The 53,473-nt window shown below is 37.2% G+C and overlaps 6 protein-coding genes across 12 annotated transcripts in view; 3 read left to right on the top strand and 3 right to left on the bottom strand.

Moving 5' to 3' along the window:
• Positions 1–1,459: 1,459 nt before the first annotated feature.
• LOC132189095 (histone-lysine N-methyltransferase ATXR7) lies at positions 1,460–11,636 on the top strand. 6 transcript variants are annotated; one of them, XM_059603614.1, is made up of 20 exons: positions 1,460–1,516; positions 2,168–2,341; positions 2,437–2,992; positions 3,137–3,253; positions 3,998–4,321; positions 4,404–4,754; positions 4,840–5,154; positions 5,451–5,933; positions 6,082–6,508; positions 6,602–6,733; positions 7,058–7,479; positions 7,555–7,677; positions 7,787–7,867; positions 8,433–8,486; positions 8,573–8,724; positions 8,952–8,998; positions 9,077–9,144; positions 9,363–9,593; positions 10,156–10,242; positions 11,224–11,636. In XM_059603614.1, the coding sequence occupies exons 2-16, from the start codon at positions 2,184–2,186 to the stop codon at positions 8,971–8,973; spliced, it is 3,717 nt and encodes a 1,238-aa protein (XP_059459597.1). In that variant the 5' UTR covers positions 1,460–1,516; positions 2,168–2,183; the 3' UTR covers positions 8,974–8,998; positions 9,077–9,144; positions 9,363–9,593; positions 10,156–10,242; positions 11,224–11,636. The 6 variants fall into 6 exon arrangements, with proteins under 6 accessions (XP_059459597.1, XP_059459594.1, XP_059459591.1 ...); XM_059603611.1 differs by having other exon boundaries at positions 2,168–2,356; positions 9,088–9,144; XM_059603608.1 differs by having other exon boundaries at positions 2,168–2,356.
• Positions 11,637–16,582: 4,946 nt separating this feature from the next.
• LOC132189783 (uncharacterized protein At1g76660) lies at positions 16,583–20,141 on the top strand. The gene is made up of 3 exons (XM_059604572.1): positions 16,583–17,055; positions 17,869–19,060; positions 19,616–20,141. Exons 1-3 carry the CDS (start codon positions 17,017–17,019, stop codon positions 19,828–19,830), a joined length of 1,446 nt encoding a protein of 481 aa, XP_059460555.1. The 5' UTR covers positions 16,583–17,016; the 3' UTR covers positions 19,831–20,141.
• Positions 20,142–22,353: 2,212 nt separating this feature from the next.
• LOC132189374 (histone deacetylase 19-like) lies at positions 22,354–28,942 on the bottom strand. The gene is made up of 7 exons (XM_059604098.1): positions 28,801–28,942; positions 27,565–28,100; positions 25,676–26,116; positions 24,771–25,001; positions 23,406–23,476; positions 23,257–23,314; positions 22,354–22,791 (listed from the first exon to the last, which is right to left on the bottom strand). Exons 2-7 carry the CDS (start codon positions 28,090–28,092, stop codon positions 22,696–22,698), a joined length of 1,425 nt encoding a protein of 474 aa, XP_059460081.1. The 5' UTR covers positions 28,093–28,100; positions 28,801–28,942; the 3' UTR covers positions 22,354–22,695.
• Positions 28,943–31,076: 2,134 nt separating this feature from the next.
• On the bottom strand, positions 31,077–49,180 carry LOC132189088 (stromal processing peptidase, chloroplastic). Of its 2 annotated transcripts, none has more exons than XM_059603595.1 (24): positions 48,696–49,180; positions 47,983–48,226; positions 46,828–47,066; positions 45,727–45,925; positions 45,331–45,378; positions 44,996–45,103; positions 44,713–44,901; positions 44,308–44,607; positions 41,617–41,718; positions 40,975–41,109; positions 39,723–39,947; positions 37,446–37,649; positions 37,155–37,325; positions 36,672–36,821; positions 35,969–36,106; positions 35,161–35,388; positions 34,861–35,013; positions 34,520–34,646; positions 33,857–33,989; positions 33,422–33,542; positions 33,255–33,335; positions 32,904–33,005; positions 32,413–32,701; positions 31,077–31,383 (listed from the first exon to the last, which is right to left on the bottom strand). In XM_059603595.1, the coding sequence occupies exons 1-23, from the start codon at positions 48,884–48,886 to the stop codon at positions 32,468–32,470; spliced, it is 3,822 nt and encodes a 1,273-aa protein (XP_059459578.1). In that variant the 5' UTR covers positions 48,887–49,180; the 3' UTR covers positions 31,077–31,383; positions 32,413–32,467. The 2 variants fall into 2 exon arrangements, with proteins under 2 accessions (XP_059459578.1, XP_059459577.1); XM_059603594.1 differs by lacking the exon at positions 31,077–31,383 and adding an exon at positions 31,530–32,057 and having other exon boundaries at positions 48,696–49,179.
• A 2,105-nt stretch (positions 49,181–51,285) lies between these two features.
• LOC132190126 (putative calcium-binding protein CML19) lies at positions 51,286–52,252 on the top strand. The gene has a single exon (XM_059605020.1). It carries the CDS (start codon positions 51,522–51,524, stop codon positions 52,125–52,127), a length of 606 nt encoding a protein of 201 aa, XP_059461003.1. The 5' UTR covers positions 51,286–51,521; the 3' UTR covers positions 52,128–52,252.
• Positions 52,253–52,710: 458 nt separating this feature from the next.
• The window catches only part of LOC132189605 (uncharacterized), a 2,849-nt gene continuing 2,086 nt past the window's right edge, over positions 52,711–53,473 (bottom strand). The window contains exons 6-7 of the mRNA XM_059604352.1: positions 53,407–53,449; positions 52,711–52,972 (exon numbers count right to left, since the gene is read on the bottom strand). Of these exons, the coding sequence (XP_059460335.1) occupies positions 52,901–52,972; positions 53,407–53,449 (115 nt within the window). The 3' untranslated portion in view covers positions 52,711–52,900. The remainder of the gene's footprint in view (positions 52,973–53,406; positions 53,450–53,473) is intronic.

Here is a 53,473-nt window from a genome sequence, read left to right as displayed (position 1 = left end):
TTACCCGAATATTTTCGTGTTAAGTCGTGTCAAACCCGCTAATCCGTTTAGCTAAACGAGTCGTGTTCGTGTTTCGGGTAATCGGGTCGCTGGTCTTAACGGGTCCTAATCGGGTCTACCCAATTACCCGTTTTGCCAGCCCTTCAAACAAAACCAGCATTATTAACAACGATTTGGTCGGTTGGGTGCGCTTGGTCAATTAATTGCTCTCTCTCTCTCTCTCTCTCTTTCTCTCTACGTACGTATATCACATCATATACTAACCTAATTAGATACATCAATCGCGGAAGCTTAGGATGCAGCCAACTACAACATGACAAGTGGATGGCCAAAACTTGCAGTATTTTGATGCAACGAAGCGTTTTGAAAGATGAAGATGAAGATTGTTTGCAACACCTTCCATCTTTTTTTTTTTTTTTTTTCTACTAAAAAAAAATTGATAATATTGACAAATAATTTTTCTCATAAAAAATTTAAAACTACTTTCAATCTTCATGTCAAATTAAAATATTTTCTTTCAACTAAAACACAAAAACAACTCCTAAAACACGTTACCAAACACAACCAAAGTATGAACTTATTTGTCTTCCTCTCTGAAGAAAACGCTAACGTGAAAAGCCCTTTATGGTTTCCTCTTGAATCATCCAAACTTATAAATTGCTGAGGATCACGTTTGCAGCCAAACGAGGTTGAAAAGAGAACAAAATGTTACAAAGGTGTATTGAAGGTCCAGCAAAATACTTATGATATTTAAGTGAGGGTAGAAGGAAAACAAATTGACACGACTATAAGAGTATATGAATGCATGCTTTAGCCTTATATAAGATTCTTGTTCGCGCCTAGGTTTGGATTCACCAGCTCAAATGTTGTTAAAGGTTTTTGACTTGAGAGAGCCGTTATTTGACATCAAGAGAGAGAAAATTGACTGTGGTGCATCATATCCATCGGTATCAACTATCAAGGTATAGGTGCTAATTAATTAGAAAAAAAAAAAAAAGAAGAAGAGGTATAGGTGCTAATTCTAGAACAAGAATGATCTTCAGCCTGATTCCCCATGACCTTGGTGTCTGTTGATAAGCTGTTGGGCCCTTCGTCAGACAAACCTGATGGGCCAGAGGGGAGCCGGCCTAAAAAGCTTGCAGTGCATTATATCATCCATTCATCCTGATGTCAGGTTCTTTATCCGCATATCTCCCTATAGTATTTAGCAAGCAGGCGCGGACTCCAGGTTCTTTTTCTTCCCTCTTCTTCGGCCCAAGGCTTCTAATGTCTGAGGACCCTAGCAATTGCGTAGTAAGTTGGGCCCAAATAAGGAAATTCCTTTCCTTTCCCAAGCCCAAAATAAAAAGAGAGAAAAAGAAAATACAGAGATTATAGCAGAAACACAAAAAACCAAGAAGAAGTAAATTTCAAGTATATAAGTAGTACTAGTAATAAAGACCTTAAAAGGGCTCGTTTTTTGGCCGCGAGAGAGAGGGAGAGAAGAAACAATTCTCCGTCGTTGCATCCAGGTCAGGTAATAACTATCCATAACCCTAACCCTAACACCACTGGACCTTATCTTGTTACTGCAACGATTAGTAGATTTAATAGATCGCTGTAGTCCTCAATGTTTCTCAAATTACTTAATTTGAAAGCAGGTAAGATAGGGTTTCGACGTTTGACAATTGAAACAGATCAATATCAGAATTAGCTTTGTGAATCAGCCACCTTTTCTCTCTCAGCTAGCGCATTATCTCTGATCATATATGTGCGAATCACACGCACATACACTTTATATTTATTTGATCCTTTTATGAAGAATTTGTTGCAATAACATAGATTGGAATTAGTAGTCTTCTAATAGGGACTGATAGTCGATAGACCATTCCTCCAGTAAATTGTTTAATACATAAGGAAAGAAAAAAATTTCTAAAAAATCTGAATTTGCGTCGGAATATCTTTACTAGAGTGTTTGTATTTTCTGAGACAAAACCGAAAAATTAAAACAAAAAACAAGGAATAAACTTCTGCAATCTGCTCTCACTGAAACATTGCCTTGATGATTCATTTCTATCAGTTATATCCCGCATAATTTGCACATCATGTTTTTCTGTTTCTTGAGTTGAGCAATCTGCATAGGCAATTTATTTACCTCTCTCCTGCCCTCTATCTTCCCTTGGTTCAGGTTATTTCTTGAAGTCATGGTTTCTTCAACAGCCCTTCTTCACGAACTCGACTCTTCTTTTTTCTCCAAAAAAAGGCTAAAGGTTTCAAATTTTGAATACCAACATCAAGATTCACGTATATGTCTTGGCAATCATGATGATATTGCCTCATCCATGCAGCCTACTGCAGAAGGGTACTCTTCTCATGGGTATTATATACATTGCATGACTGCTTCGAATTCCTACCTATTTTACTGCTGTTGTAATCATATTGACAAAACTTCTTCAGGTGTCCGGATCTCGGTCATGTTTCTCCGACTTGCTGTAATTTGGATGAAAAATTTGTTTCAAGTTCTGCAATGGAGATGAACTGCCAGTCAAATGGAAATGGCAGTGAGATTCCACAGCCCTGTAGTTCAGGGGGGACTTCATACCAGGAGAAGAGTTATTCTACATTTGTACCGCCTGCTTTTGTGAGTGGCTGGATGTACCTTAATGAACAAGGGCAAATGTGTGGCCCCTATATTCAGCAGCAGTTGTACGAGGGTTTATCTACTGGTTTCTTGCCGGATGAGCTTCCTGTGTATCCTGTGGTAAATGGGTCGTTGATGAACCCTGTACCATTGAAGTACTTCAAGGAGTTTCCTGATCATGTTGCCACTGGTTTTGCATATCTGAGAATGGGAACCTCAAGCACAACCACTTCAACAAATTGTCTTACCTCTTGCCCTAGTGTTTATTCAGAGTTACAGTCAGTTTCCCAATTACCTGCCAACAGCAGTTATAGGTCAAATCGGCTGATGTTAAACTTTGATGCTGTTAATATTACATCGTATCAGCTACCGGTATTCTTTTGGGTTCTTTGAGCCATTTTTGTTTTGTTTTTCCAAGAAAGGCATTTTGATTTGTGTTCTACCAGATGAAGTACATCTTAATAATTTGCTGGTATATATATATATATATATATTAATTTAGATCTTCTATTCCAGTCAGGTGATGAGTCTTGTTGGTTGTACGAGGATGATGAGGGGAAGAAACTTGGGCCACATTCTCTTTTAGAACTACATTCTTGGCATCACTATGGATATTTCCCGGATTCATTAATGGTAAAGTATGAATTCATTATATCATGATGTAAGGGGATTGCATTCACTGCAGAGGCCATTGGGTTTTCTATGATATAGTATTATTGCCCTTTGAATGGTTAATTAATGTAATCTAACTTGTTTGTTTGCAAGAATACCTGAAAAGTGAAACTGAACCGGTCGCTAATCTGGTTATATGTTATTGGGAGTGGAAAACCTTGAAGTGTTGATGATGTGTTTTATTGGAACTGAGTGCTTCCAACTGTTGTGTCTTATGCCAATTTGTTTTATGGCATGGATTATCTTTAAACAGCTCTGTCTCATGTCATATTCGGGATAGATTTCCTTTCAGGCCTAGCCTACTGCAATGCCTTTCATGAAAGGTTGGAGATTCTTATGGTGAAAAGTAAAAAGTGGTAAATTGTTATGGAAGGTTGTTATTTGATTGCCTAGAGTATGTGGATGAAGAGAAACATACTATACCTCTCTGCCTAATTGTGGCAACAAACATCCCTCACCTCCCTCCTACTATAAAAACCTTCTGCTTGACTTAATTAGTTAGATAATTCTACTAAAACGGAGAGAAAAAGAAGGGGTGGGGGGTAAAAAGAAAAAGAGTTGAATGCGTTACTCATTTTGTCAGTGATTTCTATCTTCTGGTGTATTGATGGTCTTTTGTTTGCTTGGATCTATTTTTTGCTACCTGTTTAGTATGCTTCTATTTGTTGCTTCTCACTATGGTACTTTGATGACTTCTTTTTGCAGATATATCATATTGAAAATAAGTTTAAACCCTTAACCTTGCTATCTATGATAAATGCATGGAATACTGGTGGACATGAAACTGTCTCCACATCTGTTGCAAAAACCAATGAGACTAGCCCTTCGCTATGCTTCATTTCTGAAATTTCTGAAGGAGTTTCTTCCCAACTGCATTCTGGCATTATGAAAGCGGCTCGTAGAGTTGTGCTAGATGAGATTATCAGCAACGTTATGGGAGAGTTTGTTACTATAAAGAAAGCTCAAAGACGTCTTAAGCTTGACTCGGTTAATCAGGCTGCCCAAACTTGCTCTTTGAATGGCACAATGGTAATGCATACAATTGCTGAAGAGAAAACTGATGCTGCAACTTATATTTTACCTGATAATTTAATATGTTTTGCTTTGGCAGTCTGAAATTGCTGGGGAAATGAAGGATTGTGCTTCGTCTGCATGTGAGGCTGCAGCCTCTATTTCTAATGCTTACCAGACACGAATTGATAAAACCTCAACAAAATGTCCAGCAAACACTAAATCTGTTGGAAGCGTTGAAAACTTTTGGGGTTCTTATACAGTTGTTCGTGGAATGCTCTTTGATTATTGCATGCAAGTCATGTGGAATGCTGTCTTTTATGATACTGTAGCAGAGTATACCTCTGCCTGGAGAAAGAGAAAAGTTTGGTCAGGCTATCCAAAATTTAAGATACCTGTTGGTGAATTTAGGGATCGTGGCCAGAAGCCTGAAACACAAACTGATGAAGATGTAATTAGAATACTTGAGGTTCCTTTTCTTATTTTTGCAGTGCTTTTGTTGTGCATATTACAATTTTTTTTTAATGGTTTTACAGTTGCTGCCCTGGAAAGAATCTGCCTGTGATGTTGATTGCCCTCCTGGTTTTGAACTGGCGGCAATGGTTACGGATGATCATGCCCAGTCAACAACCATCATGTCCTCGTCAGCTCTTGTAGGTGGAAGTTCAACTACAGAGAAATGCTCGTTATCCACTGATCATATATATTCAGACATGACATGTATCTTAAAATGTGTAGAAGATGAGCTTCATTTTTCTGCGAAGGTGTCTTTGGCAGAATATCTTGAAAGTTTTGTGGAGGAGGAAGTGAGGAAATCCTTCAACTCTCGAGAGGATGACAAACTGAATGAGGTACCTTGGCTTTTCCTTGTATTATTCGAACCCCCTCTGCCCCAATGTTGTTACAATTTTAATGGTAGTGGGTGTGTGTGTGTTGAGTTTGTGGTCATTTTCCTTGTATGATTGGGGAAATCCTTCAACTCTGGAGAGGATGACAAATTGAATGAGGTAACTTGGCTTTGTTTTCCCTTGTATTAATCGAACCCCCTCCACCTCAATGTTGTTACAATTTGAATGGTAGTGGGTGTGTGTGTGTGTTGCGTTTGTGGTCATCTTCCTTGTGTTGAAGGAACTTTCTTTTGCTGCAGAATACTGTTGATTCTCTCATTCAGTGCCTTGATACAAGTGAATATGGTTCTCCAGACATTTGTGATGAGTTAAGGACCGGTGGAACTGAAACATCTAACAATTATCTGTCACAAGCCGCAAAACCCATTAATCAGTCTTTATCTGAAAATTGTATGTCAAATTTGTTGGAAAAAGTGTTTAAGGATTTGTGCACACATCTTGATGATATAGTTGATCACAAAGACATTGATGAGCCACCAACCCCTGGATTTGAAGATAATCCAAAAACTCTTGTTCCATCGCATATATGTAAGTTTCGACCCTCGAAGTCGGATGAATGTATCCCCAAGATTGGAGAATATGTTGCAATGGCAATGTGTCGGCAGAAGTTGCATGACGATGTTCTTAGAGAATGGAAATCCTCGTTCATTGATACTTCTCTTCATCAGTGTCTTATATCATGGCATGCTTCAAAGAACCCCTGTGAACCTGATGGCAATGAGGTGACACTCATCAATCTAAGTTTTGTTTATAAGTTCTCCTACACATCTGTTCAACTACCTTTGTTGGTTCCCTCTCTCTATGCATGTTTATTTGCTGGAAGTATCCTAATTTCTGTAACTTCGGACTGATGCTTGTACTTTATTTTAGGAAGGAGCATTCGATGCAAGTAAATCACATGCTGGTGATTCTCCTACTTTAATAGGCAAGCACATTCATGGTCCTGGCTCTTCGAAAGTTCCCCAGGTGATTGGAAAATATACATATTTCCGCAAGAAAAAGTTGCCAAGGAAAAAGTTGGGATCTTCTCAGCATCCAGTTCCACTTGATGCTGGAGCAAGGGGTCAATCTGCTGAAAAGTCTAGGAAACATGCTGCTGGTGACGTGTCTGAGACTGTAGAAGTTCAAATTGCTGTTGTGAGCCCTAAAAAGCTGGGACCAAATAAAAGCCGGACTGAATTATCTGTAAATGCTAAGTCCGCACGAGTCATTATTAAAAGTAGTCTGCCTGGTGATCGGTCATCAACCAAGAAGACAAGTGGTCAAAAAGGAATGAAGGTTGCTCGTACAGTTCAAAGTATGTCACTTTGTTTATTACTTATTTTGGTAGCCTCAAGTTTCTGACGATTATGAATTTATCTGATATTAACACTATTAACTATTTTATCAGATAATAAGGTCTCAAAAGATGCTGCTAAACCTAGCAGGGATAGAGCTTCGGCCTTATTTAAGAATTGTAATGATATTGAGAAGTTTGTTGATCGCAATGGCCATGACGTTGCAAGTCAGGAAGAGTTTAGTGGTAATTGCTCCAAAAATAAATATGCTGAAGTGTCAAGAGTGTTCTTATTTTCTATTTTTGTTCATCTTTATCTCGAGTACTGATATAAGGAGGACTAGAGTCCTCCCAAATATGACGTGACTTTTAAAATCACCATTGAATTTGAGATGATCATTGTTGAATTTTGATCTATTGGTGATTTTAAATGCTACATCACATTTGAGAGAATTCTAGTCATCCTTATATTATTACTCATTTGTCTGACTTGACATGCATGTTTCCCCATAAACTTAGAAGTTTATGCATAATCCTAGGCATTTTAAGGATTTCTGTTCATTTGTACAGCAACTAGAGTGTCAAAGATAAAAAGAAAGCATCTAATGGATAGTGTGCCATCGACGCGTCCCACTAAGGTTTCAAAAGCCGCTGAGGGAGCTGCCAAACAAGCAGCATGTAGAGAGGTTGCAGTACAAAAGACCAAGTCCAGTAAATCCAGGACATTAAAGCCCTGCCCTAGATCTGATGGTTGTGCTCGGTCATCAATTAATGGCTGGGAATGGCATAGATGGTCGCTGAGTGCAAGCCCTGCTGAAAGAGCTCGTGTGAGGGGAGTTCAGTCTGTTCATACCAAGTATTTTGGTCCTGAGGTGAACGCTTCTCAGTGGTCAAATGGTAAGGGTCTTTCAGCAAGAACAAACAGGGTGAAGCTGCGCAATCTTCTTGCTGCTGTGGAGGGTGCTGACCTTTTGAAATCCACTCAATTAAAGGTGATTTAAGAATTAATTTTCTTGGAATTTTTTACCACCTTTGATCATTATTAAGCGTCTGTTGTTGCTTGCCAGGCAAGGAAGAAGCGCCTACGGTTCCAGCGCAGCAAGATACATGATTGGGGTCTTGTTGCCCTAGAGGCAATTGAGGCAGATGACTTTGTCATTGAATATGTCGGAGAACTAATTCGTCCCAGGGTAGATTTGACATTATGTTTTCAATTACTATTCGCCTTACTTTTCTATAGAATGCCTTAAGCAATTTTTAACTTATTCACTGGCTAACCTAAGTTCCTTGATTTCGCAGATATCTGATATACGTGAACGTCATTATGAGAAGATGGGAATTGGCAGCAGTTATCTTTTTAGACTTGATGATGGTTATGTGGTTAGTATAGCAATAATGATTCTTGTGTTGAGCTCAATGTGCTTGTTTAGGGTACTTTATATATGGCACGCAGTAGCTGGAATTATTGTGCCAATGTGTGCCTTAAGCTTCTGATCCCCATGCTGAAAAAAAGAAGGAAAAAAAGTGTAAACAGCCTGCTAAAACACTTGCACAAAGAAACACAGGAAAAAAAAAGGTGTTTTAGCTTCGAACAAACTAATTTTTTATCTTCAAAAGCTTTCAAGAAAGACCTCTCCATGGTCGGGGACCGTCTGTTGGTATATTTTGAGCTTTGCTTGCTGAGTATATGTTGACTTTATGACCTATTAAATTGAGGTGGTTGAGCCCATGGTTTAAATAAATGTTGCTGGCCCTGAACCTGTACGGATTATTTTTGACATGAAAGTACATGTTTAATTATGTAAAGATTTTCTAAAGCACCTTTTTTGCTGTTTTTTAATTGAATTATTATGTTACATTCTTTTATATTATTTGATATTATAATTTAAATGGGCTTGTGCGTTTGTGGCCTTTGTCTGATAAATTCTCTTTTAAACATGTCTAGGTTGATGCTACAAAGCGTGGCGGAATTGCTAGATTTATAAACCATTCTTGTGAGGTATCTTTTGTAAAATATCTGTGAATTTATTTTATCAAATAAAAAATGATTTATTTCCCTCATATTTTGAGTTATATGCTTTTCAGCCTAACTGCTACACCAAGGTCATAACTGTTGAAGGACAAAAAAAGATTTTCATTTATGCAAAACGGCATATAGCTGCTGGTGAAGAAATTACTTACAATTACAAGTTTCCTTTGGAGGAGAAAAAAATCCCCTGCAACTGCGGTTCTAGGAAGTATGATTTAATATTTTCTCTTATTGTGTGCTTTACTGTGCATCATTCTTGAAGGCTTTGGTTGCTACTAAACAAGGGTTACTGTAATGTAAATTTCTTCACAATATAAATCTTACAAGGCTATTGATGCCGATTGTAGTGAGATGTCAGAGAATCTAAAATTTGTAGTTATTTGGGCATACAACTCTTGTGCTGTACTTATTTTAAAAAATTTCTCTTTCTTTCAGGTGCCGTAGATCAATGAATTAGGAAATTGTTTGAGTTGCCAATCCTGGTATGTACTGTGCTTAATAGTTTCTTAAAGTAGGTTTTGTGCTAAGATTCATGGTTTTAACTCTTACCCGTGATTCAGTGATTTTGCAGGCCATTCTTTTGGATTTTGGTTCTGATAATGTTGAGTTGGCTATGATCTTGCCGTAGGTATGCTTTCGTAGTCCTCAATTTATTATCTATTCAAGTGCATCTTACTTCATTATGTGCTGCTGCATGTCATTTTAATCATTGGCCCTTATGTTTTAAAAGTTTAGTTGAGAAAATGTGTTTAGCAGTGAAGATGCTACATTTATGCCTCTGGAGAACTCTTGATACTTGAAATAATCTGACCATGTGCTGATTGGTGGCTGAATGCATCATTGCAGAAATTTCCTGCTGCGGAGAATTTGTATTGTTGGTTGCATGTTATGCATCATGGCATACACTTAAACAGACTCAGCTGGAATTTTAGTGCTCTAATGGGGCACAGAAAGTTCCCATGGTCATGTAGGCATCATGGCATGTACTCAGGAGATTCTTTTGGAATTTTATTGCCGTAGTGAGGCATAGAAGGTGTTTCTGGTGATGTTGGCTAGTTGCTTTTGCTACAAATTTGGGTGAGCTGACCCATGGCCCAAGTTCTTTGTTATATTTATACAAGTTGATGTAATTCTTCTTCTGTAAAATTTAGCGCTGAAGAATTAACTAATAGTAAGAGATAAGAAAGCTACTCATTCCAGCTAATTAGCAAATACATTGACCAAATAGCATGTGGCTACTTTGGGCCTTGAATGGGCCAGATTGTACCACCGTGTGCAATTTGTATATTTGTTATGGTTTGCCATAGCTGGTGAAAGGGAATGATGCAATAATTGAAATTCTGTTCAGTTGGTTTTTGTGCACAGTTACATTTTGTTGACCCTTTGAGATTCATTTTTGTAAATTCACGTACAGGAATTTCTTCTAATAATCTCTTATATGAATTAGAGGGATCTTTTAGGGGAAGATGATCTAATTATCCCTTTCATATATAGCTGAAAAATGTTCTGGCTTCTGAAGAGTTGTTAATATGTTATTTATGTGCAAGAAATATTTTTTTGGTTACTTTTTTCCCCTTTATTTTTAGTTGGATGAGCGAACACACTTTTTAATGGGCACGCAATTTTGTTCTTACTGTAGCTTGGCTCTCTTGGAGGTGTTGGGGTATTCGCCTGCTGTTAGTAGTTTCACACTAACATGATGAATGAGTTGGAGCAGAGTCCTTTGGTAGGGTTTATCATCAGTTGTATGTTTCCTCGTCACTACACTGTTTTAACAGAAGTTGAATATTATAATCTTTCAACTTATATCTTTTTGTACAATCTGTATCATCTTTTAAATATGGGGTTATAATTTTTGTACAATTTCTACCGTCTTTTACATATGGGTTTATACTTTGCATGTAAAGTTGTTTATTCACATAATTAAATGCTTCCATATATTCACCTCCTATTATCAGTCTTCCCCCTGTTATTCCATTCTTTTGGAGTTTATCCATTTGATATCTGTGTTTGACCTGTGTCAGCACCACATTGACTGTCTTCTATGTAATATAGTTCTTCACAAATTTGGAAAACGCTGGGTGCCAAACAATTTCAATTTGCATTGTGTTATATATGTTGTGTCCATGATAGTCGGTACCTTTCCACTTGTTCTACTGTTGCTGCGATAGCATTGCATCACTTTTGCAGTAAGACTAAGAGCGGTACCGTTAACTAGCTCCACCTCAAATTAGCAGTTTTGCCCGAGAGGTTAAGGGGGAAGACTTAAGATCTTCTGCATGTTAAATACTTATCAAAAAAAAAAAAAACTATGTCCACCTCATAAATCTAGTGGTTTACACCTTGAACAGCCAACTTGCCAAAGCTACCAAACTATGTGCACCAGCAGCCATTGAGTGGTATTATATCTTCTAGATGTGCTTTTCGATTATATGGCCACAGGTCTAATGTGTTTTTTTTTCTTCCTTTCTTTTAGATAATGTCTAAGTTTTTTTCTTCTTGGCTTGCCATCTAGGGATTATAAGCCAACCTCTGTTTTTTAATGAAATTACCATAAATCCAATTGAGCTAGCAAGCGGTCTTTTCTTCCCCCATGGACCATACTTATCTTTTGATGGAAGAAATTGGGTTTTCGACTGCTATTGGGCTTGTAAATTATCAAATTGCATGACTTGCGGGCACTGATGCAAGTGTTATGTTGTTTCAGGCGACACAGCTCATAGGTGTAAACAAAAGCTGGATAATGTGATTATGGTGGTCGTTATTGTTTAGACTTCTGCCTACTTGTCGAAGATGAATTACTGACCCATGTGCATTCTTGTAGATATCTCTCTGTTGCAGATGAGTTTCTCCCCTTAGAAACTGTAAATCAGTTTATTGTTTTCTTTGCCACATGACATTTTGGAATATCAATTTTTTGTACAAACATGCATTATTCTTTTTTCTTCCAATATATACAAAAAAAAAAAGTGTCAAACATTGGAATACCAATGTTATGTTGGTTATTTATAGTTACTAGTAAAAACTGTTCTTTCCATGCAACTCAAAACTGTGTATTGACTTTGCCTCTTGTGTTATATGTTGAAAAAGAAAAAAGAAAAGAAAGGAATTAAACTGGAATTCGTTTCATGTCGATAGCTAATATTAATCACAGGAAGGGCTCAGGCAAAGCCACCGATTATTTGATGTGTTTGATGGTCAGGTTTGCATTTTGAGCAACAATCTCGATTGCTGGAATTGGTCATATTCTGTGTGGTTGATCTAATCCCAAGTCCAGCTTTCATTGAGATGACTATTAATGAAAGCCCTTCAAGCAATTGCGATTTTGTCGTAGCTTTTTGGATCAAATGAGAAAAGAAAAGGAAAAAAATAAAAAAATAAAAAAATAAAATAAAATAAAAGCGTTTTACTTGCTACTGCTAGTTCCTTGGGCTAATGCCCATTTTATACCAGGTAATTGTGGTTTTAAAGATGAGTGGAAAACACACCAGGTGATTTTATGGTTTTAAGGCAGTGGAAGTGGCAGCAAATGAATGGGGTTAGTTATATTTCTTGCATGCAAAAACAACTTATTATCATTGCTAGAGTTTGAACTCTAGTGGTTTTTTTATGACAATCATGTAACCCCAAATCGCCAGTGGTGTTAAATGTGGTCAATTACTTATGCAACTCTAAACCGTTAGTTGGGGATTACGGTTAGCCAGGAGAAGCTGCATGGGAACATTTTGTCTTGTGCTATTTTTCTCTACGAAATCTATAGATTACACCCGAGCTCCCTGTCTTCTTTATTTAGTTTGTTTCCCTTTACGTTAGTTTTTGTGGTTGCAGGAGTAGATCAACTAGGAACACCACCTTACCTGCTGGGCGGAGGTCTGTTTGTGTCCTCTGGCTCTGGTATGTTTCCTTTCCCTTCCTATATCATCGTTGGTGCTGTATATTTCTTGCGACGCCCAAATTTTTTGACTTGAATAAACGATGAAGGTGGGATCCGAAATATTTTACCACATGGCAATTATCAAGCAAGATGCTGACGGTTGATGAAACGTTTTTTTTTTTTTTTTCTTTTTTGAAAAAAGGAAAAGACAGAATGAGTGGCCATTGTGCAGAGGCATTGGACTCGCAAACGAGAATACATTGAACAATATTTATACCTTTGAACCACTGGTCCAGCGTGGCTGTCCTAGACCAGCTTATTTTCCAGTCTCATTGAACTGACAAATATGATTTTGCAAAAAGCTTTAGTAACTGGTGATGACAACCATTAATCAAAAAAGAAAGAAAAAGCTAGCCATGAAAATCAGTTTAACCATAAATTGGTTCTTTACAGATCCTATTTGATGCGACGATTCAAATTTATATATATATATTTGTTTATGGGAGCTCGCGACATTGTTCTGGGCTTTCGTGGAAAAACTGATTTTCACTTGGTTGAACTGGCAATATAAATTACCAACTTTTAAATACAGAACTCATTTATATATATATATATTCGTTTCAATTGGTTGAACTGGCACTATAACCTGCACACAATGGCTGTTTTCATATCATTTTTGGTTTTTAGTACCCAATGAACAATTTCCTCTTTTTGCGCATCAGCGTTATAGGATTATTTAACGCACCATCTTTTGAATTTGAATCCCTTGCCCAAAAAGAAGGGAGTGTGAATAATATAGGGGAATTGTAAGAAGGTTTTTTGTCCGAGTAAGAGAGCTCTCTTGCCTTTGCAAAGGGCCCCATAAGTGAGCTCTTTGCTCGGGCAAGGGAGCTTCTCTCACACACCCCTGCCCAAAGATGGAGGCGGATTCTCAATTGTAGGGATCCCTGGGATCCTGCCCCATGTTTTACACCTTCCTTTGCATATCACATTAGACGTGTGCAAGACGTATAACGTTGAAAAAAGAAAAGAAAGGAAAACTTGGTTAAGTGTGCTTAAATGAGGATAGTTTACAACCCCAAAAAATATTATCATTTTTTGGCCTATGAGTGTATTAATTTGGTTGCATGCATGTTACTTTGCTTGTAATAGTCCCTAGCTAAGTTGATTGAGTGAAATGGCTTGCATTGCACAAGTTCTTAATCTTGACATTGCTTAATCATCTTTTCTCAAATTAAGCGTATCAATCTGATGTGCCTCACAATTTTTCTAATTTTTATAAGTAACTCCGCCTGTGTTTTCTTTAATCTCTTGTATTTACACAGCCGGTCCCAAGCCCGGATAAAGGAGGAGGGTTGTGAAAGTTCGTAACACATATGAAAATTGTGTTCGTATATATGAATATAGATTCTAGGAGGCTTTTTGGATGGAATTGAATGTTAAAGAGGATTGGGGTTGGACTTTAGAGTAAGGCTTTGTCCTGTGTCATATGTCCCACTGGACGCAATTAGAAACGCATGGCACTTTCAAATTGTGTCCTTTGCGTATAGACGCATGACACAAACCAAAGCCTAGACTTGATTCTTGACAACCTATATGAGTGGGTGCAAACAATATGCTCAGCTAAAATTAAGATGGAATTCTATGCTTCAACAAAAATTTATAGGATTGAGACGGGTCCTTGTTAATATTGTGAACTTTCCATTTCCAAGATATACCAGAGAAGGAAATGGTTATTACCGGCAAGAAATTGGTGCTTCCAAATGGATTCAGTAGAGGATGTAGGGATACTGGCTTGGTACCAACTAACCTGCTGGAGGGGCAACCCTTTTATCCTCTCTCACTCTCTTAGACGCGCACACACCCACACATGGGGATTATCCATTTTCTTAATCGGGGATAAGGAAAAGCTAATATAATCTTGAGCTATATTTAATAGTTTCCTCGAGCTTTATGTAAGGTTCTATACATCAGCAAATTTAGTCTTTTTTTCTTTTTCTTTTTTTTTTTAAATCCTTAACATAGAATTATGTTTGGTTTAAATTCAATAGATGTATCATGTATCTAGCCTATGCAGGCTTGCTCAAAGACCACCTTTTTGGTTCAAGATGAACTGCTTCTGCTCGTGTGTAACCCGTGCATGCAGGGGCAAGAGAATGGAGGCTTTCAAGTTTCAAGTGTTTTCTTCATGTAGAAAGGCACTGATTTTTTTTTTTTTTTTTTTGTCTTTTATGATTGAACTAACTCATCGTCATGCGGTGCTTCATTGTTGTTGCCTTGCAACTGACTCAAATACAATAAGAGGCATGGTTAGAAGTTAGAACAAAGAGAGATATCATTTAACTAAAAGATTGTTAAACCCAAATAATTGATTTATCTTTTCATGTATAGATATGTTAGGATTGTTCTAATTTTCACTTGGTTAGTTATTTGTTTAGTCGCTCAAGATTCAAGAAAGAAGATTGCGATATACGGTAATCCTTAACAATTTATACTTAACTTTGGAGGAAACAAAATTTATTAATGCTATGATTAACATTATACTTTGTGCTTTATAAATGCTCATCCATGACATTTTATACTTATCGTGGAACAAAATTTATTTATGCTGCAACTAATATTGCAATTAGTGTTTTAGAGAATTCTACCTCTCGTTGAAGGGTCCCCATTCTCTTCTTGAGAGCTCTCCTCTCCTCTCCTCCTTTCTCTATTTGCATCTCTGTCTTTTTTTCCCTTTCTCTCCTCTTCTCCTCTCTTTTTCTCCCCCCATGTTTTGTTTTTTTGGCTCAGCTAACCCTTTTTCTTCTTCCCTGTACGCCCGTTCACCTGCCTTCCCCTCTTCCAACTCCCACCCTTCCCCACATATTTGGCTTTATGTGTATGCGTTGTAATTTTTTCAATGATTTAATTCTTAGTTTTTTATGAGAAAGAAAGAGAGTGAATTAAATTTAAACCGTTAAAAAAACTAGTTTTTCTTTACAGCTCCTTAACCAAATGGAGGCTACAAGCATGCCATTTGTTGGGCACCTCCCTTCCCTTATTGGACATTGCAATGACCTCCTCCTCCAATGAGCTCGTGTGGCTGTCTGTATCATGAATTATTTAAAATCATTTCTTTATAGGGTTGGAATATTAAAATTCTCAATTCCAGCGTGCACCATGCTTAACCATTTTTACTGGTAATTGATAGAAGTTTAGATAGATAAAAGATGAAATGAGATACTATACGATGCGATTCATGTGAATTTCATGAGAGACGGTTTAAAAGCAATATAAATATAAATGTCAAAAGTTTTCATATTCACTTTGTATTTTTGTATTTGCATTTTTTATTTATAATATCATAGTATCAGCCCAATCCACCAAATAAAAGAGAGGAGTGCTCATTTATATAATGAGATACCATTATGAAACTCTTGTGTAGGGGCTTAACATGGCCCGATAAAATAAATACGAGTTTTTTTAAATTGGCCATGTGTAACTAGTTGGACCATATGAGCATTTCAGCTCGGTTTGATATCTTTTTTTCTTTTTTTCTCTCTTAAAGTGATATCAAGAGAAAGTTAAAGCAAACATATTGAATAACTAGTTGAGATTATATCTGAAAATGAGATGTCTAAGATTTAATTCTATTAAATCATTATTGATTGGGCTAAGATAGTATTTAAATCCAAAAGCTACAGAAGAGAATGGCTGTTTGAGTAATTTTGAATTGGGATAATGTATTTATTATTAAACTGTTAGAATTTTATAGAAATTAGAGGGGTTTAAAAGATAAGTGGTATGGGGCCCAATTGTTCCAATAGATAAAGTGAATTTATCATTCATCCCTAATTCAGTATAATATAATTAAGTAGTAGTATTAGATTAGATTATTAGTAGGTGCGAATAATTAATTAAGGCAAGTGAAATGTGAAATGTGAATCGCGCAGGAAAAAAACTGTATAAAAGGAGCATCATCGGCTTTCCATCTTTCAGCTATCATCCGGTCGGTCCCACTCAAGGCCTTACCCGACCAGGACCAGCCCACCACCACCTCCTTAAAAGCTCTAACTTTAATGTAATGTAATGCCATATCTCTTTCCTATTTTTCTCTTCTAGTCTTGCTCATATATATATATATATATATAAGAAAGTTATTTATTGTACAGATAAATAAAAAACTGGAAAGAATTGCCAGTCCCTCACTCAGTCACTCTCTCTCTATAACACTCGCACAACACGCTGGGGTCATTTTCTTTTTCGTCTCTCTCCCATCTCCATCGCTTGAATCTTTTTCGCTTTTGTCTTTCCTTGTCCTGTAATTAGGAGTATTAATTATTTTTTATTAACACCCTTTTTTCTTTTTCTTTTTCTTTTTATTACTGGTACTAACATTTAATCTATATAAATATATATTTTGATCCGTCTTTCTCTCCCTCTTTTCTTTCTCTTTCTCTTTCTTGAGAGCAAAATCTAAATGGTGTCAGCTTCTGGTTAAGGAAAGGAATGTGAGAATGGTTTTTGGGTGTTGGTTACTGGACCCTAACTAACAACGGAACCACATCAGACCACTATCTATAACTATTAAGAAGAGAAGCAGAAGAAGTAGTAGAAGAAGAAGATTACTCCCTCACTCACTGCTGTATGGGTTCCGAGCAGAACAGATTCCCTCAGCAGGAACGGGTAAAGCCTCTCTCTTCATTTCTCTTTTATTTTTCTTCTTTGTTCATTCTTTTGCTAGTATTTGGATCCGTTGGGGGGTGGGTTCGATTTGGCGTCAGATCTGGGTTGTTCTGAGCACAATTCCAAGTAGTGTTTGGGTTTTTACATTTCCCATTTCGTTTGGTTTTTCCACTCAAAAGGTCAAGCATGTTCTTGTCCAGATCTGGGGTGGCAGCCATTTGATTAATTTCTGAACGCTATTCTTTTGTTTTACTGGTACTAGTTAAAGACTAATGCTACTGGATTACACTTGGAAAGGCTTTACCCCTGCTCTCAATTTGCTTTACCATAATACAATGAATGCTTCAGTCTCTCAGAGTGGCCATCAGATCTGATGGACACTCTTCTTGGGCCAACAATCGTAAGATCAAGCCAGTCCTACTCAATTTTTAATGTTTATTTACAAATTTAATTAGTTGTCGACGTCATTATTTTTTTAAGCTTTCTTCGAGTTCGATCTGCAAATTATACACGGAACCTTTCATCTTCTAAAGGGACTAATACAGCTGAAAGAATTACCCATTAATAACTATGATATTGTTTTAGATATCCATTTCTTCTTCTGCCTTTGTTAGATTGGGTTCTTTTTTAAACTGCTAATTGTACCATCAATTTCCCTGTTGCCTTTATGACATTTTGCGTTTTAATATGCCAATATAAACTATTTTTTTCAGGAAAAATAGTATAATATCTTGTGTAGCTAAATTCATGCAGAAGGCTTTGCCAATAGGAATGTTAAATAGATTTTGATATAATGCTCAACTGTATTGACAGCGAAAGAGATGGGGAGGATGTTTGGGTGCATTGTCTTGTTTTGGCACACAGAAAGGTGGAAAGCGAATTGTTCCTGCATCTAGGATTCCTGAGGGAAATGTAGCAGCTGCCCAGATAAACGGTCCTCAAGCAGTTGGGTTGACTAATCAAGCTACCGGACTAGCTCCATCTCTTCTTGCTCCACCTTCATCACCAGCATCCTTTACGAATTCTGCACTCCCTTCAACAGCTCAGTCACCTAGCTGTTTCTTGTCATTATCTGCAAACTCACCTGGAGGTCCTTCATCCACTATGTTTGCCACCGGGCCATATGCCAATGAATTACAACGATTCGTTTCTCCTCCTGTTTTTTCAACCTTTACAACTGAGCCATCAACTGCTCCCCTCACTCCCCCACCAGAGTTGGCTCACCTTACTACTCCCTCGTCCCCAGATGTGCCTTTTGCTCAGTTCCTCTCATCTTCGGTGGATCTCAAAAGTACTGACAAGACCAATTATATTGCTGCAAATGATCTTCAAGCTACATATTCACTTTATCCTGGAAGTCCAGCTAGTAGTCTCAGATCACCAATTTCAAGGACCTCAGCTGACTGTTTATCATCATCTTTTCCCGAGCGCGAATTTACCTCACAATGGGATCCTTCAATATCTCACCAAAATGGCAAGTATCCAAGGAGTGGTTCTGGCAGGCTATTTGGGCTTGATGCAACCGGTGCCTCCATGGCATCTCAAGATTCTAATTTCTTCTGCCCTGCTACATTTGCTCAATTCTATCTGGATCATAATCCACCATTTCCTCATACTGGCGGGAGGTTAAGTGTGTCCAAGGATTCGGATGTTTACTCTTCTGGTGGAAATGGACATCAGAACAGGCAGAATAAGAGTCCCAAGCAAGATGTGGAAGAAATAGAAGCTTACAGAGCATCCTTTGGTTTCAGTGCAGATGAAATTATCAGTACCACTCAATATGTAGAGATTTCTGATGTAATGGAGGACTCATTTACCATGACTCCTTTTACCTCTAATAAACCGCCCATGGAAGAAAATATAGAACCTGCATCACTGATTGAGGGACTTAAAACTCACAGAACGCAGACAAACACGCCGAGTCAAAAAAGCCTTAAATCAGGGTCAGATATTATTGATGAGGGTGTATGCTGTGGTGTGCCGACATTATGCAATGGTCACGAAGGTGAAGTGTCATTACTTGATTTATAGTTACACTATTGCTCCACTGGTTGTCAAGAAATCATGGGAAATAAAACAAAAATAAGTTTAGAAAAAGAAGTGGACCTTTTTACAACTACCAATTGAACCTTAATCTGTCATTACCGTCCAGTTCTATGATTTCATGTCAATCAACTGGAGCATACCTGTGAAGTACCTGTTTTATGCTTTGACCCATCTTTATTTCTCATGAGATAAGCATCATCAAGTAAAATTTAGCATTTTGGGGCATCTTTGCTGTAATATATACAAACTTAATCATACTTCATAAACCAACATAGATGAACCCTTGTGGAGAAGTCAAAATTTTGAAGAGGCAACAATTAATGAACATTTTTCCTACTTATTTGTTTTTTTTTTTTTGTTTCCTTTCCAATGCTGCCTTCCCCATCTTTGGAGGATAGTTTCTGTTAGGGAGGGACCTGGACCTTTATTTCAGATTTTATTGGGTCAATCTATGTTCTATATTTCTGTCTTCCTGCATTTGCTCGCAATAATGTTCCTTTCATGCATGACTCAGATAATAAATCGCGGAGACAACCTGGCAATGTCTCTGGATCCAGTACGCCTGTTAGTGACATTCTGACTGATGAAGAGGACATATTTTCGAAGATGGAGTTATCCAAAAGCAGCAGGAAATACCAGCTAGGTTTGTCAACCTCTGATGCAGAAATTGACTATAGGAGAGGAAGAAGCTTAAGAGAAGGCAGAGGAGGGTTTGCATGGCATCACTAAGAGTCAGTGCAAAAATAGATGGTCAGTTGTTTCCCATGTGAATTAGTTTGGAGGCTTCTTTTGTCATACACTTTTGTTTGGAGTTCTCTGTGATAGATGGAATGATCTAACCTATGATCTAACCTGCTCTCTCTCTCTCTCTCTCTCTCTCTGTGAGGTGTGTGACGTGATTGATCTTTCTGATTGATGAATGTATACCTACGTTCCTATTTCCCTTGTACGTTATATAGGTGGTGCATCTAATTATGTGTATTTGGCTAATGCTACTCCTTTATACTATGGAACAACTGTTGCAACATCAGTTTAGCTGTTGTTTGTAGTGTTTTCTGCACCATCTTCAGGGGTCGTATTTGTCGAAGTCGTTTTATTCAAATAGAGATGGGAGCTTGCATGTGCATCTGTCTGCCTGTCGCTCTCCTATGGTGTCTTTATTTAGAGTCATCATGTCTAGTTTAGGTGAATAGGTTGAACTACAAACTGGTCCATTTAAATGTGTTTTCACTTTGATGAATTTGATCACTAACTTTGCAGACCATGGTCAATGTTATCCTCCCGTCAGCCTATGTTGACAAGGCTGCTGTTGAGTGTTGAGTGGGAAGAACGGCACCGTTTTGATGCCAAATGAAATCCGTATGTTTTCAATTTTTTTTTTTTTTTTTGTCGCTCTTGCTGAAAACAGAATTAGAGGATACGTGATAAAATGACCCTCCTGATGGGTGATGACCCACCAGCCGCGTAGCCAACCACAGAATCTCTCTCTCTCTCTCTCTCTCTCATCAGTCATCACCATCCACAGCCTGCAGGTGAAGAGCAGCTACTCCAAAAGCCTTGCTGCCTGTGGACTGTAACGATTTGGTCTGGTCATCTTCCAATCTTACTCGGAATGAAAGGCGGATCTTATCTTTGAGTTTTCAAGAATGTGAGGGATTTGGGATGGGGCTTTTGGTTTAAAAATAAAAATTGCTTGCTGAATAATAAACCGAAAAAATCTTACAGTGGCAATTGGTATTGCCAAGTCTATCCTCAACGTGAAGATTTGCTCATTGTTGGCTTAATGCAGCATGGTTTCCGGATCCCCAAGGAGGAGCGGCTGGTAACGATATCAACCGATCTGGGAAGGGTTTCCCTGTAGATAAGGGAAATAGGGTATCAATAATCACTAAAAATAATGTTACCATTTACACTTTTTTAATAAAATAAAATAAAAAAAAATAAAAAAAAATTCCAAATTTAAAAAAGGTTGGAGGGGGAGACCAATTGTGATTATTTTACCTGAGTGTGACTATAGTAGCACCAACCTACAAGGAGCTACTCAGGAGGAATTTAAACGGTAGAAACTGCAAGCGCACCATTAACTAGGGCTGGCAAAATGGGTCGATGGGTTGACCCATTTACGACCTATAATCTGTTTATGATAAACTCAAACACAACCCGTTTAGTTAACAGCTCAACCCCACCAAACTTAGACACAACACGACTATTTCACGGGTTACTCAAAACAACCTGCTTAACCTGTTTTAAATAATGGGTTGTGTTGGGTTGACACAACATGAACCGTATAAAGTAACGGGTCGTGTCGGGTTAACACGACCCGTTTAACCCATATAAAATAATTTGTCTTGTCAAGTTTACACAACCCGTTTAAACGACACCTTAATACTTATCTAACCACTTGAAAATTTTCTTAGACCATTAAACCACTACTCGTGATGTTACACATTTATTACACCTATTTCATACCTACCGACATTTTAAGTAACTTTTCTTTTGTAATTTTTAAATAGTTAACATAAGAAACCTTTTAAAATATGACATACCTTTAGGTGTAAAATAAGTGATAAATGGATGTAAAGAGCAGCATTACTCAATTAAACAGAAACTACTTAAAATATTCAACATATTCATAATAAAGAATAACATAATTCAATCAAGCACAAGCATTTGCGTATAGCCCTTTGCTTGGATTGGCCATGTTACGAATCGGAAAAAGATCATAACAGGTCCTCCAGCCATGCTCTGCTATGATTCTTCGGCCGAAAGTGAGTGGAATCAGCCTTCCAGCCACCTTCAAACTTATATCGTGCCAGTCATCTACTAGTTTGTTTTGTTGCGAATTCTCAACTTAACTAACTAAAAGAATTTAAAGGAAAAGAAAAAAGGGGTAAGGGAAGAAAATGGAATACTTAACATGCCCCCAGGTCCCAGTCGAACCTGCCTGGTTTACCACCTTATCCGTCAGAATTTAGTAAAGAAAAACAATAATAATAAAAATAAATAAAAAGTGGTTGAAACCTTGGAATAGCAATCAGGATATCAAACCAAACCCACAAAATTCTTGCCCGACAAAGCAAATGGTATATGGCGTCATGATGGCTCAAACCCACTCCCAGGGACCAGGGTGCTCCCCAAGCCCCAACCTCGAAGTCAAACATATCATGCAATTGGTTCGTATAGGATCACATGCAGAAAATATACCAACGGGACGAAAACAGCCAAGAAAAGCCTCTTCCAACACCATCCAAGTGAAGTGAAGAAACAAAACACAAAAATAATTGATAATAGAGAACAGAAAAGTATTCCCTCCCCAACTCCCAACCTTCTAGAATTAAGCAACTCTTACCATCAACGATATCATGACCTATCTTATCTATTTAAAGTTTATCCAAAACTGCTATAGCACACTGCTGGCACCTGGCAGTCAATTTTTACAACCGTTGAGATATGCACAAAGATGGGGAGAACTAAGGGCTCATTGCTTCCGAGGACCATATAAATTATGAAGAGCAATATGGCAATGCTGTAAGTAAATCCACTAAAAGTACAAGTGGACATATATTGTATGTTGGGATGTTCGGCAAGCTCTGCTTATAAGTTCATCTCAATATGTTGATCAGATGGTTTGTTCGAGTCATTCTGCTCCACTTTGATGCATGGCTCATCTATTGCCATCATATTTGATACCTGAAAGCGACAAAAATATATAAGGGAGATGTTGACTCAATGGACTCTTTCTATGTAAGATAACTTTACCTTCACTAGGTCTAGAAGTCAACCTATACTCGCAAAACAGAATATTACACACTTTAGGGTGTGTAAAGCATAATGCTACAAGTTACACTATATAAATACAGAAAAAGAAAAAAAGATGATATCTTTTGTAAACTTCTAACTACCCCCAACTGGAGAACTTAAATGACATTTCACAGGTTCCCAATACAAAAGAAAAAGGGTCAAAAAGAAAACAAAAAGGACAATAGGGCACCTCTGACACACCATTTCTTCAAGTTTAACATCAGAGAGATAAATTACCACTTAATAAAACACCAATCCAGAAAAGACAAAAAGTTGGCTCAAGTTGCCTAACTATGAACTGTGAACAAAAAAATGGTAATTACAGAGCAAAACAGATAATAGAACTTAACATACTGGATCTTTACATTCGGGTTCAATATATTCTCTCTTCACTCGACTTGGCAAAGGCTTACTGTACAACAGAGAAAGATACAATTGTTAGCAGCCTCAATAGAAGGAACACCAACAGAGAGAGAGAGAGAGATAGAGGAAACTTTGGATACCGGTCATCATCAGACTCCATGTCAGAATCAGGTTCCCATCTTTTATCTCCATCATTTTGATCTTCATCCGCCTGAATACAAGACACTTTCAGCCATTAACTTACATACCAAGTCTACATATGCAGTAATGGAGCCACAGGGTCACCAGGATGGCCATGGGTGGTTCATTTAATTTAGTTTTTTTTTTTTTTTTTTTTTTTTTCAAGGGTATAAGAGACATTTCACATATTTGCCGTTTGATTTAACCCTAAACTCTAACAGTAAGGGTAAAATTAAATGGCACTGAAACATGGGATTGCAAAAATTAAAAGTTCGAGGTTAAGATTGCAAAAACGCTGATACTTCAAGAAAAAGAGGGGTGGGATATATATATCAGCCTCCCCAAAGTAATTTTTTGCCTCTGCCATTGTACACATGCATATTGAAATTTGGGCAATGACAAAAACATAGTATAAGCAATCTACTACCTGTCCAATCATGTAAAAAAAAAAAAAATGACAACTAACATGAGATCTTCAAAAGTGTCACACGTTATGGGGGGAAGAGCACATGAATCTGGGTAAGCTGTTCTAATCGAACTTTCTAGAGACTCACACTAGTCTATGACCATTTCATAAATTCCTTCCCCCCGCACTACACTATATAATAAGGGTGGCACAAACCATGCACCCCAAGCTACCAACTTCAAGGTTGCAGAAGAAATTTAAAATGACTAGCCACATTAAAGCACACAGCAGAAGGCCTTAGTTGATCAAATACTCTTATGGGTTTGAACATGGGGATTTTTGGGACTACTACTCATGCTAACAAACAAGGAATTTCGCTCTATACTGAAGCAAAATTTCCTGCACCTAATATCCAACACAAGTTCCAAAGCACTTGGTCCCTGTTATCCACAAAAGTTCAGGTAATTTCTACTTCTTTCCTAATTAACAGCAAAACCTGCAGATTAAGCTACAAGTATACTTCACCAAATGAAAAATTGCCAACTCAAATTCAACATCCACAGTTTTAGAATCAGACCGTATCACAATAAAAGATAGAGAACTTGGACAAGTACACCAATTTCTGATCCAACATGCACAATCATAGAATAGACAATTGGAAGAACATAGCGAGTTACATAATTATTGATTTCAAGATTTAAGCTCTGTAAGAGTACCTTTCATCCTTCTTTCCTTTTAGTTCATTATGTCATGGATAGATATTAATATTGTATTAGTTTTTAATAAGCATCAGATTAATGAAACAAGGACATAATAGTTTAGTGTTCATAATAGAAATTTGTTACAGTTAAGGCAAAAGAAGAAAACAAGGAAGTCAACACCATGGCACTTAATGATAATAAGAGATGTAAAAACGCACCTCTGGAAGCTCTGTATCAGGTGGTCGCTCTTGGAACTGGACACTTGGAGCATGTTGCAGCTTTGATAGATTCTCAAGAAGTTTTGCTCTTATCTCTTCCAATAACTGACGAGAGTTTTTATTTTCCATGTTACTTGGAGCCACATGAAGAGTATAATCTGGACCAAAGTACTCATAATATTCATGTTGCGGCATCTTATCATCAAGTTCGATCCCAAGTGCAACACCCGTCTGCTCAACAAATAAGGAGAATTCTATCAAGTGGAAAGAAGGGATTTATAAAAACTATCCATTATGGGGAGAAAAAGGCCTACATATGAGCCCCAAATTGGCAGTAAGATATTTTTGTTATTTTAATGGTCAGAATTCAATAAATAAAATTTCTAGCTCTTGCTTATTCCAATGTCAAGATTCGATATTATTCATTTTCCACTCAAAATATCCAGTGCATAACAAGAGAAACATCGGTCTAATGAAAAAAAAATCTATCCAAGAATGATTCTTAAGGGCCAAATCAAACTCAGAAACACTGAGAAATGCAACACTCAGAAAATCAAACTTTCAACAGATTTCAACCAAACAAATATTTTTATACAAAATAAGTTAACATGTCGTAGGACCATAACTTTTGCAATTTTTTCATTATATTTTCTAATAAGCTCGTCAGTTTTAGGATAGTTGTGAATTATAGTGCACACATTTTGTTACAAATCGATTTCTTACTATTTATTATTATCCAAGTGTTTCCAAAATTCATGCCATCTTCTGGCATTTCCTAAAGTACTGTTAAAGATACTAATCCAACAGCAGCCAAAACTAAACAATTAAAATTAAGCATCTATATCAACCAATTATAAAGGTTAATCTAAATGACACTTCATCATTGCACTGAAAATATACAATACCTCATAACACCAGCAACGAGCGACATTTCGTATTGTATAACCACCTCCACCCACCAATAGAAGTGGAACATTGAAAGATCTCATAAATCTAAGACACTCTGCGTGACCCTTAATTGATAGATTGAAACACCCTAATCTATCACCTGACAAAGAGTCTGCACCACACTGTAGGATCACAGCACCGGGCCTGAAAATTTCCATCACTTTCCCTATTATTGGTTTAAACAAGGATTGGTAGCTCTCATCATCAATACCATCATCAAGGGGTACATTGAGAGAATAGTATTTCCCTTTACCATATCCAATGTCACGAATATCACCTGTACCAGGGAAATAATCTCCAAATTTATGAAATGAAACAGTCATGACTCTATCAGTTGTGTAGAAAGCCTCCTCTACACCGTCGCCATGGTGGATATCAATGTCCACATATAAAACACGCTGCATTGATATGAAATGAAAAATTATATTCCAAACCATTTACATCAATCAGTAGATAATATTGCATGCCAATAGAAAAATAGTTTATCATTTGCCACACAAATGAGAGAATGTTTTTCAACTAGTCCAAATCTTAGAGTTTGCCAAATGAAAACAATAAAACTAATGATGACCATGATTATTAAGTTAGTTGGTGTCCGTAATCATTGGCGGTCACACAAGGTTACACATAAGCAACATTTTGTGCCTTATTCCATGAAATGATTTGTCATTAATTAAATCAGTTCAAGAACTACTTGAACTCAAACATGGCTGAAAAAAGAAATTTGGCTATGAGAATGACTGGCTATGCAAACGCAAAAGCCAACCTAATAATTGGTTAGTTCCAAGAACTACTGTCACACTCCAACCCCCAAATTCAAAAGCAACTATCAGACTTGTAAAGGCTTGTAAAAATTTGGGTTTTTTTAAAAAAAAATTATAATTATCATTTTAGAAGGCATCCAATAATATTGAAGTAATACTAATCAAAAGATCATTTTTGAAGGCATCCTAAGAAATCAATCCACTTGCTACATTGATACCAGTAATGCTATCATTTTTGTTAATCACTTGTATTTATGAAAATGCAAAACTTGATGATAAATCCCTAGAAAAAGGTTTGTGATTTTTGAAAAAAGTGATATTAAAGGCAAAAGTAGCTGAAAGAGCAACCTAAATTTTTCTGTAGAGTAACCATAAATATCAACATAATACCACCATTAGTTGCATAATAAGTGTGTTGCACACAGATTATATCATGCTTTACTCAACATTGATGAGTAGATTCTAACTAGACATTCACCAAGAAAAAAGATTGCTTACTCGTCTCAAAATAAATAAATAAATAAAAAGTGAATAAATAGGGAGTCTGATAGGGAAAAATCACCAGAAAAAAAGGCCTTCCGCTCTTCTAAACCATAATAAATGCCTTCAGCCATGAATAACAACAAATACGTGGATTCACAACACACAGACACACAAAACAAAGTAATGACCTTAAAAGACAAAATATATAAACATGTTTATCCATTCTATGTAAAAGCTACACATCTTGTAATTATCTTCTCATCTGCAAAGAACCACAATTCAAAATCTAACAAATAGAAAGCAAGCTTCTTCCAATTATCTAAACAAAAACAATAATAACAATAATAATGATATGAAAATCTGCCTTGCAGATTCATAAATTCAGTTCAAAACATTCAAGAATTAGAGGCTATGAGCTGTAGCTCAAATGGCATTGCCTTGACCTGTAAGAACAGGGTGGAGAATGAGGTCGTAGGTTCATGACCCCAAGAGAGGCCTTATATAACTCACCAAATAAAATAAAATATATTGAAGAATTAGTTCCATTCTCATGCATCAAAATAAACAATACTCCATAAAAATAAGAAAAGTTGACCAACCTCATGTACTTTGAGAAGTTCCAGAATTGCCAATACAATGTCATTCACGTAGCAAAATCCAGAAGCCTCGCACTTTTTGGCATGGTGCAGCCCACCAGCCCAGTTAATTGCAATATCACTACCTCCTTGGTTCAATTTGAGTGCACCAGCAACTGAACCCCCGGCATAAGTCTGACAGAATGAGTAAAGACCATCAAATACGGGACAGTCTTCACCAACGTTAAACCTCTTTAGCTGCCTCAGTTGATCTTGCTGTGTTTCCGGGGTGATGGCCCTCAGAAAGTTGACATAATCATCAGCATGGAACTTGCAAAGATCCCTATCTCTGGCAGGAGTGGGCTTCAGGACCTGCATATGTTGAAGCAATCCATAGTGGGCTAAGAGAGCATGTGTCATTCGAATCCTATGGGGCTTCATCGGGTGACCCTGTCCATAATAATAATTCCCAACCTCAGGGTCATAGAAATAGGAAACTTTTCTCTTCACCCCATCTGGCCCAGATGGAAGGGAATTGCCTCCGCTTTCCATTACGTGATCTGCAAAGAGGTGAGTGATAAAGTTAATCAAAGGATTTCCTATATGAGGGAGAATGCTTGGGGAAGGCAAATAAATCAGGACCAACAATTTATTCCAACTCTCCTCGCAAGCAAACTAGCTGCAATTGGTTCCCTTTGGAATCCCTTTTGCGGATTTGAGATAAATGAGTCAATTAATAAATTTGATTTCGAAAGTAAAGCGTGGGAAAGGCATTGAAGGTACTGAGAAACAAATGTACATCCACATATAATAGAAAGGTTGGAAGTTACTCAGTGAAAGCACATGGATCATTAGTCCTAGGTTATCCATCAGGCAATTAAAACTGACCCTGCAACCTACATCACTCACTCCAAGAAAGAAGAGGAAGACGAAGAAGAAGAAGAAGAAGAAGAAGAAGAAGGATACGAGTCGACCTAAAGCGCAGATAAAGCCAAAAACACAGCAGATTGTGCACTCATATATAAAATAATTGATATTGAAAAGGAAAGGATCATAATTACTCTACCATCTATAAAAAGAAAATAGGGAAAAACAAAAACAAAAACAAAAAAAAAATCAAAAGTTAAAGAGTGCCCTAATGGCCAAACAAAAAGCAATTTGAAGAAGATTATAGAAACTCACATAAGAACCTAAAAACACTACAAAAAGAAAACTAGACACAAACAAGCACGCCAAGAGGCGAAGTTGAGAAAGAAAGACCTTTGCGGCTGCGGAGAAGGAAAGAGAAGACTGGAGAAGCGCTCGACTTCCACCGCCGATTCTCTTCTCTTTTCTTTTACTAGCTTCTTTCTACTAGCGTTGGAGTATTTGTTTTGTAAAAAACCTGTTTATTTATTTAAGTTACCAAGCGACTTCCAAAACGCAAGTAACTCAAGGCTTATTATGAATCAATTCGTCCCTAAGGTATTGCCGCCACTCTGATTGTAGTCGACCTCTCACTTGACATTTATTTATTTATTTATTTATTTTGGCTAATTCATTGTAAAAACTAAAGTGATTGTAAGTCTGGGTTTAATTGTTAAATTTGGACTTGATTTTGTGCTTAAAGTTGAAAAACATAAGCTGTCCCTCCCTAACTGATCGATAATAATTTTCAAGTGTTTTAAAAGAACTGAGATTTGAGAGTTTCAATCATAGTCTCAATCACAAAACAAACATTTTCATATTTCAAAAGTTCAAGTTCCTGAGAAAGTAAGTCGCAATGGCGGTTGGATCAAGTTTGAACAAGGAAGAAGTTAAGTAATTTACAAGTTTATCTAAGAGTCTTAGTCGCAAGTCTGTTTGAATAAACTCTATTTGAATTGAAGTGTTTCACAAGAGCTCAAAGAAAGCTTGGTCGCAAGCCATTCGAAGAAGGTTGGTATAGATTTGAGAGCCATGATCGAAACTCTAATCGTACAATGTTCGAATGCCAGCAGCTAGAAAATTGTGTTATCCTAGCATGCGTTGGAACGTGCTACTCGCCCATTCGAACGCAACTTTCTTTGATTGTTTTTAACCAACTTTCACCTAAACTTCGGTTTTTTGCAAAGCCTATATAAGCATCATTATGCACTATTTTTAAGAGACCCTTAAGCCAATATTTTGTGAGCTAAGGGATAACCCTTGCATCCTTATGTTTTCAATTCCTTATCTCTCTTCAAGTTTCTTTAAACCACACAAATTCATAAAACCTTCAAGAAAATAGAGTCCCAAGTGTAGAGGAGACAGAACAAAAGATTTACTAGAGTTCTATAGTTATTGTGGTAGAAAGACAAACAAGTCAATCATTAGGTACAAGTTAAGTTTTTATTGCAAACGTTTTTGTAAGTATAAACTGATTGTAAATTTTAAATAGTATATAGTAAATTGATTTATTGGGTTTAGCTATCAGAGTTTTTCAAAAGGTTTTCACTTTTTATCAAAATTGTTGTGTTTAATGTTTGCGGTTAACTTGCCTACCACCAGGCATCCATCAACCTCATCCTAAGACCCTCCCCACACCCAAAAATAAAAAATAAAAAAACTCACAATTGGTCCGTACCCCCCGCACTGCAGTCCCTTTGACAACTTATCCTCTTTGCGATCTTCCTTCCCAAAAAAACCATTAACAATAAAATAAACTCCCTTTGTCCTGTCAGGATCCCCCCTCCTGCTCGGGTTTTTATGGGATTTTTTTTTTTTTTTTTTTCTCTCTAATTGTTGGCACAACAATACTTGACTTTTGTCAAGCAATTTGAAGCGGTGTTCAATTGCAGAAGGAAAATATTTTTCGTAGCACCCAAAAAATATAAAATATTTTAATATTAATTTTAGATATAAACAAATTATTACCAAAAAAAAAAAAAAAAAAAAAAATCCTCTAGAAATATTTCAACCAAAAACATGTTCCCTCAAAAAATCATTTTACGATCTCAACCTCGGTTGAAATATTCAACTCCAGTAGCGTTTCATTCAATAAACAGATCGGGAAAAAAAGCAATAATCTGTCAAAAGATATGAAACTTCCTTGAAACAAAAAGCATTAAAGCTGCAAAGACAAATGCCCTAACTACGAAACGATGGATAATTCACTAGTTATTCCTGATGCTCACCAATGGCAGTGAACAGTTGCTCTCAAGGCCCATTATTGTAGATGTTTCTTCACAATAATTATGATGGGGAAATGTCATATTTACTCCGGTGCCATAGTAGATAAACTTGAAGGTGAAGGGGAAAGAAAAATCACTTTAGGCTTTGTTGATTTACTACGTGATTATATTGAAAAGGATCGAAGCCATGTGATGTGAACTTCCAATTTCAGGCTGCTGCTGCTATACGAGGAAGATTGCCTATGAAACCGACAATACTTAAGAGGATGGGCGTGAGACAACTCTCACTCTAAGACCCACATACCTCTCAAGCAGCAAAGGCCCCTTTCCTTCGCACTTGGTAAGCACTTCGCTGTAGCCAGGCTTATCGCTGCCATATCGGCTAGAGCCTCCTCCTGTATACTATAACACTAAAAAACCACACTTTTCCTTTTTCCAACAATTACATTGTATCAATAATTGATCAACATCCATGGCTTTCTTCTGATAATTATATAAAATAAAATAAAAAAAGAATTGTGTACGATGAGAACCAATTTGGCGTGTAACCATCAAGCCACTTGATGAATTGGTTAGGTTATACTCTGGACTGTTTGAATGTCCCAAGTCCCCAGTCGACGAGCTATACAACTCTGGAAATAGGGTCTTCACATCAAGCCATGTGAGCTTCCAACCATGCCCATCCGACAAATACTTCTTTTTTCAAGTAAACCTGATAAATACAAAAATGTGTTTGCCCCGTTACCCACAGCTACACTCAAAAGGGGGAATGCAATACTGATATTCTTTGTATAACACGTATACATGCAATCAAAACTAATAATCAAGCCTCTGGTACATAGCTTATACACATGCAAGGGTTGAAAACAAATCATTCACATTTATGGTGCAGACAGGCTACATAGCATACAAAACTGTCAATATATAAACTATAAACTACAGCTTAATTTATTTCAAAAATGTGGTGAAGCTTTGATCATTTAACAAACTATACCACAAAATTAATCAATTTCTGGCCTAGACTAATTAACAAAAAGAAAAAGGACTAGACTGCAGCACTCAGGGTAGTTGCTCAACGCTGCAATTTTAGCTGTAATGCTTTTCTTATTCGTTTCAGGTAAGGATGCAGCCAACAGTTTACAAACTGCTTTCTATGATCATCTTATTTTGTTTCTGAGATCTTTATTAGAGCATCTCAATGTAAGCAGGCAAACATAGAACCCCATAGCTCCTTCACAACAAAACTTTTAAACAAGGAATCCCTACTGCTCATCATAATCATCTTCTTGTCTTCTGCTTCAGATCACAAGATATCGTTGTGGCAAGAAGCTGGTGGATTATCAGGTTTCGGTAATTGGAATAAATCAGAGTATCCAGTCTGCTGGCCTACAAAATTTGCAAGCAGTTCCTTGTAAAAGTACTGCTAATATTATAGCCTATGTTATAGTTGTAATGCACCATTTCCTACAGAGTATGTCTGGAAGATAAATTCACATGCATACATGCTGTCTCTCTCTCTCTCTCTCTCTCAACAAAAACAAAAAAAAAAAACCTTCTTTCTTCCTTGTTATATGATAATCATAATCCCGTAAAATCTTCTTGTGTCTGTGTGTGCGCGCACATGCTAGGAAAAAACCCAAGCTTGTGAAGCAAAAGCCAAATTATACACACACTTACATAAACAGGTAGTTATTGACACGCGTTTTACACAGAATTAATTACATGCAACCAAGAAACATACCTTCAAGGTTAATATCTATTCACTACAAGACGGCAGAAAGTGTGATCCAGGGAGCTCATGTTGTAGGCCGCGTCATTGTAGACAAACCACGTCCCACAGGAATAACTCCAGGGAGACCTTCATCTGATTCATCCTCACCTGTAATTTCGTCACCAGCCTGAGCCCCAGCAACTCCAATGCATGAATATAAAGAATTCTCATCTACTTTCAACTGATCATAGGCAAGGTATATGTCATCGATGCTGGCAGCTTCATATAGTGATGTGAGATCCTTGATGCAAGAAATGTCCTGAGCCAAGATCATCGGAAAAGGCATATATTAACACACCATTGACTGGAAGAAATTTGAAGGAATAGTCAAAATGCCTTTGCCAAAAATGGAAACTATAATCTATTTTTGCTTTCAACAGCAAAATATCCACTTGATCTCAATCATTTATTTATATTTTCTCAAGGATGGGAGATTGAACTTTCAGATATTTCTACTTTACCTTCCTTGGAACAGAAGAAGCTTGCAAGTGGGCTAACAATCCAAGCCAATAGGCATTTGACTTGATTTCAGCTTCATGTCTCATGAGAAGGGTCCGCTTCGCCTGCAAATGTGAAAGTCGCAAGGAATGGACAAACTATTAGCAGTAATATATTTATTATTTTAAAAAAACAAACTCAAGGATACATGATGTGGGGGAGGGGATTGGAAGTGGACAAACATCGAACACTAACCCAATCTTACAAAGAATGGGACATCTAGCTGGCATTATCATGTTTGCTAAATTTAAGTTTATTAATTAATAAGAAAGCTGTCATAAGAAGCAACATGAAGAGTTCTAGCAGTAACTAACCCTATCCAACTCCCTTTGGGTAATCTTGTTGCCATGCAAACCTCTGAGAACGTTCTTGCATGCCTCAACAGCTTTATGTACCTGGATATTCAGTAGACCCAAACAAATAAAAATCTTGAAATGACAGGAGAGCATTTTCTATGACTCAATTGAAATTGAACCCGCACCTTGCCTGGAGTTGATGTTACTGATATTACATACCATCCAAGTTTAAGCCTATCAAATAAGTTCAATTCGAATGATACATCATACGTCAGCCCAAGAGAATCCCTCACCGTCGTAAAAAGCCTGTACAAAGCACAAGGAAAGCTTCACACTTCCAGTAATGGTAACTAGAAAAGTCCTGAATATCAGAAAGTCCTTGAGAAACATCTCCGATCATCACATCTAATGTTTGATTACATACCTTACAGCTAAAACTCCTGCTATGCAATTTCAAAGTTGGGAAAGCTATATAATCACATTTGATATGAATTTATGACAATAAATAATCCATAGCAAAATTAACATTTGATGAGAATATAAGTATATTTTACTTGGATCTTATTCGGAGACATAACAGAAAATTTAGTGGAAATATACAGTTGTGCAGGAAGAACAACCTAGAGTTTATGATCTCGGCCAGCAGCCCCATAGTGATGCCAAAGAAAAGTGGATGACCACGAAGTTTTCTTTGAAGATCCTTCTGCACATCCTTCCCCTCCATGTGCAGTTCTACAGATGTTGACTGTGCACCTGCAGAAGACAATGCTCAGCAATGACACAAGAAGAGCTAGTTCTGGATATATAAAGCACATTCACCCCCCGTCAGTGGCAAAGCCAGGATTGTTCTCTTGGGGGCAGGGGCAATTGATAAAATAATATTATATTCTTCCTCAGTAAATTATTTTATCTCATGCAATGATATAACTTACTCTTCCTGTAAGTTGACAGAAGTCTATGCACAAGTTAAACAAAAAAAAATACAAACTTACCTAGATGTCAGAATTTTTTCTTTGACAAACAACTGAACATGTAACCAATTCATTGTTTTGTTTTGCCAAAACAAAATGAAATCGATGGATTTATTCACCGTACTTTTAATTGTTAAATAAAGCTATGAAAAAACTGGAGTAACGCGGAATGACTTTTCCTATTGCTGTGGGCTGTAGATTTTTTTGGAATTTTTTTGGGGGCCAGCCCACGTACTTTCTTTTTTTTGGGCCCATGGCCCCCTTTTCTCCACCATTGTCCCTAGTTATAGATTTTAGCCAGCAAGAACTCACCCTCAATAGTTGAAATATTACTAATCGACTCTAGCAGGTCTTCACCATCAACTGTAAGACCCCAGCGGTTGGGTGCCGGGCCTGCAATATATGCACATGCTCTCTCATCGGTGTCCTTCAAGAATACCTGTGAACAAAATAATAAATAGAAGTACTCACACAGTTGAGGTATAAATTACAGCCACCTGCTGTTAAAGAAAAGTGACAAAACAAAAGGTGTGTGTGTGTTAGTGGGGATTGGGGGGGGGCAACCAAACAGTACTCCGGTTGCATCACAGACATCACAATGTCCAAAGCATCAACAAATGCAAGTAATCAAGTAAACTAGCTTTATTTCTCACTTGTTGAAACTGCAAATCAGATGGAGATGGTCGAAAGAAGATTGGGCTGGATTCATGTGCTCTCTCAGAATTTCTTGTTGCTCTAACTGTGCCCAGGTAATCAAGAATACAAGACTCAATCTCCTCCTCCGAGAAGTCCCCAACAATACTGACCTGTACAATGAACACATGCAACCCTTACAGGATAAGAAATGCAGCATTTATATGCAGTTCGTCCTCCACTGATGTTCATAAAAAAAATAAAAACAAAAATAAATAAATAAAAAAGAAAAAAAGATCTAGTGGTAGGTAACTATGCACCTCCATGTTTCTGCCAACAAACTGGTTCATCACTGCATTTTTCACAGATTGCAATGTCAAATTTTGTAGTGACTTTGGTGTAGGCTCAACAAATCGCTCATCTCCATCCAGCATAGCTAACATGAGTTTGTGAGCAGTTGAGCGCTCCAAGCTTTTTGGAATGGACCGGTAATATGACATATATAACTGTCTTGCTCTATCAAATGCATCATCAAGCCAGACACTATGCTGCACACCCACAAAAACCACCATTAGCCATTTGACTGAATAAACACATTGACAACCCTTGCAAGGGCAACGGAAGAGGGAGGATGCCTAAAGGGGGCAATTGCAGTCCCCACCCATCACTACCCTGGGAGTTACGTAAATTATACAAAATCCTTGAGATCGGAAAAAGCACTGCCTTTCGACTATTAATGGCAACTATTTTAATGTAAAGTCATCTCAGTTTGACAAAATAAAATGAAAATACAAACTGTAATTTCAGGATACATTAGATAAATCCTGTGCTTCTTTGTTCCTTTTGGTTCACTTCAACTTAAAGTACGAATCAAAGTTGTAGATTAAGATGACAATGAATATAAATTCACAATCAATAAAACTCTTTTCGTTTTGTAGTAACCTTTGTTTGTTTTCTGGCCAAGCGATAGAAGAACTCAAATACAAATTATACAATGATTGGCATTTGCATGAGTTTAAGAGGATTGAGGCAAGTTCTCATTCGTCTTCTGCTCGAGAAAAAAGTTAAGCCCAAAACCAACAAAACATTATTGACTAAAACCATGAGTACAGTTGATCATGGGCTTACCTCCAGGACCATATGGAGTAACTGGAAAGCTGCACGCATCCCATTATCTCTTAATGTAAAACGGAACTCCATAGAAATAAACTCCTCTGTAGACTCCAAAGAGCAATTTATCAGATGATTCACACAGAAAAGTTCTACCTGTACAAGCACATTAAACATATGAGACAATCAGCATAACAGGCGGAGGTGGTCTTATCCTCATCAAATAAATCAACAAACGCCAAATCACTCATTTCCATGGTCCAATTCAATTACACCAGCAGGGAGAGGGAACAGCAGGTGTATTTATAATAACAGATATGTGTTGCTCCTTATTTTTCTAGCTATCATTCACATTATACAAAGTTGATTTAGAAATTATTGATGACTCAAAAATATGATCAACCAAGAAAAATCTAGGCTCTGCCAATGATTAATGAAAGAATTTACTAAAAGAAAAAGTACAAACAGAATACAGAAATCCCCCCATAACACCTTTTAAATGAAAAATCCTTAAGTGCGGAACATTATCTAACAATTTTGGGAGAAATATCATTTAGCTTTACATCCCCACTAATGGCCTTATAGCCTAGTGGTATCTCTTCCTTTTAAGAGTAGGGTATGGGTTTAAGTTTGACTTATTAATGGGTCTGGCCGACTGGGAGCACAGAATTAATGATTATTTTCATTTGATTGAACAAGGGAAAGAAATAAGCTTTAATACCTGCTCCCTTGAAAAGTTGCCAACACGACCTCCCTCACTAAGAGTTCGTACACCCACAACAACAGCTCCTTTTGATTCGGAGCTTTCAGCTGCTCGTCCCCCACCAACTATAAGCCTCATAACACCTCCCTGGGCTTCAGTATTTGAAATCTGTATAAGAACAAAAGGTATAGATGGTAAACAATGCACATAGAGAGAGAGAAATGGATAGCTTGCAAAACTATCTAACTAAGCCACTCTATTTTTCAATCTTCCGGCATTTCATGAGGAAAAATTAAAATTTACACTCACGAGAAATACAAAACATCTTACAAGAAAAACCTTATCCAAAACCAAGGTTCCATTCTTCTAGAAACATCTCTAACCACATACATGTGCACCAGTACGCCAGATCCAATCACATCAAGATACATTGAGATACTGGAAGGAATTTCAATGTAAACGCTCCATTAGCAACTGAATACAAACATCTCCAAAACATACCTTGTAATTTATGGGAATTCCATTTGAAAGACGGCATTGAGTGATCCCTGTTTCCTTGTCATGCACTTTCGTAACATTTGTTTCTGAACTTAAAGGAATAAAGGATGGTCTGCAATGCAGCCACAACTCCTGTAACTGTGACGAAGATATCAATTCTTTTGGCACCTCAAGCTGCTCATGTAAGCAAAAAAAAACAAAATCAGCAATATAATCTACTTCAAAGGATAACTTCCACCAAACAACTCCTAGACTTTAAATTGAACAGGAAGCAAGGTTGATAATAAAGGAAACCTCAGGCTCAGCCTCGATGGGTTCCTTTAATCCGGCTTTTATAGCATCTGTAATCTCAGTTGGGTGTATCTTGAACTCAGTTTCACCTATCCCATCAACATGCACTTTCTTTGGAACACATGCAAGAATCGCTGCAGGACGGGGTGCAGTGGCTTTTCCAAAATCAGCAATATACTCCAACACTTCGGCACCAATAGCATTAACCTGTATCACAGAATGATTATCTTGGAATTGAAAAAACATAATGCAAGATGACAATGGAGATATAATAATAATAATAAAAAAACAAACAAACAAAACAAAATAAAACAGTTAATGAAAACGAATTCAATTATAGCTCCAAAGACTAACATATTGATCTGATCATATGCATCAGTACTACCTTCACAAGATATACCTTAACAATAAGCTTGCCACTGGATTATTCTCCCAATATTTTCAAAAAAAAAAAAATCATGAAATTTTTCAGGGTAATCAAAGCATTTGGTACGAAGTAACTTTTTTTAAGTGTTGTAAACACTGGTACAATCACATTAGTCTAAGATACAAGAATTGGTTGGTGCTTACCAAACAAACATACATATTGATTAGCTAAGACCATAAGTAGAGCTTAATATAAGATTAAGGTAACAAAACATATAGTGAACCTGGTTTCTCTTTTAAATTGCACAAAGATGGACATAAGGAATTTATATTTCAAAGAATATAGCACCAAAATACAGGATGCCAAACCTCACCTTAAGCAATTAGTCCCTCTAAGTTTAGGTTTGGTATCAATTTGGCCTCTGAAATTCAAATTTGATCAATTTGATCCATAAAGTTTCAAATAAATTGTGCCATTAACTGACAAGCCACCCTGTTTTAGTAAAATAAAATTTGAAAGAAATTTTAAAAAGAAGGCAACATGGCACTACAACAACCCCTTAACCATGTGAATTGCCTTTCCATCATCACCCTAATGTTGGCCTTCTCTCTCCTAGTTGTCCTCGGCCTTGTCTCCACCTCACTTGTCCTCTACCTATTTGGACCTAATCCTGGCATTCACTCACTTCACCTAATTAGGTTTGTATAGGCCAATATTTCAAGGTGAAGTGACTCGGAAGGCAATTTGTCCTCGAACATGGTGAGGAGTCAATCATTAAAGTATAATACCCCTGTGAGTCCAAAAGTCTAAAATGGTGATCGAGTCAAGTTCCCGCTACTGGACGAGTCCAAAAGTGCATATCCAACTGATTGTTCTGGTACTGGAGCGAAGTATCCAACAATTTAAACTTGTGGCAGTTTTCAAAAACATGTATTAGCACTCTCATGCCAAACCAACACGCCTTCCGCCGCAGCCTTGGACATGGCTACAGCTCTTTTTGGTATATTCCACCATGGAGGTTAATTGATCTTGGGTTGAAGATATGTTTCAACTTCAATAATCACTGGTTCTTTTTTTTTTTTTTTTTTTGCAGAATAATAATTTATGAAAAAAGCAAGCTCTCATACACAAAAAGTATAAGAGAGAAAACAACCTCCTTTATGGTGATTGAAGTCTAAAAGTGAACAAAATCTACAAGAATTGAAGAGGAAAAATTAAGAACAAAAACTCCAGCCCAATTTAAGAGAGAACTCAAGGAGGAGGATTTTGAACAAAGTACATTAGACTTGAGGTAGTTTCTTTCTCTCTAAATGCTCTACATTAATAGTGTAGGAATGATTTTCCAGAAGAGTCTTCCAACAATGTAGCAGCTCTAAAATATTGCTAGGCATGACCCACGAGACTCCGAAATAAATTTAGAACCAGGTGCCAAAGACCGAAGGTAAACTCACAATTGAGGAGGGGCTGATCTATAGTCTGCTCATTCCTTTTACAAAGGCAACAACAATGGAGTGAGACCCCGTCTTCTCAAATTATTAATCGTAAGGATCTTACAATGAGTTGTCATCCAACCGAATGAGTTGCACTCCATTCGGTTTTAATGGTCAATTAACATATTTGGACGGAAGGACCACAAGTCAGTAAATTAGAGCTTCATGGACCAAATTAACCACATTTAAACTTCGGGGATCAAGAACACAAACCTAAACTTAGAAGGACTAAAACGTACTTTAGCCTAAATACTAACTAAAAAGATATGCCTCAAAAAGTCTTAACATACTTATCTTAGCAAAAAACTAATGAACAATATTGGAACTTAAATTTCTGTGGATTTAAAATGGAAAGAAAAAGAAAAAGAACATGTATCGGTGCAACAACTACTAATGAGTAGGATCATCATTCAACAAAATTACCTCTTCAAGCGTAACTGTTCCAGCAACAGCAACCAAGCTCTCGTGTCCTTGTCTCTGATCCATCACTGTATGGCCTAGTGCATCACTCTCCATAATAAAATCCAAATTATCCACAGATGACACATTATCTATCATAGCTGCTAGATGTTCACTATCTTTTAATAGTGCATCCAAATAGCGTGTTAATTCACCCTTGGTGACACCAAACTCTTTCAGCCTTCGAACCTGCACCAGTTAAAATTCAGATACTTAGAGGAAAAACAATGGAGAAAAGTTAGACCACCATTTTAGGAACTCAGTGGCATCAATGCAGATACAAAATTCATTCAACTAGAAAAGGTATGCATAGCCAACTACAGTAGAAAATGAACATTAAATTAAAGTGGCCACTGATGATGTCTAGTTGTATTAAATAATATATTCATTGGTGCGACATATTTAGCAAATAAAGGGGAAAAAATAAATAGGTTCAATCACAGCATCATGATGACAAGAACTCATCATTGGATGGTGTCAGATTAGGGCTGGGCTTCAGCCGTGTCTCTAGATTCTTCGAGCAGATCCCTGCTACCTGGCCTAGTTTTTGAGACCATGCTCGGTCCTAGAAGAAAAATGCTAGTCAGGCCTGCCTACCTTGGCCCAAGAACAAACTTTTTTTTCCTAGAAAACACATTGAGCCTCCTCTTGGATCAGAGGGCAATGCTTCTTCTAATGAGTTTGAGACCCGCACAATCATGCAGTGCCAAGCACATCTGTGCTGCACATTCTCACAAGGAGTGGCTGGTTGGTATTCATGATTGAATGGTTTAGGACCATGACGCGCTTGACTCTGTTGTCAGTGATCTCAAACTCCTGGCAATATGTCTTGGCATCAGCCATGCAAGAAGGTAAAGGATTAGGTTTAAGGGCTGGGAGTTTTACATATTATTCGGTTGAATCATCTTCAATAATATAATTTCTGACAAAATAAACATAATTTTCCAACCCAAGCCTGCGAAGAAATGTCCAATTAAGCCCAGTCCTGCCTTGAAAAAAAATTGGGCCTTGAATTTGAGCTAGCTGGTCCAATGGGCCTCAAATTTTTATCCAAGCCAGCCCAAATGCAAGCCAAGTCTGTCTGTCGTGGGGGCTGCCAGTCCATGATCATGTTTAATGATGACAACCAAAGAAAATAGTGGAGAATATAATATAGCTAACACTAAAAATCAATGCGTGAAATAGTAAAATGAGAACATCAAAAAAAAGTACGCACCTCTTGGACAGCAACTTTAATTGCACTTTGCCAATTCTTCGGCTCTGCAGTTACTGTAAGAGTAGTGACGGTGCATCCTTCCCTACCAGAATCGCTATGATCCAATTCAACTGAAGTGAATGGTGGATTTGAACTCTGAAAATTTATATCCGTTAGTTACACTTTTAGAGGGATACAGTCTTTCGAAAGTACACAACAGGGTTGTTGGATAAATACACAGACATATAATGATTATAAGCTTGATAGGAAGTTCCAAATGTATGATTGCAACGCTCCTAACTGGTTATATATCATTGTTTCTTTTAGTGGGCAAATATAGCTCACACCCATAAGGGATTGAACCCATGGCTATCAAATGGTAAACTGCCCTAGTTGTTTATAACTTTATTATCTACGTGAAGCTTTCCCCATGATGAGTTGCATCATGTAGTCATACTCAAGAAACAATCTTTACTTGGATAAGCTGAAGAAGATAAAACAAAACCCACTCAAACAAAAAGGAAAGCAACACAATGAAAATCATACTTCCAATAGAAGAATGATCACTTGCAAACTCAATACAACTTGGACAGAATAATAATGTCCTGAACTCAACTGATTCATAATAGTGACAGGAAATAGTACGTAATAAGTCCAACCCACCTTGTATCTTGTATTAATCCGGAAATGCAAGGCAGAAAGGAATATTCTCTTCATCAAAACATTTCGCAAGTCACCATATGTTCCAACCTTGTTAACTGGGATCTGCAGGAAATTTAACAGAAGAGCGCCCCAAAAAGAAACAAAAAGAGAAACATGATCATCAAATCCACTTGTTGAAGGCTACAAACATAAAAGATGCATCATAAAAACCTGAAGACCACTATATGCTTTAGATGGTAGCCACAGATTGCTTTATTTACTCTAATTTGCAGGATTTTTTTGGAGCTTTTACTTTAGATGTTAACTTGAGTTGTGCTTTTTCCTGTTACTTTTGCACACTCCCCTTGTAATAGGTGGCTCCCCTTATTTGTGCTGTTAAATATATTATTTTTCTGATAAGTGATCGAAATATCATTAAAAAGCACAAAAGGCGCAACCCAGGTACAAAAGAAGTGGACGAGAGAAACACCTAGCTAAAAAGAGAAAAAAGATCAAGAAAATCATGAAAACCAAGCACATTAAGAAAGTCTAAAGCATTTGTCCAGAGGTAAAGAATATAGAAAAAGAAAGACTTAAGTTCAACCACCACCCTCCCACGATCCTCAAAATATCTATAATTCCTTCAATGCCAAAGACACCACAAAAGGCAAGACAACACCATCTTCCAGACTACTACACTCCAAGTTCTGCCAAATACACCTCTCCAACAGCAAACAAGCCCATTACGTGTCTAGGCATAACCCAAATCAGCCCAACTTGACTGAAAATAGCACTCCATGGCCAGGATCTTCCCAAGAGCGGCCAACCAAGTAAAGGCGGCTGCTCTCAAGGGACATTACTCTACCAAAAACTCTTCCAAGGGAAATGGGTGCCATCATGAGGAACAAGGATGTTGTAGGAACATCTAACATTGAACAACTCTCTCTTGAATGGGGCTCAGCTGAGCTTATCTTCACCTTCCCGTTTCAATCTAAAGGAGTACAATAAACTAAAAAATAAAACAAAGACATCAACCTCCCAGTCATGCGCCACTCTAAAAAAGCAAACGTTCCACTAAAAGGAACCATTAGAAAGCACTAAATGATCTGCTACATAAGTATCCTTAACATGAGAAGTGCTATATAAATCCGAAAAAGCTTCCCATAGAGCTTAATCCCCCCATCATAGGTCATGCCAGAATCTAATCATAGCACCATCTCCCACCCCAAATCTGATATGACTTGAAAACTCCCCCCCTTCTTGATATATTTTCAAAGTCCCACCCCATACGACCTATAAATCTCATTTAGAACACCATCCACCCCACGAGCTGCCACATTTAGAATCCACTACGACTCTCCATGAAGCCTCTCTTATGCATATAGCGCCAAAAGTCACTTCCCCATAAGAACACGATTGAACAGTAGCAAGTTCCGAACCCCTAACCCTCCCTTCCACACTAGGGAACAAACCTTAGATTAGCTTACCACGTGAAATTTGAATTCTTCAACTAGCCCACCTCATAAAAAGTCTTGTTGTAATTTCTCTATACGATTGGCAACACCCATTGGGAAGGGGAAAGAATGCCACAGTAAAATCACTCGGGTCTGGCACCTTTTCATTGTTCATACCTTTCACCACCTCAAGGACCTCACTCTCCTCAAACGGTCTCTCTAACCTCCTCCTCATCAATGGATTCAAAAGCAAGGTCATCCAGCTTGAGCCTAAAAAAAACTATTTAGTAATCAATCTATCATGGAAGTTCACAATGCAATCCATGATTACTAAGCCATTAACCAACAGCGACTCAATGGAGTTGTTTCTCCTATTCGAGTTGGCCATTCAATGGAAAAAATTCGTGCACTTGTCACCCTCTTTTAACCATAGAGCCCTCAACTTCTTCCTCCAATAATGTAGCCTCTCCAAATTACTAATAACTTTTACTTTCCTCAATTTCTCTTCGTCATGTAAAGCTCTCTCTTCCTCCAAACCATCAAGAACACATAATTCATCCAAGAGAATCTTTTTATGGATCTCCACACAAATGCATATCTATCCATTTAATGTCCCAGGTATATCTTATTCTATTTTTCAAGAATTATAGTATTGTCGTATCTGTAAATATCACATGCATTTTATGTCAATATCGGTGCTTCTTAGGAACCGATACCCCATTTATCTATTAGAATACTACTTAAATTATTAAATCCAACATTTCCTATTAACTTAAACTTTTACGATAATTAATTATTTAACATGATAACAAAACAGAGATCCTGAGTTTGAACCTTAAGTCCAAATTATATCTCCCATTTAAGTTCAAATATTCTACATATTGAGCCCCACTTATTGAGAAAGTGTTTGGGCTCACACGTGAGAGAAAGTGTTAGAATAATACTTTAATGATTAAATTTACTATTCTCTATCAACTTAAGCTTTTAAGAAAATTGACAATTTAACATTATCCACTGATGTGAAGCATCTACTAAATAAAGCATCCCACTAACATTTTTCTTCATATTCCCTCAATAACTCTTCAATTTTACCCTTGACATTAAGGTATTGTTTAAGTGGAAAGTTTTAAGGTACAAAGTAGCGACCAAACCACAAGGAACCATCCAAACAAGATAAGGATGTCTTAATATAAGCCCGATACTTATCAAAAAATATAAGCCCGATATTAATGAAGCATGAAAAAAAGGCCATTCATACCTTGCAGAACATATTAATTGAAAAGTTTTGAAGAAGCTCATGCTGGAATATCTGTGGAAGCTTCACATCTGTGCTGCTTCCAGGGAGTGACCAATTATGCTTCACTGGAGGACGAACTGCATGCCTCTCTTTCTTTAAGATTTTAGATTGATCTACAGAATTAGATGATTTTTCATTTGATAAACTTCCAGCAAACCCAGCTGAGAGCTTAGGAACAAGAAAACTAGCCATTGCACCAAATGCACTAGGACTAGGTGCAGAAACTGCCTCATTCTCTATGCCAGCCTGACCAAAGACAGCCTGCATGGAAGAACTAATTATAGTCAAAATTCAAAAGTAAATTGAAAAAATTCCCCATCCAAAGTCGAATTTTACAAATGATATATCACTAAATTTGTGGCATACTTCAATCTGGTGCACTGTCTTTGAGATGTTATCAATATCCCCCACTATGTATAAGGTTGCATTTGCAGGGAAATACCAACGCTCGTGAAATTTTCTTATTTTATCTGCATCCCACTTCTTAATCTGCTCTTCTAATCCAATTGGAAACCTTTTGCTCAGCTTATTTTCAGAATGCAGATGTTGTAACAACTGTGTCCAAAAGAAAAAGGAATGAAAATTATGAAATTGGCCACCAATGTGAGAATATCAACCACCTAAACATGAAAATATCGTTAGACCATACCTGGCAATCAACACGATACTCTATTGTATTCATCATCTGTAATTCCGAAAGTATAGCACGCCGTTCCTTTTCAACTCGAGAAGCAAGAAATTTCGGGTGGAACGCTATCTTTATGCATGTATGAGATACCGTTGATCAGGCAGAGGGTTATGACACTCATTACATAAGACACTGCCACTTAAGCTAAGAAATTATTTTTGAAAAAGAAAGGGAGTGGTTTGAAAGAAGGAAAAAAAACCATGTCCTAGCTAATATCATGCTCAACTTACCAATGAATTATTTTTCTACATCAAGGAATGAATTTTAAATGTATGGCAGAACCCAATTACTCTTACCTCATTCAGTGCATCCAGTACAGATGGAAGCAGATCTCCATCAGAGTCCTGTCATGAACCACCAAACAACAGTCAGTAAAAGACTAAGACATAGATTGTAACTTGTAAGGAAGAAACTTTAACTTGTTCATCTTAAGACAGCAAAACGAGAAACAAGTCAGTTATCCTCAAGAAGTACACACAAAATTCTACTTGTTACTAACTTGACCTCACAAACCCCAAAAAAAAAAAACAAAAACAAAAATCAGATTAAAAAATATCTCAAATAACACATACAAGTAAAGCATAACTTATGCTGGTATGCAGACAAATAAAAAACAGTGCAATAAAATCAGTATTCAATGTCTATAAAAATTGTACAAAAAGATGAAAACAAAGAGAACTAAAGGAAGATACCTTTGTACTAATTGGTGAATGAATGTGGAACACAGTATGGTGGAAATCAGTGTAAGCATTAGATCGAGCTCCTGTCCCAAGAAGTTTCTCACGTTTCTTACTTCCAAGGAAAGCAACATGTTCAATCATATGGGCAATTCCCTGCTCATCATCTTCCTCATCAATTGATCCAACATGAACTTCCATGTGTGCTTCAAACCTATAAAACAAAAATTTCTACATAAGAGAGCAAGAGGAAAAGAGAGATTCATTTGCATGGTATTTTTTGTTCGTAAGAATGACAATCTATATAAAGCATACACAAACATAAATCCTTGCATTATGCTCTTCACATAATTTTTTTATTTATAAGTAATTGAAATATTATTAAAAGCGTAAGGAGCACCCAGGTACACAGGAAGTATACAATAGAAAACACCTACCTAGCTAGAAGAAGAAAAAAGAACAAGAAAATCATAATAACAAACCACCAAAGGATAAAAAAGGCATCAAATGGCACATAAGCAAAGAAGAAGACTAGTCGCTATACAACCATGGTACTTGAAGCATTTTATTTACTAGTCCTACATTAATACAGAACCAAGTGCTAATCACATAACGAATCACGAAAGAAAAAATGGCAAAACTCCAATGTTAGGATTAGTTCCTATCAACATCACATATTAAACACTGACATAGAGTTATACGAACTCCTACATTACCGTAGAGATCAGTCCTCATCTTGAGCCCACTCTAGACAAGCATACTTGGAGCCAACCAATTCCTTAAAAGGAATGTTACCAAATCAGGAAAAAAAATGTTGGAGTGATGGACATATCTTGGAAATGACCTTCAACCTTCCACTGACAAATCTTATAACAAGATTACTGTGCAACACATGATAATTGTGGGAAGGGGTATAAAAAATGAAAACCAATCAATATTTGCACAAATGTTGAGAAATCTATGTACAAATCCAAGATGTTTTGTTAACTGATTTTTTTTTTTTTTTTTTTTTAAATTAGATGCATATTAAACTTTTGGCTTGTAATTATCATGTATGATCCTATCTTTACATGTAACCCTAAAAGTGTAAGCCATTTAGGTGCAGATGAACCATACCTACTTGGCGGTACTTTATTCGGTAAAATAAGATAACGCATTCCATTTTTCAGTTGTCCTCGATACAACTTTGGGTGAGACAGAAGTTCAGAACTTAAGAACCCCTCTAATTCTGTTCGTTCTAATTCAGGATAAGATATATCTAAATCTTGTTTCTCAATAACATCTGGCCAGGCTGTATTAGCTGCATGTGGCTCATCTGGACCAACAGTTGCTCGAGGAACATGATCATGCTTCACCTGAAAATATAAAGAGCATAACAAATTAGACAAACATGGTCTTGAAAGCAGGAGGAAGGGAAATTGGGGTTCAAAATCAAATCGTCTTATATAAGCTTTTTCTGTTATTGGTAGTTACATATGCACTGAATGGATCTTGAACCCATAACCTCATCCTACGTTCTGCTCTTTAGAAGGGAGGAGTTGCCATTCCAACCGTACCTTCTTAACATACAACGGAAGACTTTCTGTTTCTAGAAGAAGTCTTTCACATTGTAATGCATGCATCCCAAATGCAGACCAACCCCCCACCCACCCACTCAAAAAAAAAAAAAAAAACTCCAATGCCAGCTTAACCAAAAGAATACTGTTTTGCAATTTATGCAGATATCACAGCATAAGACTGAATACAAGGCATATGTCATGCTATTCACATAACAAAGCATACAGTTGTTCCCAGGCAACAAAATGACCCTACTTCTTGCAAAATTTATGAGCAAATAATTTATCCAGTTACTATAAGTAACTTGTTTCTTACTTTCTTAAACTTTCTGAGCTGAACCAGAAAAGTTAAGGCACTAATAAGAAGTTTACGAAAGTTAGAACAAGTTACTTCTAATAACTACATAAATTATTTTGCAAGCTAAGTAAATTAAATTCGACAATTTGATGACCGGAGCAACTTGGAGCAATCCTGGTCAGCAAAAAATTCATACTTCTACCAATCTGGTCTGGTTAGAAAACCCGCAATAACTTTTCTTGAGTGATTCTTCAGAAGGTTGAAGAAAAACAAAAGAAAGAAAGCTTGTATCCAGTCATCAATCCATCATGAAAATGGTATCCATGATAAAACCCTTACTAATAAAATAATTATTCTGTCAAGTTAATATTATGTGATACAGCACCATTAAAATCAGAAGCTCCCTGGCGCACTTACAGAAGTATTGCCAATATCACGCTTGGATATATGAAAAGTAGATTTATCAAGAAAGGCCCTTGGTATGGATCTTCTGAGAGTGGGACGAGTTATTCTGCGGTTGAGAGAACAAGAAAAGCAGGCACTCTGTCCAGAAAAAGGTGCTTCACTCCCTGGTTCACCAAGCATGGAAGCATACTGTTTGCAGGTATTATTCTTCTTACTCCGAAACCCTGATTTGCCATTACCAAGTTCGTGCGGGTACCTTATGCACGCAAGAACACGAAAAAAAAATTGAAAATGAATATCATTTCCACCCAGTAATATAAGTGGTAGTGAAGAAGTTGTCATACTGAAAATACAAGCAGGCAAGCATATGAGACACTGAAGGCCGATTATAAAGGCAAAATAGGACTTTCCACGAACCAAATTACAAGGTTTTTGGCTCTGTTTGAGACAGAGAATTAGTTGAGATGTATCTCCTGTTACTTCAGAACGGTTTCAATTAAACACTTGGGTTCGGATTACGTGCGTACTCCGACGGACACAACATGCTAAGAAGTAATTCTGGTGAATTCAATGTGCCTGGATGGCTACCAAACCAGTTTGTATGATTGAGAAATAACAATATTGAAAAGGAACAGAAGAGTGAAGCAGATGAACCCTAATAATGAACTAGAATTCGATAAACCGGGGAAAAAAAAAATCAATAGAGAAGGAATATATAATACTACCTGCACCTGGTCCTGGTGGGAGGAAATATGGAGAGATGGCTGCTATGGAGTCGGGTCAAAGAGGTGGGAATAGGGGAACGACGAGGCAGGGAGAGCACCGAATGGTTAACCCGCCTTTGTCCCTGTTTTGAACTCCACCACGGACCGATTTGAGGGACGCTGTTTCCCACCACTGAGCTTAACGCAGCCATTGCCGGAATGAATACACAAACAGAGCCTTTGAATTGATTTTATTGTGCCTTTTGCCTTCTATCATAAGTTGTACAAAAAGAGCAGGGTAAAACGATTGGTCAGCTTGGATCTACGGGGCCCTGTGAGTTCCTGTAATCCCCCCAAACAAACGGCACCGTTGGACCTTCTTCCAAAGAAATTTGTAAATTTTCTTTCCATAAGGAGACCGATTAATAATTTAATATCTCTGGGTGAGAATCTGATTTGTGAACCGTATCACTTCTCACGCTCACGCAATCGCACGACATACCGCCATACGGAGCCGGCCCTATCGGCTATCGTTGATCTCACGTGTATCTTTCTTTTCCTTTCTTTTCTCGCAAAGATACTTAACACATGGTTTTTTTTTTTTAACACATGGTGTACGTACTTTAGTCGGAGGGGACATCCAGTAGCCCGGCCATGTTATATATATATATATATATATATATATACTCTTTTTTTTTTTTTCTAATTCATGTCACAACTAATTTTTCCAATTGACACATGATATAACTAATGATTTTGTTATAAAACTACAACTTTATCTCAAAGATAAAAATCTCCCTGACCAGGTGGGAGTAGCCTCCCCTCAACTCATAGAGAGGCGACCTCCACTCACAGAAATTTTAAGTAATTGGGTGGAAGTAGATTCATGTATCCATCTAATGACATTTGTCAAAAACTGGTAGGAATTATTTTGAACACATAACTTATCCCATTAATATTTTGCATACTTTTAATACTCATAAATCAATTTAGTATAACTATAAACCCCGATAACTAAATATTATTTTAAAAAAATATCAATAGTCAAATGCAATAGGACATAATTATTGACAAAGCGATTGGCTACTGGTTATTTTGCATGCTGGGATTTAATATGTTTCATATTTTATTTGATACTTATTTATTTTAGTTTCTATTACAATTTTGGTGGCTCAGCTCACAAAGTTCACAAGCTCATCCAACACCGAGCCCAAACGCAGCCTCAAAGGACTAGTGAGCTCACAAAAACTTAACCTTACTTGAAGCATACATCCAAAAGATAAATTTAATATCAGACAACCATCCTCTATGGAAAACAATGAATGCACCTACTTAAGAAAGATAATTCACTAAAAGAAAGTGAACCAAAATCACCCGCACAATCGAATGCCAAATTAATGGCCGCTTGACAATAATTTCCTTACGAGCGAACAACATAAAATGGTATTTAACCTAGCTAATAGCTATATAAGGCTAGTAGAAGGCGACACTCATGTGGCCTATCATCCCTTAATATTCATATATCTCTTCAATTTTCACCACATTGCTTTACTAATTTAAGTATTGGAGGTGGCATCATCGCCTCCCTCCCCTTTACGGTATGTCACTCTAACGTAATAATTAGACGCGAGTGATTATATGTTAATTTTCTACATAAAAAAATTAACCATGAATTCAATAATGTTTCTATTGTAAGTATAGTCGTTTTCTATTTAATTGGTATAGAATAATATAAATTTGCCTTAGGCATTTGAAAGTTTGATCTCTTTAAGGTGTTTGGTTGGAGGCTTGATCACCACAAAGCAGGGCAGACCCAGTTTACACCATGGGAGGCTTATGTCCTCCCAAATTTTCAAAATTTCCTCAAATTTTCTATTTTTTATAAAGTAAACTCCTAAATATTTATTTTGTCTCCCCCATTTTTTTGTTTATAGTTTTACCCCCAAATCAACATTTAAGGTTCCGCCACTACCTTAAAGCAATAGAATTATCCTTTTTGTTTCTCCTCAATGATTTTCTTTGCATGGGTTATAACTCGTCAGCATAACTACGCAAACCAATGGTACCACTGAATGGCATTATTTTTTTCTTTGAATATGTATAATAATCTACTTTTTTATTATTATTATTATTTACTATAATAATCTACTTAATACATATTAGAAAAAAAAAAAAAATGAAAGGTTTATATTAAAAGCGGAAGTATCTCTGTCCCTTTTCATATTCTCTTTTCTCGAATCTCTCCTCGTTCTTAGTCCAAACATACAGTATACATCAAAGTAATAATAATTTGCAAAAAAAATTCCACTTATAATTGGGTTGATGACAAGGCTCCCCCCACGTATGCACTTGCGCGTTTAGAAAGTTCAAAAGAGAAAATTCCCGAAGTGCCCAGAAGGAAAATTCCCGAAGTGCCCAGAAGGAAAAGAATCATCCCCCTCTGAAAGCAGGAAACTTCCGTCACGCGCTGCGACTCTGAATCTTATCAGAAGAGTGCAATTTTATATAAACAATTGGCCGTCGGTAGAATCAGGGCATACGCGATACGTGGTAGCTAAAAACCGCGTTCTTCCAACCATATCCACCCGAAACTTTATAAAAGCTTCCCACGTCTGTAACACAACATCATTAAATTTGTACTTATCCTCGATCGGCGCGTCCTTTCCCTTTTGTGTTCCAACTTGCTATAGTCTCTCCCTATATATACAAGTCCTTTCCCCTTCGTGCTTCCAACTCCTTGTTATAGTAGGTGAAAGAGCGAACCTATAAATATTTATATATATACATTCAACCAATTTCAGGTTCAGGTCTACAACCCGGTCGAGAGTTCTTTGCTTTAGCAACGACATGCCAGGCTTCATCATGAAAGCTAAACACGATGCAGCGTCTTCTTCTTCTTCTTCTTCAATTGTAATGGATGATCAAAAGCCTAGTTCAACCTCTCCAAAGTCAGTTTTGGGAAGATTACGGCGCAAACTGTCTCCAAGAAAGAGGGAAAACCCTTCTCTTTCAACTGATTCCGAGGCAATTAGCAAACACTGCAGCGAGCTCCAAAGGGTGTTCGATTACTTTGACGAAGATGGAGATGGTAAAATATCTCCAGCCGAGTTGGAAAGCTGCGTGAGGACTACTGGGGGCAAACTGTCCATGGATGATGCAGAAGCAGCCGTGAGCTCGTCTGATTTGAACGGGGATGGGCTGCTTGACTTCGAGGAATTCCAGAAGCTAATGGAGGCAAGCAGAGACGAGGAGAAGAATGAGGAGCTCAGACTGGCTTTTGGGATGTATGAGATGGAGGGGTCCGGGTGCATCACCCCCACCAGCTTGAAGAGGATGCTCAGTCGACTCGGCGACTCCAAGTCCATCGAAGATTGTAAAGCCATGATTCGAAAGTTTGATCTCAATGGAGACGGCGTTCTCAGCTTTGAAGAGTTCAGCTGTATGATGCGCTAATCCATATACCCATTGCCCATTACTCATTAGCTTGGAATCTTTTTCCGTTGTCATTATTTTATTCCATATTTGTCAATGAAAGATTTCCATGCTCTTGTAAAAATTTCAGCATATTTTAGATTCAATTTGTTCATGGAAAGTACTATCTATATATCAGCACTATTAATTTCCTCCAAGATAAAATAAATTATCATTCGGAAAATCCTAATATCTTCTACCTTCAGGTCCGACCAAAGGAAATTTGGAATAATGATTATATAGTAAAGTAAATCCCGGCTGCCTGGTGCCCTTAAAGATAAATCTTCCATTATTTATGAGTTTCAGATGTAAGGGTCTGCAATCTATTGAAATCACTGGATTCAACAAGAGCAAAACAGATTATACATAATACACCCCCAACGTAGGCAGGATGCCAAACCTTGCTCGCTGGCAAGTGGCAACACATATTGCTTGTTAACGTGTTTTAGAGTTATTTGTAGTTTTAGTATAAAATAGTGTTCTGACAGAATATAATAGTGAAAACTGCTTATAAAATTTTAACACGGCACAGCACTAAGAACCCATTACCAACACGAATACACGATAGACAAACATGTGGTCATGATTACACAATTAAGTACATTGTTGTTTACGTACACATAAAACTAAATGAAACAGAAATCTCTGGAGTTTAGAGCCTTATATTCCATTGAGGGTAACCACAACTTTACTTAATTGTTGTTTACGTAAACATAAAACTAAATGAAACAGAAATCTCTGGAGCTTAGAGCCTCTTATATTCCATTGAGGGTAACCACAACTTTGCGCGGAGTGGCGTCGTCGCGGTGCTCACACAGCCATATCCCCTGAAGCACAATAGCAGAAGGAACTATAACACACACTGAAATAGCAGTATAGCAGACAAAAGTTGAACAGATTATGAAGCTGATCAATAGAGACGCTATAGACATGACCCGAAACATGTACCATATATGTGTGCACATGTGCATGAATGATGCGAGGATTTCTTTCAAAAAAAAAAAAATATGTGAGGATAATCAGATTGAAACATGACCCTACAACTCTAGTTTACTTCAGGAGAGAGAGAGAGAGAGGAGAAGCCAGTTAGTCCAAAGACTATAGCATGACCTGTTATATTGATATTTAATACACTTGATGAAGTTAAGACCTACACAACTAGGTCCAAAAAAATGCCTAATTCTGCCATGACACCATTAGAACCATCTATCTAGTGTTAAACTATTCAGGGAAATTTGACCATTATGCTGCTTTTATATACCTGCCAGGTTCCCATGTTAAGCTGTCCATTTGTAATTGGAACCCTGCGCAAGAATGAAGCGAGTTAA

This window comes from Corylus avellana, chromosome ca8, assembly GCF_901000735.1.
Source record: "Corylus avellana chromosome ca8, CavTom2PMs-1.0".
Taxonomy (NCBI): Eukaryota; Viridiplantae; Streptophyta; class Magnoliopsida; order Fagales; family Betulaceae; genus Corylus; species Corylus avellana.
The sequence above is the reverse complement of the archived record's forward strand: the minus strand, read 5'-3'. Positions and strand labels throughout refer to the sequence as shown.

Coding starts and splice junctions, on each gene's coding strand:
- LOC132189783 (XM_059604572.1), top strand. CDS start 17,017: ATGGGTTCCGAGCAGAACAGATTCCCTCAGCAGGAACGG. Junction 17,056..17,868: donor GATTCCCTCAGCAGGAACGG/GTAAAGCCTCTC, acceptor CTGTATTGACAG/CGAAAGAGATGGGGAGGATG. Junction 19,061..19,615: donor ATTATGCAATGGTCACGAAG/GTGAAGTGTCAT, acceptor TGCATGACTCAG/ATAATAAATCGCGGAGACAA.
- LOC132189374 (XM_059604098.1), bottom strand. CDS start 28,092: ATGGAAAGCGGAGGCAATTCCCTTCCATCTGGGCCAGATGGGGTGAAG. Junction 25,002..25,675: donor CTCGTTGCTGGTGTTATGAG/GTATTGTATATT, acceptor TTTGTTGAGCAG/ACGGGTGTTGCACTTGGGAT. Junction 22,792..23,256: donor AACCCGAATGTAAAGATCCA/GTATGTTAAGTT, acceptor TGTCGCTTTCAG/GTATCAAATATGATGGCAAT.
- LOC132189088 (XM_059603595.1), bottom strand. CDS start 48,886: ATGGCTGCGTTAAGCTCAGTGGTGGGAAACAGCGTCCCTCAAATCGGT. Junction 36,107..36,671: donor GCAACTTTTCAAGGGAGCAG/GTATTAAAGCTT, acceptor GTGCTTGTACAG/GTAGAACTTTTCTGTGTGAA. Junction 33,990..34,519: donor TAATATTTCAACTATTGAGG/GTGAGTTCTTGC, acceptor TGTCTTCTGCAG/GTGCACAGTCAACATCTGTA.
- LOC132190126 (XM_059605020.1), top strand. CDS start 51,522: ATGCCAGGCTTCATCATGAAAGCTAAACACGATGCAGCGTCTTCTTCT.
- LOC132189095 (XM_059603613.1), top strand. CDS start 2,184: ATGGTTTCTTCAACAGCCCTTCTTCACGAACTCGACTCTTCTTTTTTC. Junction 2,357..2,436: donor GAAGGGTACTCTTCTCATGG/GTATTATATACA, acceptor AAACTTCTTCAG/GTGTCCGGATCTCGGTCATG. Junction 4,322..4,403: donor GCTCTTTGAATGGCACAATG/GTAATGCATACA, acceptor TTGCTTTGGCAG/TCTGAAATTGCTGGGGAAAT.